Below are 72,089 nucleotides of genomic sequence, written 5' to 3' on the forward strand. Positions count from 1 at the left end.
TCGCTTATGATTCTCTTTTTATTATTATTATTATTATTATTATTTTATATATTTTACATCATTTTTCATTTTTGCACAGTGTATGCATTTTCATCTTGGTTATAGTCCCCATATAATTCCCACCCACCCGCCCTTGTTTTGATCCTACTCCCTCCTCCCCCTCTGGTTTATAGTTGCTTGTTGATTTTGATTTTTGAAGGACCAATCTGTCAACTGCAAACACCATGCAAGTTTTCTACATTCTCTTCCTTAGGTCTTCTTTTCCTCTAATAAATCCCCACATGTTACCATGTGGTTAATGTTGTTTAACTAACTTACTTAGTTTCTGTTACCTGCAACCAAAATAGCCCAACCTCAAGGTCCTGCTGGCCCAATGATGTTACTTTGGTTACAAGAGGTCATCGCAGCAGCTGAGCTTGTGGTTTATTGCCTTGGTGACTGGCAGAGTCACTCAGCATCAATTATTCTAGGTCTATTCTTTTGGTCGAAGGTCATAAAGCATTTCATTTGCCAGATCAATTTATTTGGCTACAGAGGGTGACTTATTAAGATAGAGCTTTCGAAAAAAAATGTGTTTCACAGGAATCACTCTAAAGTTTATTCCTAGAAATGTTATTGCAGTCATAGAGTAGTTGGCACTGACAGTTTTCTGGAAAAAAAATTTCTTCTTTGCTAAATAAAGTTTGGTTCCAAAGAAGGTTTTTGGTTTGTTGATTTTTTTGCATTGTTCTAATTTATTTTATTTGTCTATCTGGAAAAACTATAAATAAATTATGAGGATTAAAAAATATTTTCTTGCTCTAAAAAACTTTGTTTCACATTTTGAAACAGTGTAGTAAGTTTTTTACAAAAGGAAATACATGAAAAATGTGACAACTGGGCTTTGCAGAACATCCATGTACAAGTTTCATTTAAAAGAACCTGGTAATCTGCTTATAATTTGCCTCTAAAAATAGAGCACTTTGCAATAATATTTAAACAAATGGACTTTATTTAAACATCTCTCTTATTCATGCTACTTATAGAGCAAAGGAATTATTATCGTGTAAAAGGTAAATTTTTGTGCCAATCTTACATATTCACTTTCAGACCAAACTATATGAAAAATCATACCTTGTCAGCCCATTTCTTTTATAGTCTAATGGTCTCATCTTTTAAAGATTGCAAATATTGATTTTCAATGAAGAAGTACAGCAGAAAAAAATCTTAAAATATTGAGGAATAAGGAGCATTTCTTTTTCTATTGGGAAAATTATTAGAAAAAGTTATCCAGTTTGTTCTCTTTAGCTGTTTTTAATAAAATCTTTTCAAAATGAAAGAAACTTGCACTCCCCTGTTTATTGCAGCACTATTAAAAGCCAAACTATGGAAACAACCTAAGTGCCCAAAACCAGATTAGTGGATCAAGAAGGTGTGGTATATATACATAATGGAGTATTACTCGATTATCAAAAAGGATAAACTCATGCCATTTGTGGCAACATGGATGTTGCTGAAAGGAATAATGTTAAATAAATTAAGTCATAAGAAGAGATCAATACCAGACAGTATCTCTAAGATGTGGATTGTCTGTCATATTAAAAATATACATGCCATTAAAAAAAGATATCCTTAAACATAAATACTAGGGCCTCCTGGGTGGCGCAACACGTTGAACACAGTACTGTGGGGCTCTCCGCAGCCTCTGCAGTGTGGGTTCAATTCTCAGCCAGCCAGAGAGATACCCACATGGCACGGCGGACCTCTCCTGTCTCACCTGCTGCTCCCCTCAGCAGTGTTTTTGATCCATCTACCTGTTCTGCTCCCCACTCTGTCTCTGATGAATCCTCTCACCCTCCCACGTCTCTGGCCTGTACCCCAGCTATTGTATAAATTTAAAAAAAGATAAATACTAGATGGTCTCACTTATAAGTGGAATATCGAGAACCCAAACCAAGATAAAAACAGACTTAAAACTAACACATGAAAGCTGACTATAGAACTGAAGCACCCAAGAGTGAGAACCAAGAGAGAAGAGAGCACAATGGACTAAGGTGGTGCACTATGGGTGATTTGGTGGTGAGTGCACCATTGTGGTCATACCTTTGGGGGATCTTATATTTCTAAAATACCAACAATAATATATGCCAATGTTACTACAATTCTTAAAATAAATGTTAAAAAAATAAATTTAATTTTAAAAAGTATTTTCACCATGATAATTAAGAAGTCTTTAGAAAACTGCAGGAGGGGGATATTCCTTTATAATATGAAAGTATTGCCATTAATTCTATTCTTATTAAATTTCTGCTTTGGGTAGAGGGAGTGAGGAAAAAACAGCTCCCTCGGTTCTTCAGAAGAGATGCTCATATAAGTCTACTGTCTGTTGTGTTTAAACACCATCTCCCTGAAGCAGGGAACCAAGCATCCCTTCATTGTCAAAGCCCACAAGTGGATTCAAAGAAATGTCTGGTTTTTCTCTATTTGTCGGTTACACCTAATCTGGATGGTTAGATCCAAGACGTAAATTTGTAATTTCTTCAAAATTTCATTCTAAAGAGATACGCCACTGACTTGGTTGTTTTACTAAATAGGAAGTACTTTCCCAAGTCGCTTTTGAACCCAAGCTAACCATGCATGGGCTGGCCACTGGTTCTCCATCTCCACTACCCCCTCACTACACACACACACACACACACACACACACACACACACACACTGGCCACTGGTTCTCCATCTCCACTACCCCCTCACTACACACACACACACACACACACCCTACCGCGCTGCAAAGGTCAGGCACCAAAGGGCAGATCCTGCTATTTCCCTAGTGTAGGGGCAAGATAGGCACAATGCAGGTTTTCTGAGGCAACAGACAGGTAAAGGAGAGTCCTGGAGCCCTCGGTGGCTTTCTCAGGCTTTCATGAGCTGTATATGCTTTGCAGCAACCAGGTACATGGTGGGCAGAGGTGCCAGGAGGCCCACAAGCCTCCAAACCCCCAGCAAGTCTTCACTCTGGGCTTCCTTGTCCCCTTCTCCCTCCTGCCTCTTCTGCTGCTTCTCCTCTTGGTGATTATCTTAATACTCCTCCCATGGCCCACAGAAGTAAACAAGATAGTTGGCAACAATGTAACAACTGCAGGTGCCCCATCAGGCAGGGCAATCCTAATGGTGGGAGGGCAGAAAAGCCCGAAAAACCGTTTACCCTACACCCAGTGAGAATGCTCTTGGTCGAAATCTCCACATCTCCCATGAACAGTTTTCTTATCTGGAACTTCTGTTCTCCTGGCTCTTTTCATTATCTCCTCTGGTTGCTTCTTTTTCTCAAGAAGCTCCTGTTTCTGGAAACGCTTCTCTCCTGCTCCCTCTCTGCTTCTGCAAACACAGCCTGCAGCTTCTTTGTGTTTCTGGCTGTGCTGCCCAGGCTCCCTGCATCACCCCAAGCCCTTCCCCGCTCTTCTGCTGGTGCCACAGTTGCTCTTCCTCCTCCTGGCCCTGCTCTCTAGAGAAGTATTTAGACAAGAGAGTAAACTCTTCTCAACCCTGGGTTGGGCACTAGCGCCTCCACCTCCAGGCTCCCTGCTGGCAGCTCGAGTTCTGGTCTTTGGACTTTAAAGTGACGCACTTTGACCGCGAAGGATGATTCTGACCCCCCACTCCTCTGACTGTAAAGCATAAGGCTCACACTTTCACCAAAAACACTCACAGGTTTCCCGGCTTTCCAGGAGCGTCCCCATGAAATCTCTCCTGAGCTGAACTGGGTTTACCATTCACTTCCGTGGGAAAAGGTCTACTTCTTTCCCAGACCCCCAAATAACCCACTGAGTCATGCCAAGCAATGCATAAGCCTGAACTAATGCCCCATGAAGTGAAAAGCAGGAATTAACTGACATGAACGTCCAAACCTGCAGGCAGTTGTTGCAGGGCTGGAGCTGGCGAACCACCCTCAGGGTTCCCGGCACGCCCGCGCCTCTGAAATGGCCACGGAAAGCAGACGCTGAACGTGAGTTCCGCTTCTCTCCTGTTGTGGTAAAAGTGAAAATTCTCTTTGGGAGTTTTTTGGTTTGTGAAAAAAGGTAGGAATATAGGTTTGTTTGTTGGTTTGTTTTGGTGGGCCCCTCGCCGGCGGCCGGGGATCGAACCGGCGCTGCAGAGGCTGCGGGCAGCTTCGCAGCCCAGTGCTCAACCGCTGCGCCACCAGGGGAGGCCCAGGAATATAGGTCTTTCTTAATAGTGAGGGGGCATATATTTGCGTCATCATGGATGGAACTGGAAGGGTCAATGGTAAGTGAAAGAAGTCAGAAGGAGAAAGATAAATACCAGATGGTGTGGCTAATATATGGAAAACAAAGTAACTAAACTAAGAGTCAGATAAACGCAAACTTAAAAATTAACCCTTGAAAGCTGACTACAGGGCCTCCCTGATGGTGCAAGGGGTTCAGGTCTCACCGTTATCAAGATAGCACCAGCCACTGCAGCTCCAGTTCCATCCCCAGCCAGGAAGCTACCCACATGGCGCGGCCGACCTCTCCTGTCTCCCCTGGTGCTACCAGCAGTGTATTTCAACGGATCTGCCTTTTCTGCTCCCTACTCTGTCTCTGGTGAATCTTCTCACCACCCCCCTTCTCTGGCCTACACCCCAGTTCTTGTGTGGATAAATAAATATTTTTATTGTTTTTAAGATTTATTTATACAAGAACTGGGGTACAGGCTGATGTGGTTTTGGAGTTAGTACGGGGTCCTTTGGTTCACTCTGGGAAAGGGTTCACCAGAGCTTCCGTTTCAGTGACACACGGTGAGTTTCCCAGGCGAGTTTCTCCACCAGGAGACAGAGACCTTAGTTACATTTAAACGGCAGGTTTATTAGGGAAAGGGAAACGGACACATTTGCTGAGGAGGCCTGCATAGTTGCAGGCGGGCAGCCTTGAGGAGAGCTGCCTCCACTGAGGGAGGTCAGTGGAGAGAAGTCCCAGCATGGTACAGCTCACAGGGAGGCAGGGAGGCTGCTGCCCTGCAGGGGGAGAGAGCTACTGAAGGGAAGCACCTGCATAATCACAGGTGGGCAGTGGGAGCGCTGTCCGGAGCCTGTGCAGAGACTGCACTGATATAGTCCTTTTCTCTTTGGGAGGGGTCACTTCTCCTTGGAGAGGCCTGTTTATTGCTGATGTTCGGTAAAAGGCAAAACCAAGAAGGGATCAGAATTTCCATGGTGGGCCCAATCTCCATACTCTTACCCTCAGGTCTGTGTTCCACTCCCTGTAGCAGTCTGATCCTTCTTGGGTCTCCTGCCTTGTGTAGGGAAGAATGGTTTTCAGGTTTTTCTGCCCTCCCACCATTAGGATCGCCCTGCCTGATGGGGGTGGGGGGCACCTGTAGTTGTTACATTGTTGCAAATGGTGTCATTTACTTCTGTGGGTCAAGGGAGGAGTGTTGAGATAGTCACCAGGAGAAGCAGATGCAGGAGAGAGAGGCAGAAGAGAGAAGGGGAGAAAGAATGCTGGGGAAGCCCAGAGTGAAGACTTGCAGGGGGCTTGGAGGCCTCCCAGCCTCCTGTGTCCCCCCTCTTCCCGGCACCCCTGCCTGCTGTGTACCTGGTTGCGGCTCTACATGTAAAAGCTTAATAAATGCCTGAGAAACGCACCCAGAGCTCCAGGACTCTCCTTTACCTATCTGCTCAGGTCATAGGAAACCTGCACAGGGTCTTCCTGCCCCTACACTTTGTGATAAGGCCTGGTGCCTAAGGGTCCACTGACCTCTCCTGGGTTAATGGTCATGTTAATCTCCTCGACCCACACCTCCTTGTGTGAGTCAGGTTTTAGGGCACCTCCTTTCCAGTCTTTCTATTCTCGTCCTCTATCACAGGTCAGATGTGCGGGAGGGTGAGAGGATTCACCAGAGACAGAGTGGGGAAAAGAACAGGCAGACTGACTGAAACACACTGCTGAGGGGAGTAGCGGGTGAGACAGGAGAGGTCTGCCGCACCATGTGGGAATCTCCCCGGCCAGCTGGGATAGAACTGGCACTTCAGAGGCTGCGGACAGCTTCACAGTGTGGTGCTCAACCCTCTGCACCACCAGGGAAACCCCAAAATAAATCTTTTTTTAAAAAAGAAAGCTGACTACAGAAGAACCAAGCAAGGGAGGGAAAAGAACCCAGAGGAAAGGTAGCAGGATAGACTGTGCTGATGGACGTGAGTTGGTGATACCTGAGAGAGGCATCCAAATATTACTGCTATTGAAAAATAATTCAGTAAATAAAATTCAATAATAGTGACATGGCATAATATGAACTTTTAAAAAGAGGAAATACCTGTGCTTATTAGAGAACTGCTAATGAATAAACTATATTGCAGTGCTGCCAAATGCTCCCTCAAAATATCTGATTCATATTTTTAATTATCTAATGAATATGCCCCCTATCTAACCCTCCAGGTTGCCCAGCTTCCATGCCTGCATGAGTTAGACTGCCATAGAGCAGCATAACCAATGAGCTTATTATCTTCATGACCTACAGAAATACTGTCCCCCAACTTAAAGCTTAATACAAGCTGTCAACCTTTGCAGATGGTTGGTGGATGATGCATTTAAAGGAGGGGAAAGCTACTCTTACAAAATCAGAGTTTACGATACTGCCCACAGTGTTTCCCCACATTTCCTGTAAAAAGACTGAGTTTAGCTGTTGAGCAACATGAATTCTGTTGATGAACCTATATAATTCTGTGGACAGAAAAGAAAAACCACATAAGCCAAAGTGGTTTCTTTGTGGCTTTGGGGGTATTTCCTTTTGCCTGTTTCCAGGAAATGTCAACCCAAATCCATGCCATACTATTTGGTTAGTTATTTATCTCAGGTACCTGGTGACAGTGACATTCTCTACATCTTGAACAGTGGTACTCAGGCTTTAATATGCCCTAAGAAGTCTGTATAAAAGCCGATTCTTAGGCCCCAGGATCTGGTTCAATGGACCAGAAAGACGCCTGAGACTTTTGACAAGTACCCAAAGTGCCCAGGTTCCGTTTTGAGAAACGCTGACTGACAGTTGGTCAGTGTTATTTGTCATTTCTATTTTTTTTTTACTTTTAATAAAGCAGCATATTGGGCCTCCCCTGGTGGCGCAGGCTGTTGAGCGCCACGCTGTGAAGCTGTCAGCAGCCTCTGCAGCGCCGGTTCGTTCCCGGCTGGCCGGAGAGGGTCCCACATGGCACAGCGGACCTCTCCTGTCGCGCCCACTGCACCCCTCAGCAGAGTATTTCATCAGTCTGCCTGTTCTGTTCCCCACTTTGTCTCTGGTGAATCCTCTCACCCTTCCACGCATCTGGCCTGTACCCCGGTTCTTGTGTAAAATAAATAAATAAATCTTTAAAAAAAAATAAAGCAGCATATTAGAAGTAGAAAATGTCACTTTATTACTTTTAATTGCTATCTATTTTTGCTGTATATATTTTAGACCATGTCACTACATACAAACTGTCACATCTCTCTGGTATAACAAACTTTATCATCCTTTTACCTTAACTCTTCTGTATCTTTATATTTTAAATGGATCTCTTGAACTATTTATACAATAGACAATTTTAATCAATTTATGTTAGATGTAATGAGTGATTCTTTTAGATTAAGTCTACTATCTTACTCAGTGCTTTTTACCTGTCTGTTCTATGTTTTTTTTTTTTTCCTTTTCTTTCCTGCCTCTCAGATTTGGTTGAAAAAGAACATTTTTTATTATTTTAGCTCCTCTCCCGTTATTTTAGAAATTATATACCCTTTTAGTGGGGTCTCTTGATAGCAACCTGTATTCTTTTACTTTTCAAAATCTAATACTAATTGCTACTTTTACCTTCTAATGTATAAAAGATCTTGGAGCATTTTAACTCCATGTATCTGCCTTTAACTTACATGCCATTTTATCATGTATTTTCATATTTTATTTTATTTATGTACTTATTTAAAACCCCATAGGACAGAATTATCACTGCTTATACAGTTAATAATCATCTAGATTTACCCACAGTCTTTCTTTTGAAGGAGGAATGTCTTCCTTTTTCTACAAACTTGCATCTAGACTCATTTTTATACTGTCTAAGAAAAACCCTTCAGAATCTTACTGTGTGAGCCTCCTAATGACTAATTCTCTAAATTTAGTGCTTGTCTAAAATGTCTTTATCTTCCTTCCTGAAAAAATATTTTCAAGGGTCTCCCCTGGTGGTGCAGTGGTTGAGTGCTGGGCTGTGAAGCTGCCTGCAGCCTCTGCAGCCTCAGTTCAATCCCCGGCCACCGGCGAAGGTCCCACATCGCACGACAGACCTCTCCTGCCACGCCTGCTGCTCCCCTCAGCAGTGTATTTCATCAGTCTGCCTGTTCTGTTCCCTGCTCTGGCTCTGGTGAATTCTCTTACCATCCCACACTTCTGACTGTACCCAGTGCTTGTATAAATAAATAAATAAATTTTTTAAAAAATATATTTTCAAAAGATCTTTTCTCAGGGGCCTCCCTGGTGGCACAAGGGGTTAAGATGCAACATATGAGGCTGTCCGCAGCCACTGCAGCACGAGTTTGATCCCCGGCCAAGGAGCTACCCACATGGTGCAGCAGACCTCTCCTGTCTCGCCCGCTGCCTCCCTCAGGAGTGCCTTCGGACCATCTGCCTGTTCTGTTCTCCACTCTGTCTCTGGTGAATCCTCTCACCCCCTACACCTCTGGCCTGTACGTCAGTTCTATATGCATAAATAAATAAATCTTTTAAAAAAAAAGAAAGAAAAAAAGATCTTTTTTCAGCACCAAGCACATAGATATAAAGAATGCATTGGTGCTTACCAAAGACAAGGTGTGGGGAGGGAAAAGAACTAGGTAAAGGGGGTCAAAGGGTTTAAAAAAGCACTTTAAAATGTGATTCTGTTACCATCTGGTATCCATCATTTCTCTCAGCTGTCAGTTTAATTGTTGTTGGTTTTTTTTTTTTTTTTCTTTTAAAGATTTATTTATTTATTTATACAAGCACTGGGTACAGTAAGAAATGCGGGAGGGTGAGAGAATCCACCAGAGCCAGAGCAGAGAAAAGAACAGGCAGACTGACGAAATACACTGCTGAGGGGAGCAGTGAGTGGCAGGAGAGGTCTGCGTACCACGTGGGACCCTCGCCAGCGGCCGGGGATCGAGCTGGTGCTGCAGAGGCTGCGGGCAGCTTCGCAACCCAACGCTCAACCGCTGCTTCACGGGGGAGGCCCGTTGTTTCTTTTTGTAACAATTTTTTTTCAAACCTTCTGTTTCAGTAATGTTACCATTATGTATCTAAGTATTATTTTATTTTATCTTGTTTGGAGGCATTTTTCATGGCTCGATGAATTTCACCAGTTTTGGAAAATTCATATATCTAATATATTCTGATTTTCCATCCATTTTGTTTCTCCATATTTCATTCTGAGTATTTTCTTCAACCCATAGGCAGTTCACTAATTCTCTCATCAGCTGTGTCAACCTGCAGTTAAACCCAGCTACTGAGCTCTTCCAATTTCGTCATTAAATTTTCTGTTCCACATTGTCTACTTGGTCTTTTCTTTTATAGTTTCAAAATCTGCCAAATTTCTTCATCTTGTCCTTTAGCACCTTTACCAAAGTATGTTTATTTTAAATTTTATATCTGATAATTCTAACATCTGGTGCCCTTGTGAGTCTATTTCCATTGTGTTGTTTCTGTTGGCTTTCATTCATGTGTCCTGTCTGCATACTTTTTTATTATGCCCTGTATGTCATATTTGCAAAATTCCTTGTAGAGGCAACTTGAAGCCTTGGGTAGTGATACTGTTTCCTTAGAGGGGATTATATTTTCCCTACCAGATGCCTGGTAGCACTCTAGGTCACCTGCAAAGATAAACTTCCTATTCACCTTTTTCTGCTCCTAGAGTATAATCCTTTCCAGTCCCAACTCCAAGTAGGGGTAGAAGGTAGTAGAACTCTTCCTCCACCTTGGTAGGATTTGGATAATAATCCCTATTGCTTTAACTTCATAGGGCATCAAAACTATCGCATGACCATTTGACCTCTTGTTATCTTATCTCTTGGAAAAGGGGAACAGCGGCCCCAACTCCAGATCACCTCTCTGAACCTTACCCTGTCCCTAGATCCTTGGATATCTTTTCTATTTTGCTCATTTTCTGGAATCTTTAACAGTTTTTGTTTGTTTGTTTTCTTGTTTGGGGCAGCTATGCAAAAGGACTCAGCAGGAGGGCCAGTCCAAGTTACTTTGTCCACCATTATTAAAAAGCAAAAAGCGCTAAAACGTAATTCCCATCTTTCTTTTTAACCTTAAATAAGAGAAACTAGGAAAAACAAACCACTTTCAAATTCCTTCTATTCCCAAGTGATTCTTCAATTTACAATTATTTAATCTAAAATAACCAAATGCCCATTTTACCAGATTAATATATTTTTAAAGTATGAATTTTAAAATAGCTATATCAGAATATTAATGTAACTCCCACTTTCTTCAAAATCTTAACAAAACTGTGCTTCATAAGGACAGAGTTTATCATAGTTGATATAACTATCAAAATATGAGATGTACATCATAGGAAAACTCTTTGAGTTGTTCACTGATATTATGGTTTAATAAAATGAGTGAAAGATATTTCAAGGCTTGCTGTAACTTTTCAAATTTTCTTTGAAAACTTCTCAAAATGATTATATAAGGCTATTAGATCAAGAAATATGATTAAAAATTGCCATTCCTACCCCAAGATGTTTCTTCAATTTTACTATACTCAAATTTTAACCATTTCAAGAAATTCAATTTAAATCAAAAACATATTTTCTGACCAAAAACCACTGAGGTTGAAGAGGTGGTCATAGAAACACTTCAATTTAGCATTTGATATTGAGAAATTGCCTTTCAACCTTTCAAATTCATTCACCATTTAACAAACATTTGTTTAAACACAAACTATACGTCAAATACATAAGTACTTTGCTACTTTCCTTTTTAAAAATATGTTAGACTCTTGCTCATGTGCTTTGCTGATTTATGTGTCATATTAAACATTAGTGTCTGTAATATAATCAGTGAAAAGAATATTCCCAGTTCTCTATGTAATGTGTCTTTCTACGACAGCCTTGAAATTTAATCCGATGTCTGCATTATCTTCCTCATAAAAAGGGACAAATGCAATTGATAGTAAATGACATCAACATTCTTTTCTACTCACCCAGCAAAAATTATCACCTGTGGTTCAAATTTTTCCAAAGCAAGTCTTTAGCTAATTGGAACTGGAATCTCTACAGCAGGATTGGGATGAGAAACAGGTAAGGACTGTAGAAGTAGCAGATAAAGTCTCTGGCTTGTCAGAAACATAGATGTAACCCCCTTTTATAAGTGAGAAAACTAATGTTGAATGAGAATAAAAGAAATATTTGTGATCACAGATATTCAGAACCAATTCAATTCTAGAATCTATGTTTTCAAGATCAATTGTCTTTGTACCACACACTAAAATCAATAGCTTTGATTTTAACAATGGGTATCTCCTAAATAATTTAGGAGATAATTATATAAATATAAATATACAAATTTGTATATAAATAATTATACAAAAAATTTTACATCATTATTCAAAAGTAGTAAGATTTTTTTCTATCACTTCAGAAAAATAGAGTAACAATTTCTTAAAGCCTGTAATTATTGAGTGGACTCATGATCAAGTTGGGGAAAATATTTCTTTTAGTTTGTGTCAATAGCTAAGAACTCACAATATGTGAGACGGTTCAGATAATCTTAGGTTATTTTTATAATCCTTTTACTGCCTCAGTGGATCAGCTGGTGAGAATCACCCCTTCCCATACAGTGGTACAACCAAGTTAGAATTGTCCCAGGAGGGACCATGGTTAGCTCACAAGACATCTTGGCTGACTTCGAGCACATTTTCTTTTATGTTTCTCTTTTGTCTTCAGATTACAGATTCAATTTGGAAAAGTAAGATAACGAAAGCAACAGCAAAGTAATGGATTGAAGACTGTCCTCTTGTCTAAGCATTATGCAACGTTGCTGTTTTCTACTGCATTCTCCAATCAGTGCCTCTCAACTCTGGATGTACAACGACATATCCTAAGGAGTTCCAAACAATACCAACGCATGGGCCCCAGCACTGACAATCTGATTTGTTGATCTGGGATAAGGCCTGGGTGTGGGGAATTTTTCTTTTTAAGCTCCGTGAATGATGCTCACATAAAGACAGAACTGAGACTTACTGCTCTGGACACTGCTCCAGAATCAAAAGGAACAATCTCCATTCACAATAAATCTATTATTCACTGTGGTATGGCCTGCTCTCTCTAAATAAATTACAGACGGTCTGACGCCATTTGATTTCACTCATATGTAGTATGTAGAGAAAATAGACAGATGAGCTAAATGAAACAAAAACAAACTTTCAGACTATAAATTTTAAAAATAAATAAAAATTAAGAAAATAAAAAATGGAAAAAACAATTGGATATGTTCTTATTTGTATTCATAAGTAGGTCTGGATTTTTTTTAAATTTTTACCATTTTAGTTAACAAATTGCTTGATTTTTCTCTATTAAAGAGAGGCTTGACACTTCCTCACATAAGATAATGCTGTTTCCTTTGTTAGAATTATTTCACCATCACACTCATTCAAGGATTGGCTCCAAGGTCTCAAACAATCCAGCAAAACCTTAATTATCAAAAAGGAGTACATGAGACTTCAGGGTCAGGTTTCAAACAAAAAATCATGTAAGTTCAGCGTCTGAAAACTCTAACTTCCCAAAATAATCTTTTCAGCTATTAACACAGAAGACTTATTTGGGACAAAGAAAATAGAGAACAAACCAAAAGGGAAATTTTCCATCAATTTGTCCAGTTCTGATGCAAAATATAATCATATTTTAGTACTACCACAGCAACATTTTAAATAGCATTTCCGTCCAAAAACCTGACTCCTTTCCATTTGAATTTGTATAGCTGATGGGGGAAAATAGGCCTGGTTGTGCCCACTTTATAAATGGAGCATATGCATAATTTCAGTGATGTATTCAAAGTCAACAGTCACTGACAGAATCGAGAAAAGAGAGCATTTTATAATGTTCTTTCTCAGGTTCTACAATTCAATCTAAAAAAAATCTTATTGAGATATTTAACAGATTAATGTTTCAAGAATTAAGGTTATATCAAATTTAAGGTTATATCAAATTCCATGATTTAAGGTTATATCAAATTCCATGAAATTTAAAATATCTATGAAAAGAATAAATATGGAACAAAGTAAATCCTGAAGGGTAGGACTCTATAGTCAAAAACAGCTTTCTAGTTTTAGTTTTACCACCATTTAGTTTCAAAATGAACTTTCATCTCATTATATTTATAATTTCCCTTACTATATTGATAACCAATGCAAAGAAATGAAAACTATGTGACTAAATGATAAACTAAGGCAAAATTGAAGGTGATTAATTAAATGTATGTGCTTTTCTTTCCTAGAAATTTTCCAGGATTTACAACCCTCCGCCTTCAAATACTCTGGACTACTTGAAATAGCAAATGAAATTCTGTCAACATAGTGACTCCACATAGCTTCTCAAGAAACTGAATACATCTCACACAAACCTACTTGCCTCCCCATAATACAAATGTTCCCCCAAACACACACACACACAAAACACATACACACACACACACACTCTCTCTCTCTCACTCACACACAAGGAAGGTAAATGTGGAGGCTGGGGTGGGGGAATGGGAGAGGGCATATAACTCATTCACAGAGGAAAGCTTCCCTGGTTCCAAAACTTTAATTCCAAGATTCAAACAACATAAGGTCCACTGATCCACATCACACAATCAAGAAGGTTCAGTTCTGAGTACAATGGGAAAGAAACACAGATTCCTCCCACCCCTCCAGGCATAAGTGCCAGAGTCACACCCTAGCTTCCTCACTACTCAGTTCTCCAGACAAGAGCAATCCTAATTCTGTGCTTAAAAATTTTTGTAACTCATTTAGGAGTTTTCAGATAGGCTACATATATTTCTGTCTAAAAATTAAAAGATTTTACCATTATGTTGGAAAATATTTGGCAGGAAGGGGAAACTGTTTTTACCTAAGCAGATTTTAAGTATCTGCACATAAAAATAAAGTAACAAGTGTTTGTACCTTGTCTCTGTCCCACAACCATTTCACATTTTTAGTTGAAACTATATATCATATGGAAGGTACTCAGCTTGGAACTAAGCCATTGTAACTTTATAGGAATGGGATGAAATCTTCAAAGAGACTCAAATTCCTTAAAATCTGCTTGCTAAGTGATTTTTGAGAGGAAAAAGGAAAACAAACTCTTGTCTATGAGCAAGATCTCTGAACTCAATTAATTTTTCCCCAAGAATGCTTTTTAAAACAGACTATCCAGAAAAGTGACTCCTTTCCATTGTTCCTTGACATTGAAATCTCTGTTCACAAGATCCTTACTAAACAAGTCTTTCCTATTATCTGGAGGGGAGGGGGTGGGGGGAGGGGAAGAGAGATGAAGGGGAGGGCTTCTTCACATGTATAAATGAATGAAAAAGTGATTGCACAGGAATCTTGAAAGATATTTCTGCGACTAAAAGATATTTAAAAAGGAGAACTTTACAATATGGCACTGGTGGTAATTTTTACACTTATGGTAATAAACATTTAGTGATATGTTGGGAGGGTTTCATCTGTTTTAGTTACATGTCAAGTTTTAATCACTATATTTTTTCCCTCCCCAACACCCATGAAATCCAAACAGCTTTGTGCACACAAAAGCAAAGTATAAAATCTTCTATGTTCTTTTGCTGCCACCCAGTGGTACTGATCAGTAAATGCAATTATGCAAATTAACAGGAGAGACAGATGTGTGTCTTTAAGAAAACCAAGAACATGAAAATTCAAATTAACAGTGATAAATTTTGAAGGGAGTAGTTACATTATAAAGATTCCCTTTATGCTTCATAAAGAGTCATGGAAAAACTTCTCTTGACTGTAAACCCAAGGAAGAAACATGCACTTGGACCCAAGAAACATACACTTGGTTCTTTATAATCTCAGGCTGACTAACCATCAGCACATGGCAGGCATAAATAAACACTTGTTTACCTTGACAACTCGGTCTTTAAATTCTTTCATTAAAATGCTTATTATAATCACGTGGTAGGGATTGAGGGGAAGCATGAAATAAAAACTATTTGCAGTTGCATGTAAATGGAAAATACTTTAAATGGTAGTTAAATTGCCTTCTGGTGAAAGAACTTGCTCCATTACAACATGAAAACTTTCTATAAAGAGAATTTTTATAAAGAGATTGTTTTTACAGGGCGGGGAGAAGGAAGAATCCAAAATTTAATCAATATAAGGGACTGGGTTTTGAAGACTGTACCTAGGTGTAACGACTTTGTTCTTGAATACTGTTAAGATTGTCTGAGCTGGAGGCAAATTGTCAAACCAGTCCAAAATGGCAATTCAGGATGATTTTCCATCGCTCACGCTAGCAATAGAGCACACATTTAGAAATGTGATATGGCTCCAAATCATGCTTACAAGCTGGTGTGGAAATTTAACACGGACACCATATAAACCAAAACTGAGAACAGATTTATAGTGTTTGAAAATTCAGTGTAAGTTTGGCCAATCAGCTAGCAGTACCCATGACTGACCAGGTGCTTTCCTGGGAAGCCTCCGATGCAGGTCCTTGGCCCATAATAAAACTGAGAGCAGACAGCAGTAAAAGTGCAGCCTCACTAATTTTATAAACTTGGACAAGGTCTAACCTCTCTGAGCCGCAGTAACCTAGTAAAGAGAAAATAATAGTCACTTCAATCTGCTTGTCTAGCTCACAACTGAGATAACTCAAGGCCTGGCTCATTCATGGCAAGAACAGGGTGTTAACTGCCATAAACACACAGACCTCACACATGGCCTGTGCATGACATTAACACAGAACAATATTCAGAAGAGGGGATGATTGGAAAATCTTCTTATTCAGTATTAAATCATTTTTAGAATTGAATAATATATGATTGAATTACAAATACTAGCACCCAAAAAGCAAACATTTAGCCTAAGTTTCAGCTGCGAAAACAAAAATCCAGTGGTAATTTTAGGTATCATTTATTCCGCTGAGTTGACTTGATCTTGACAAAAGGCAAAAATATTGAAAACAATTGGCAAAAATATTTAAAGCAATTGGTGCATCAACTTAACACATGTACCCCTGTGTCCTCAGGTGTGCTTAGTGGTGGAGGCTATACATGTGGAAGAGCAGGAAGTTATAGGAACTTTCTTTTGTGAACCTAAAACTTCTCTGGAAAATAAAACTAAATAAACTTAAAGCTATATATTAGAGGTGAGGAAATACAGACAAGTACACCTCATACAATTATAGCTGAAGACCATGGTTTCAAATGTTTCAGTAAGCTTCAAGGCAGTACATAAGATTAAAAGCAAAGTTCAAATAAACTCAATTGTGCTTCCCAAATCACTTAACAAATATTTATTATTTATTATTATTGTGGAAGAGCTCAATGTTTTGCCTTGTTAGAAATTTGAAGATACTAAAAATGTCTTCCAATTAATCCAAAAATTTGAGAAACTTAAAGATGCACTTTATTTTTTTTTAATAGAGGCATGTTTTATTTATTTATTTGTTTGTTTTGTTTTATACATGCACTGGGTACAGTCAGAAGCGCAGGAGGGTGAGAGAATTCACCAGAGCCAGAGCGGGGAGCAGAACAGGCAGAAGGACCGAAGTACACTGCTGAGGGGAGCAGCGGGGCGGCAGGAGAGGTCTGAGCGCCATGTGGGGACCCTCCTCTGGTGGCCGGGGAGCAGCCGGGGATCGAACCGGTGCAGGGATTGAACCGGTGCGGGAATCGAACCGGTGCGGGGATCGAACTGGTGCTGCAGAGGCCGCGTTAAAGATGCACTTTAAATTAAGGCCCAAGAACTATTCTGAATGCAATGATCTAGTTGCCAGCTTCTCAGGATGCAGATCCCAGCTCCATTCCAATTTTATCATTAAGAAATTTAAGATTTTCAGGCCTCCCCGGTGGTGCAGGGGGTTGAGCACTACGCTGTGAAGCTGTCCGCAGCCTCTGCAGCACGGGTTTGATTCCCAGCCGGCCAGGGAGAAACACACAAGGCGTGGCAGACCTCTCCTGCCTCGCCTGGTGCTCCCCTCAGCAGTGTCTTTGGTCCATCCGTCTGCCTGTTCTGCTCCCTGCTCTGTCTCTGCTGAATTCTCTTACCCTCCCGCACCTCTGACTATACCCCAGTTCTTGTATAAATAAATCAATCTTTAAAAAAAAAGTATAGCTTTAAGTTTGGAAGTGTGATACCTCCTTTCTCCTTTGTTTTCATCAGTAGGGCTTTGGCTATTTGCAGTTTTTTGTGGTTCCTTATGAATTTCATTAGTATTTGTTCTATTTCTTTGAAGAATGTCACTGAGACTTTTATTGGAATAGCGTTGAATCTGTATATTGCTTTTGGTAGGATGGACATTTTAATAATGTTAATTCTTTTTTTTTTTAATAGAGGCATGTTTTATTTATTTATTTGTTTGTTTGTTTTGTTTATACATACACTGGGTACAGTCAGAAGCGTGGGAGGGTGAGAGAATTCACCAGAGCCAGAGCAGGGAGCAGAGCAGGCAGAAGGACCGAAATACACTGCTGAGAGGAGCAGCGGGCGGCAGGAGAGGTCTGCGCGCCATGTGGGACCCTCCTCCGGTGGCCGGGGAGCAGCAGGGGATCGAACCGGCGCCGGCATAGGCCGCGGGCAGCTTTGCAACCCAGCGCTCAACCGCTGCGCCACCGGGGAGGCCCCTGTTAATTCTTCTGATCCATATGCAGGGGATGTCTTTCCATTTCTTTGTGTTTTCTTCTATTTCTTTTTTTTTTTAAGATTTATTTATTTTTATTCAAGAGCTGGGGTACAGGCCAGAGGCGCGGAAAGGTGAGAGGATTCACCAGAGGCAGAGTAGGGAACAGAATAGGCAGACAACAGAAATACACTGCTGAGGGGAGCAGCAGGCGCAACAGGAGAGGTCTGCCCTGCCATGTGGGATTCTTGCTGGCCCACCGGGATCGAACCCGCACTGCAGAGGCTGCAGACAGCTTCACAGCGCAGCGCTCCACCTGCTGCGCCACCAGGGAGGCCATTCTTCTATTTCTTTTAACAGTATTTTATAATTTTCTTTGTATAGGTCTTTCACCTCTTTTGATAGGTTTATTCCCAAGTATTTTATTTTTTTGTTGTTGCAATTATAAAAGGGATGGTTTTCTTGATTTCTTCTTCTTCAGATTGATTGTGTATAAGAAGGCTACTGATTTTTGCATGTTGATTTTGTATCCTGCTACTTTACTGAACTGGTTGATTATTTTGAGTAGTTTTTCTGTGGAGTTTTTAGGGTTCTCTATGTATATTATCATATCGTCTGCAAATAGTGATAGTTTTACTTCTTCTTTTCCTATCTGGATTCCTAGCCAAGCTCACAAAGGAAAAACAGGGGAAAACACATATAAATAGGATTATAAATGAAAGAGGGGAAATCACAACAGACTCAGTGGAAATCAAAAGAAGAATCAGAAATTACTGTGAACCTTATATGCAAACAAGTTCAACAACATAGAAGAGATATAATCATCCGAAGCTGGACAAAGAAGAAATAGAACACCTAAACAGACCAATTACAAGCAGCAAAACTGAGGCAGAAATCAAAGCACTCCCCAAAAACAAAAGCCCAGGTCCAGATAGTTTCACAAATGAATTCTACCAAACATTCATCAGTGAATTAGTGCCTATCCTACACAAACTCCTTCAAAAAATTGAAAAAGAAGGAATACTACCAAATACGTTCTACAAAGCCAACATTACACTAATACCAAAACCAAACAAAGACAGCACAAAAAAAGAAAATTACAGGCCAATCTCCCTAATGAACACTGATGCAAAAATCCTCACCAAAATCCTTGCCAACAGAATCCAACAATGCATCAAAGGGACAGTACACCACGATCAAGTGGGATTCATCCCAGGGACACAAGGATGGTTCAACATATGAAAATCAATCAGTGTAATCCAACACATCAACAAAAAGTAAAATAAAAACCATATGATCATATCAATAGATGCTGAGAAAGCATTTGACAAAGTCCAACATCCATTATGATGAAGGCCCTTGAAATTCTTGGGATAGAAGGAACATACCTTAACATGATAAAAGCCATATACAACAAACCCACCGCCAACATTATTCTCAATGGCGAAAAGCTGAAGGCCTTTCCTTTAAGATCAGGAACAAGACAAGGATGTCCTCTCTCACCACTGCTCTTCAGTATTATACTGGCGGTCCTAGCCAGGGCAAATAAGACAAGTTAAAAAAAAAAAAAAGAAAGAAATTTAAGATATTCTACATTTCATTTCATCAATTAACTTTTTGAACCTCTGCAAAAAGGTACTAGAATCTACAAATAACTTTTAAAACTACATCTCAACACCAAATGCTGGCAAGGATGTAGAACAGAAACTCTCATTTCTTATTGATGAGAATGTACAATGGTGCAGCCACTTTGGAAAGCAGTTTGGCAATTGCCTACGAAACTAAGCATACTCTTACCTACAATCCAGCAATTGCACTGCTTGGTATTTACCCAAAGGAGTGGAAACTATATGCATAAACAAAAACCTGCACAGGGATATCCATAGCAGCTTTATTCAGAATTTTTAAAACTTTAAAGTCTCCAAGATGTCCCTCAATAGATGAATGGGTAAATAAACTGTGGCACATCGGACAACAGAATAGTATTCAGCACTAAAAAAAATATGAGCTGTCAAGCCATGAAAAAAACACGGAGGAAACGTAGATGCATATTACTTAGGAAGCCGATCTGAAAGGGCTATATACTGCATGATTCCAAATATATAACATTCTGGAAAAGGCAAAACTGGAGACAGCAAAAAGATCAGCAGTTGCCAGGGGCGGGGGAGGGAACAGTAAATAGGCAGGTAGAACACAGGATTTTTAGGGCAATGAAGTTATTCTGTATAATACTATGATACTGGATATTTGTCACTAAACATTTGTACAAACACAAGGAATGTGCAACACTCAGTGTGAACACTAATATAAACTAGGGACTCTGGGTGATAACATGTGTCAACAAAGGTACATCAGCTTAACACATGTACTTCTGTGTCCTCAGTTCTCCTTAGTGGTGGAGGCAATACATTTAAGAGCAGGAAGTCACAGGAACTTTCTTTTGTGAACCTAAAACTGTTCTAAAAAAAACCAAAAAACTAAATATATTATTAAAAGTTATATGTTGGAGGTGAAGGAATACAGACAAGTACAACTCATACAATTATAGCTGAATATGTTGGTTTCAAATGTTTCAGTAAACTAGCACATAAGAATTCAGTACAGGGCCTCCCTGGTGGCGCAGCGGTTGAGCGCTAGGCTGCAAAGCTGCCCGCAGCCTCTGCAGCGCCGGTTCAATCCCTGGCTGCCGGCAAGGGTCCCACATGTCGCACAGACCTCTCCTGCCGCCCGCTGCTCCCCTCAGCAGTGTCCTCCGTCTGTCTGGCTGTACTCCTCCCTGCTCTGGCTCTGGTGAATTTTCTCACCCTCACGCGCTTCTAACTGCACCCAGTACTTGTATAAATAAATAAATAAATCTTAAAAAAATAAATTTAAAAAAATCACATCAGAGATTTAAAAAAAAAAAAATTCAGAACAGCAAGCTAGACTCTGAGATGTGTATTAAGCTATACATAGCACCTCCCTTTTTAAAAGGATTAAAACACATTTTACACTATTTCCAAAAGCTGCTTTAAACATCTCAGTGTTATGTATTTAAATTACTTTAAGTTACTTTAAATGCCTAGCTAAGTGAGAGAATGAAATTTAATTAAGGCATTTCCAATGTCATATATTAAGGCAACATAATGCAGCCAGGTAACTTCAACTAATACCTTGTGCTAAAATAAAGTTTTAAGTAGCATCAATAATTAAGGAAACACTGTTAGATGAGTCCTGATAACTGCTTTTCTACACATTTAAAAAGTGATAGATAAAATAAAAATTCCAATTCTTTAAAATCTAATTTTAATTGTTCTTAGGTCAACTGTTAAAAAGATTTCACATTTAATTTCTATTGTAATTCAGTTAGACGGGGTTGCAGTGATCTAGAAAAACAGGTAAGCATGCTTCCTAAGAACTAACCTCCGTTTATGAAAACTAGATGCTTAATAAAATCCCTTTTCCAGTTCAGCATTAATCAGACTCAAGGAAAGATCACATTTACATTTAACCCTATTTTTGTGGTGTCTGATCTTAGCTTAAATAATGTTTAGAAGTTTCAAAAAAGCATAGGAAGGGCCTCCCCGGTGGCGCAGCGGTTGAGCGCTGGGTTGCAAAGCTGCCCGCAGCCTCTGCAGCACTGGTTCGATTCCCGGCTGCTCCCCGGCCACCAGAGGAGGGTCCCGCATGGCGCGCAGACCTCTCCTGCCGCCCGCTGCTCCCCTCATCAGTGTACTTCGTCCTTCTGCCTGTTCTGCTCTCCGGCTCTGGCTCTGGTGAATTCTCTCACCCTCCCGCGCTTCTGACTGTACCCAGTGCTTGTATAAATAAATACATAAATCTTAAAATAAAAAAAAAAAAAGCATAGGAAGCAGGTTAGAGTCACTTTCAGATAAGGATTCTTATTTTCTGGCTATATCAGGGATGTAATTTGTCTAAAATTAAAATTAAACTGAGCGCAAACTTAAGAACATTATTAAATGCCCACACATTTTAAATAGCTTTTTCAGAGAAAAATTTGATATGACACTTAAGCATTCTACTGTTTCCCCATCAGTGAGGTATTTTGTTTATTGCCTAACAATTCAGAATTCAATTCAATTCAAAAATGAAATTACTAGCATTCATTGGGTTATCTGATTGCCATGCTGCTTCTTTGAACAAAGTTTGTTGCTGATCAGTGCAACTTTTTATCTTATTTCCTTTTACCAAAGAAACCACATACATGACCAAACAAAAAACCAAAACACTGTGCTCCCAGTTCACCTTGGCTCTTGCAAGGAGTTACTACTTTTAAATCATGGTTTTAATTCAGGTATTGCTCCCCATCCTAAGAATGAGAATTTAATTACTACTACTCATCCCACCTTTTTACTCCCAGTTTTGATGGAAAATTAAAAATAATAATAGCTATAACTTTATAGCTTAAAGAAACCTAAGACTATTTAACACAGCATTGGGTTTCTCTCCATGAAAATCCTTTCCCTCCCACCCCCATTTCTGACTTACTTTTTTTAAAAAAAATGATTGATTGATTTATGCATATAAGAGCTGGGGTGCAGGCCAGAGATGCCAGGGGTGAGAGGATCCCCAGAGATTGAGTTGGTAACAGAACAGGTAGATGCACTGAAATACACTGCTGAGGGGAGCAATGGGTGAGACAGGAGAGGTCACGTGGGTCACCTCCTTGACAAGGGCTGGAACTCGTGCTGCGGTGGCTGCAGATAGCTTTTCGGTGCTGTGTCCTAACCTCTTGCACCACCAGGGAGGCCCCATTTCTGACTTACTTCTGTCTGCTATACATTTACTTTTACATTGTCGAGGTTGATTTAATTTATATACTTTCTTCCATGTTTCATCTACTATATAGTTAATTCTAAAGGCTGGGTACCAATAAGCCAGATTTGCAATGTTTTAAAAATGTAAGGGGGCCAGACCTCCTTGGTGACATAGGGGTTAAGTCTCAGAGCTAGCACCACTACAAGCCTATTTCATACCCAGCCAGGGAGCTAACCCTCATATGGCACAGACCTCTCCCTCTTCTCCCCTCAGCAGTGTATTTCAGTCAATTCGCCTGTTCTGCTCCCCATTCTGTCTTTGGTAAATCCTCTTAACCTTCCCCCACCCCCACCTCTGGCCTACACCCTAGTTCTTCTATACATAATTAAATCTCTTTTTTAAAAAAACTAAACAGGGGGGCCTCCCCGGTGGCACAGCGGTTGAGCGCTGGGCTGCGAAGCTGCCCTTAGCCTTTGCACCCCCGGTTCGATCCCCGGCCGCCGGGCGAGGGTCCCACATGGCGCGCAGACCTCTCCTGCCGCCCGCTGCTCCTCTCAGCAGTGTACTTCGGTCCTTCTGCCTGCTCTGCTCCCCACTCTGACTCTGGTGAATTCTCTCACCCTCCTCCTCTGACGGTACCCAGCGCTTGTATAAATAAATAAATAAATCTTTTAAAAAAAAAACAAAAACTAAACAGGGCCCAATTCTTAAGTGTGAAAACCACTGCTGCGTCCTCTAATACCTAACTTTGAAAAAAAGAAAACTGAAAAGCACACTATACAATTCAGAATTTGAACAATAGATTTGTCATAAAAAACCCAAACTATCCAGATTAATAAAAAAAAAATTAATTGGTATGTACTCATCCAAATTACATACAACTTGCTTTAGATGGTTCAAGTATTAACTTTCATTATTTGAACCTGGCTGCTGCATTGTATTAGGAAAAGACCATATGACCCATGCTAGAAATAGGCTTGGTGAAAATCCCCTCTCCGTGGAAACCTGACAGGGTTTTCTTTCCTTCAGGGAAATGAGTTTCTTCAAACCAAGATAATAAAGTTTAAAAGATAGCACACTCAATCATAACTGACAATGTCTGCTGGGAAGGTCTGAACATTTTGGCTTCAGAAAGACTGTAATAGGCCCTTGACATTTCAAGGTCTAAGTCCCAAGATCTTTGACCAAATTCAACAATCTTCCTGGACAACTTTACACAGGCTCTTGGCTTTCTTCAGAATTACATTTCATCTTGTGTCATAGTTTCTTACACATACTTTCAAGCCCATGTTATTAAAAAGAGAAATAACTCTTTTTAACTCCTCTCACCTAGTGGCCATTGTCTAAGTTCCCTAGGGCTGTCATAACAAAGCACTACAAACTGGGGAGCTTACACCACAGAAGTTCATGGTCTCACAGTTCTAGAGGCTAGAAGTTCAACATCATAGTGTTGGAAAGGTTGGCTCCTTCTGAGCGCCATGAAGGAATCTAATCACTCCTTCTCTCCTAGCTTCTGGTGGCTTACTGGCCTATCTTCAGTATTCCTTGACTTCTAGAAACATCACCTTGATCTCTGCTCTCTTTTTCAAATGATGTTCTTCCTGTGTGCATGTCTATGCTCAAATTTCTCCTTTTTACAAGGACATCTGCCATAATGGAATGTGCCCGCCAAGATGACCTCATCTTCATTATATATCTGCACCAACCCTATATCTAAATATAAGGGGCACATCTTTTATTGAGTTAGGACTTGAACATATGCATTTGGGGGAAGCACAAACCAACACACAGCAGCCATTTTTCACATATTTATAAAATTTTACATCTTCCAATCACTATGTACTGCAGAATCTCTTGTGCCTATAACAGAACACGGCAAACAGGCACTTAATAAATATTTGTTGAATAAATAAATGAGACTGCTGAGGAAAAATGGATGCTGAGGGGTTGGCTAGGTTAAATCATTATTTGAGTAATACCATTCTGCATGGAATTTAGCAAGAATTAAGATTGTGCCTACCAAGGGACTATGGGGATGGTACATGGGTAAACTGGTGGTGGGGATTTCACAGGGACTATAACTGAAATGAGAAAGCATACATTGTACAAAAATGAAGAACGATGTAAAAAAATACATAAAATAAAAGTTAAAAAAAAAAAGATTGTGCCTGGAAAAAACAGCAAAATACTACATATTCAACAGGCCCTTAAAGTTCATACTCACAAATGCTAAAACTCATAAATGTCAAAACCTAATAACAATTATACATACTTTTAATAATGATTTTTCTTGAGGAAAAAAATAAGAGAAGAAAGTATCAGAAATGGGGAAGCAAATGATTTCAGTTTAAATAAGTCAAAAACTGCAGTATTAGAAAAAGCAAAGGTCACTGAGTAAAATATCAGGCCAATATGTTTAATGGTCTATGGGCAATCCATTGCTACAACACTAAATCAGGTGATTCCTTGTTATGTCTTATTTTAATAACTAAACCTCTTTGGACAGGTCCAAGACAAATTGTATATGATAGCAAAAAACAAGCTTCTATTCTTTCTACAATAACATTTTCCAACATACCCTCCCAACAGATAAAGCCCACATAACTAGGAATTGAAGGTATTTTCTATTCTCCTAATCATCTCATTCAAATCATATCACCATGAATTTCCTGAATTTGTGGCTTTAAAATACTGTATTACTATAAACTTTAAATTCCAGACCCAGATAGGCCTATATTCATTTCAGCAGAAGCATCTTGAAATGTAGAATTATCATCTTCAATTTCCTTCAGTCATTTATTGTAGCTGCCAAACTGAAATGGTGCACCTTCAAGGCAACACTAAACTGACAGCAAATAATAAAAGAGTCTCTTAAATGTTTCATTTATAAAAGCTTATTTTTTCCCACCATCAAATTTTGTATACTGTCTGAAATATCACTTTACAAAATTGACATCTTGCATGCAGTTATTCTGCCATGATACATTTGCTAAACTTCAAGGTTAGTTGAGGGGGGAAAGGGGAGCATCTTTATTTAACCTTCTGTGAACAGATAAGCAACACAGAGCTAGGCTGATTTTGGTCTAGGGCCTTTTGGGTAGAGCTAGGTGGTACAGAATTAAAATTAAACCTCAATTGCCAACAGACATCACTATAGCTATCCCCTTTTCTGGATAGCTTTACTAATCTTCTGGGCTATATTAAAAATTACGCCATAAAATAAACACTTTTAAAAGGCACATTAAGCCACGGAGTGGCTCCAAAGAGTAGTCTGACAGCTCACTCTGACAGGAAAATAAAACTGCAAACCAAAAACATTCAAAGTATTTTCTTGAAATCCTGCTCACACACAATAGCAAATTAATCTAGAAGAGCAAATCTATAGAATTCTATAATAGGGGCCTCCCCTGGTGGCGCCGCAGTTGAGCACTGGGCTGCGAGGTTGCCCGCAGCCTCTGCAGCACCGGTTCGATCCCCGGCCGCCGGCAAGGGTCCCACATGGCGTGCAGACCTCTCCTGCCGCCCGCTGCTCCCCTCAGCAGTGTATTTCATCAGTCTGCCTATTCTGTTCCCGCTCTGGCTCTGGTGAATTCTCTCACCCTCCCACGCTTCTGACTATACCCAGTGCTTGTATCAATAAATAAATAAATAAAATCTTTTAAAAAAAAAAAGAATTCTATAATAAAGTTCTATATACTTTTCCTCTTAACATAATTGTTAACGACAACTATAACAAACTAATACATGAAGTAACAAAAATATGGTTTGTGTTTCCACAATTGAAGTATTTAGACCATGTAAAGAAAAAGAAATGTTTTTAATAGTAAACTACATCCAAATCACATTCATTAAATAAGTTGCTATGGAGGTCATCTGGTAAAAGAGCCACTGAATTTATCTGAGCAAGTTTACTAAACAATGTAATCGAGGGAGATAACCAGATAACAACACTTCTTTTTCTTCCCTTTACATACCCAGTTTAGCTATTACATGAAGGTTCAGACACAGCTCAAATCCTTCTCAGTTAACATCACTTGGTAAAAGCAGAATTTCTGATAACTCTATCATAAGCTATGTGATTCAATTCCCAAAGCAACTTTTGTTTTCAATGACCTACTTAAAAAAGTATCTACAATCAATACATTATCTGTTTTTCAAGTATTTCCTACATTTCTTGTCAATTTTAAAAGCCTTATTTAGAAATAATACCAACCCTTTTCTAAAAGCTAAATAGAACAATCTTTTAATCTGCTGGGTATCTTAAAAACCAATCAACTTGACATAACCTCCTAATTCCCAGAATGTAAACCATAATTCAAGCTTCAATTTTCTTCTTAACATATTCTACTTTATTAAAATGAATTCTCATCCTGCAACTATGAACAAGAAGAAAATTGTACTTAAAATATTATTAAAAGACAAAATCTCATTATTTAGTATTAGATTAACAGTCTATAATTCTAATGTTAAAAATATCTATAACTATAACCTCTCCAATTTGTTAATTCCCAAAGAGATTAATAAAAGATGTAATTAACATCTAAACTTAGAGCAGACTATCATTTGGAACAGACTATGTTAACAATAACTGTACCAGAGTCAAACAGATCAACCCATCACCCTTTATGGTTCTAAGGTTAATGAACACAATTTGTCATAAATTTTCCGGTAACTCTGGGAAAAAAAATATGAATAAAAAAGAGGTACTTTTTGCATAACATTTTTATTTTCTTTTCTTAGAATAAAGGCTGGAGTTATCTTATTTGCAACCTAGCACAGTATTTGTCAATGTAGATCTCATAAAATATTTTTGAAGTAAATAAACAACAAATAAGCAACTCAATGTACTACTATTACTCAGCTCCTTATCCACATGCTAGATTTTAAATTATATATAATAAAACGAATGCACTTAAACTTTTTTATTTCTACCAGTAAAGACTGAAAGAACTATTCACCTAAGAATTTCCAATTTAATAGAATGCTGAATTGAACTTTCACAAACCAATAATTTAGCTAATGATTTTCTGGAACTGCATGACATTTTTCACTTAACTTTTCTTTATGAAATTAGAACATATACAAAAACACAAGTTATAAAAGTATCTTTGTAATAAATAACACAAGGCTACATACACATAAACTTGATTTAATAACATTTACTTCTCTCTGGAAGATGTTACTATTTTAAAAAACTAGAAATTAGGATGAAGGTGAAAAAAGGAGTAAAAATAACTATAAATGTTCTTCCACTTCAAAAATTGTCTGACATCTGAGCCAAGACTCTCTGCATCTATCAGTGACTTCCTCTTCATGCATCATAGAAAGAGTTCAACATATTTTACAAAATCCATTACATTTTAAGACCATTTCCAATATATGCTACTATAAATCAAAGAACCCATTTATTCAAGGTTACTTATGGAGAATTAATCATGCAGAAAATTTTAACAACTTCTTTTTCAAAAATTACTGTACTTGGCATTCTTATACATAATGGTGTGGATTCAAAGACAGACAGCACTGAAGGCATATAATTAAAATTGTGAACTTAAGACATTTAGAATAGTCTTTAAGTATGCAACAAACATTCCAGAAAAATAAATCAGAATATAAACATAACACATCTCCTTTGAATTACAGCGTAAATGGTATTACATAAGAAAGTTGTTCCAAAATACTTGTACATACTTGAGACTGCCTCAAAAATTCATGAATTTTTCTAATGATTTCTAAAAGCTATCTTCCTCTTTTCCAGGACAAATTTACTCAAAGGAGAAAAGTAAATAGGTAAGCTACATATTTATAGCTTTTATTGATAGGATACAGCCATTTCACCAAAATTCAGCTGTCAATATACAATCTCATTTCCCATCTTAACGAGAAAATATATTACTTTAAATGGTATACAGAGGCAAAGTGTCAAGAATTAAATAACCTTAAAAGTTTTAATTTCACAGTTCAAATATCAAAAAAGCAGTAAATCCCCAAAACATGAAAACATGATGAAATAACTAAATAGAAAAAAAAAGACATTTAAGTCATTTCATTCTTTCTTATTATATAGTGAAAACATGTATTTACAACTTCAGTCTTTAGCAAACTTCATAAAGTTTAAAATATTCATTTAAAATAGACAAATGTTTACAAAGAACATTTAACTTAAATTCCACAGTTGGCTATAAAATGGTACTTATGAAGATTGACCTAGATGAGGAAATAGTCTCATCAAGAGCAATGGTAAAATACAAATATAAAATATACCACGATGTTTAAAAACCTCAGTGTTTTATAGGAAAATCAATAAAGATAACTTAGCTCTTTCTGGGGGGGAAAGTATCATTTCAAATTTAAAATGTAAATTTTACATATGAATTCAATTAGAAATATATTTAAACCTTATCCTGCCACATAATCATCATCTATTTTGTGGAAAACAGCAACAACCAAAAAATGATGTCCTTTTTTTGAATATGTGTACATCAAAACCAAAAGGTTAATTTTTGCTTTTCCCTTTATTGGCAACTTTTGGTGCATTTTTAGGTTTTGGCTCCCAAAGGGCATTTTTCACAAATCTTGAAGCTGCACCTTTATCCAGCTTGCCAGCTTTTTTCTTGTCTGTTATCTCCTTGACTCTGTTCATGTACACTCTGATTCTTTCCTTAAAAATAAAAAATAAAAAAAAAGCAATAGATTTACTAAGCCGTTCACTAACACTAAGTTTTATTATACTACACTTCAGTGAAATTCAGTAGCTATGTATTTATTGCCAACTGAGTGATGCTAGTAAGTGCAAGTGAATAAGATACACAACACACACCCTACGATCTCCTGTAGTTCAATCTTGGGGATACAAAGTCATTTCAGAAGTGTTTTCAGAGTTTTAAAACAGGAAGAACTAGACAAAGACATCACTTCAGAGATAAACATTAAATTGTTTATATGTGCTTTTTTAATTTAGCATTAACTGAAGTACACATATTAACTCTTATACATCTTAAATTTATATTCTAAAACAAAGTTCTCAGATACTTGCAACACACAAACTAAACTCTCCTGAAATCCTTCTACACAGGAAACAGATGAAGCAGTACTTAACTTTTTTTTACTATTACCACCTAAGCGTCACAATTAAAATAAATAGAATAAAAATACAAAATCCTTTATTCAATTTCATAGTTTTGATTGACAAGCACACTCATTTTCTAGTGAAATACACAGTCGTAATCAGACTGCAAGGTGAGAATCATAATAGGTTGCCATACCACTTTGAATCTTCTGAGACCATTAATCAGAACAAAGGTCTATTCTATACTTCAGTTGGAGAAATAAAGATGATGAGAACCGTAAAATAACATAAATGATCACTGATTAAAATCAAGTTTCATTAATCAAAATAGTTATATAAACATGCACAGAAAAATGCAGAATCTCACACTATCTTAATGATAAAAGACGAACAACTCTGCTCAAAATCCTCCCTCTATTTCTCTCAAAGTAAAAACCGAAGTACTCCCAATACTCACTCACCCCAACCCTACCTGGAATAATCTTTCCTCAAAGATCCACACAGCAACTATCTCTCCTCTTTCCAGCCTGCTCAAATGTTAATCTTGTTATAGGCACAGCCTTTACCATTTAAAATGGCAATCCTATTCAAGAGCTCCAAACTCCCTTACCCTGATATATTTTTTTTCTTTTTCCCCATAACATATAACTTCCTAACATATTTATTCTTGTTTGCTATATTATATTTACTGTTTGTCTCCCTCCACTAGGTAACTCCACTAGGTAGTCTGACATCTGCCACAAAGGCAGGGATATTTATCAGCTTTAGTCACTAAGAAATCATCCTGGAATGACTTGGAAATAATTCCTGGTACTTAGTAGGCACTCCAATATTTGTTAATGAATAAATTGATTTCAATTTATTGATAGAATTTCAAAGCCTTATGCATGGCAAACAGGTTTCCTATCAAACATTAATGCTATGCTCAATTAGTGTCTGTCACAGAGACAAAAAAAGGGAATAGATTTATGTGTGCTTTTATTTGCCAACCCTTGTTCAGAATATGAATGTACTCCTCCATAAACTGTGTTCTGAGGGAGAAAGAAGAAATAATTTTATCCTTTTCCAATGACAGAATCAAATATTAAAATACTCCAAATAACTTTGTTTTAAAGAAAAAAGGATGGATTTTATAAATGTAAAGTCTGTATTAGAAAGTTGAAAAGAGATGACACAATGCACATGTCTTAATATTTAAAGTCAGTATCTCCAGTTAAATCAAGATCTGTGTATCATATAGCTGTATATTTTTGCTTTAAGTATCTTTCACAATTTCTGTATTTAAAATAAATTCATTTCCCCCCCAGGAACTTCAAAAGAAAAAGAGGTCTTAGTCAATATGTTAAAAAAAAATGAAGACAACAGATATGGCTTACTCATTTTTTTTCATAATAAATGACCAAATACTTTAGTAAGTTGTAAATAATATACATATCAAGTATCATAAGGCTTGAGAATAACAGTGTCAAGTAGCATTACACATATATATTTACCTTATATTTTATAAACACAAAGAATAAATTTATTAATATTCTTATTCATAAAGGCAAGTCAAAAAGGTAACCATAAGTAAGATTTCTAATTTTTCTCTTTCAAATTGAATGATTTAATTTTTGAAGTCAGCAAAAACTCCAAGATACCAGACCTTATATACTGTACTTATACATCCAAATGGAATACAAAGACAAACCTAAAAGATTTATTACAGGTTGTAAATATGTCACTAATGCAGAATTACTGGACAGTACACATACAACTGGTGCCAAAAAAGCTTTTAGCTTTGTTGCTGAACTGGATTCTTTACTGCTGAGAAAATGAATTAATGGAGGAATTGAAAAGGTGGGGGAGAAACTTTCCCGTCTTTGCTAGTAAATCAACTAGAATATACTTTTAAGAATTGTGTAAGAGTTTAAAATAAGAAGAAGAAAAAAGGTGGTGGGGAGTGGAGATTGTAGAGATGAACAGGATTTCAAGAATTTATAGGAAAAATTATATGAAAGTTATAAATAATTACTAGAATCATTGCATTTTTCCCATTCAGAGGTTTATATAATAAATGGAACACCAACTCTCTGACAAAGGTAAGAGAAAGAAAAACTAAAGACATAAGGAAATCTTGCTCACTTTCATAATTTCAACTGTAAATAATTTTGTTCTCTACAACTAGTATGATAAAAGTCCTTTAGTAGGTAATTTAAACTTTAGAAAAATACAATGAACAAACATGCAAACTAAAAAAAAAAAATTCACTGATATCTTACCAATTCTTGCTTCACTGGATGTTCTTTAGGATTAACTCCCTGAGTAGCCAAATAAACTATAAGAGAAAGATTGCGTGGAGTAAAATGGTATACGTATTAATTAGGAATATTAATTTTAAAAACTCTAGTTACCAAAAAAAAGTAACACAAATGATTAAATATTTTATTTAACTTCAACTTTTATTATTCAACTTCTCTATATATATTAAAATTTGTGGTTATAGGCATCTGATATTCTTCTTTAAAAGAATTAAATAACTTAAAATTACCACAAAACATAATTGCATATAAATGGCTACTATTTAAAAAATAAATCACTTTTGACACTAAAAATAATTTGCTTTGTAATTAATTCCAAAGTCATATACATACCCCAAAACATTGAATTTAATGTGTAAGCAGAAACTAAATCCACTTTTGCTTGTTCAAGTGGGTCCAACTATTAAGGAAAAAAAGAAATACACACAAACTTTGAGCACCATCAAATAATATTTTAAACTTTGACCAAACACAATGTATCAAGGAAATGTCCCCCCCTCAACCCACTTCCAATAATCCAATAACCAATGATCTGGATATAATTTGCAAAAAGAAGTTTTGTTTACCAGTGATTTCTACCCACAAATTTTCACTTCAGGGTACCATCTTCAGTTAGGCAAGGAATGTGTATAATCTAAGAAAAATTCTTTTGAATTATTTTAATTTCAAGAGTTACAATCTGGGCTTTGCATATGTCAAAAGTAATTTATCAATGTAAACAGTGTACATGAAGCATTTATGTATCAGAAGCAGGCTAGAATGCTTAGGCAATACCAAAGACAGAAGAAACATAATGAGATTTGTTTTAGACTGTCAAAGTCAATTTAGTGTTTTTGTCCTATAGGGTTTCCAGAAACCAGAAACCTTGATAACATCACTGTAATACTTAAAAGGTCAAAGAAAGAGTCTGTCAAAAGGAACGCTGTGAGTGCTCCTTTTTTTTCCAAAACCAAGTAAAAATGAAAATATTGCTAGGAAGTGTTTCCTAATGTTGGAGTTTTGTTTTGCTCCCTGAAACTACCCAAACACTTGTAAAATTGAAAAAGAGAAAGGCACATAGCATTAATCTATTCCTACTCCTATATTTTTCATAAAATAGCAATCTGATATATGAATTATTTTTTAAAATTCCATTTTTAAAATACCTTCTGTAATAACTCATTTCTAGAAACAGACATCATGGTCTTCAGCATGTCATCCACACCACCAATGGAATTCTCAAATGTTGATAAATACTCATGAATTTCTACTGGATAATCTTCGTTAATTTCTTCACCTGCCATTGTAGCCAGCTGGAAAAGAAATAAAATCTTAGAATTCATCTTATGGAAAGATTGCTATTTAGTTTACAAAAAAAAAAAAATCAACAGTCATGTCATGTACTTCAAAAGTGCTATGAGAGTTAAAACCTGAACATAATTAAACAAATCTTTTAAGACTACAGTTCTAGAACTATCTAACTACTCAAGGCCACTAATGTTACACATATCAAACCCTCAAAGCTTTTCAAGCACTAAAGATGTGACCATCAAACATGAAATAACAACAATCTAAATGCTACATTTAAAAAATTTTGTTTATATTAAAGACCAACCAACACAAAATAAGTCTAATGCTGGAAAAAAAAAAAATGACAAGCAAAGAAACTTTTAAAATACCTTCTGCAACAACTCATTTCTAGAAACAGACATCATGGTCTTCAGCATGTCATCCACACCAACAACAGAATTCTTTTTTTTGAAAAATTACACATTCTAAATTTATGTGTTGATCTAGCAGCACAGTATATTAAATTAAAAAAATTAGGAATTCTAGGTCTGAAATATGATTACTTCTCACTAAAACCTTTTCAGGTCTATATATATTCCTTAAGCTTCTTTAAAATATTAATAAGAAATTCAAAGAGTTCATAAATCACATAAAGTCTGTAAGCAGAAAAGAGGAAACTTGGGAGAAATAAACTATATGGTTTTCATTTAGTATATAGCATATCCTGACAGCTCATTCTTTTAAAATTCACATTTATATCATATTAATAGCTATATAAGAAAAAGCAAAATCCATGTCAATGCACTTAATATGGTAACTAAGACCAAATTCAGAAGCAATTCCAAGCCATATGTACCATTTTTAGGTTTAATTTTTTTTTATTAGCTGAAAATAATTCTTTCAGTACATAGCTAAAGAGAATAGCAAGAAAGTATAACAGCAAATAGAAATCAAGTAAAGAGATGTGGGCTTTCCATCAGACTTGATCTCTGATTTTGCCACCTTAGATAAATCACTGAATCTCTCTGGACCTGAAAAAACCTCATCCATAAAAGAAGGCAGTAGGCCTAATGATTTGTAAAGTCCCTTATAGTCCTAAAGCTTATGACTATGTCATTTAAATTTTAGTAGTACTACTTGACTATTTAATCACAATATATCAACATTCTATTCAACAAATCTACTGCAATGAGACATCTGATTTCATTAAAAAAAAAAAAAATGAAGCCCATCTGATTATCACTACTTACACTATAAAAGTACTGCCCAACTACTGAGTAGCCAGTAATTATAAAAAGGACTATAAAAGAAAAGCAAACAGGAAAGAACTGCTACTCGCTATTCAAAAGGCTAACAGAAAATATCTATTTGCCTCTCATCCCTCCCAAAATCTCTCCAAATAACAGAAAAATAGAAAAAGGTTCATAGGAATGTGGGAAACCAAGAAAGCAACAGACCCCCAGCAGACCTCAAAAGCAGAAATTGTTGTAAGCTAAAGAGTAAATGGGTCAGAATGACAGGAAACAGTCAAGGAGTCTGCAATCCTTTAAAAACATAAGAATCATCTAGGAATAACCCCCAAAATGAAAGTCAGTAAAAGCTAAGCCATTAAGGCTGGAAACAACTAAACCACCATCTGTGAAAGGTGGTAGCAGCACCTGCTACTGGATAGAGGTGTAAGTACAAGGGATATATTGCAAATATACACAAGACTTAGTTTTTCTTCTCTTGAGGCAGAATTTTAAACCTATAAATGTGAAAATTTGGATGAAAGAATGAGATGCTGTAGAAAAAAAACAAAAGAAAAAAAATTAACCTAAAAAGAAGTACATCAACCAAACAGACTATTACTCACAGAAAAATAAGAGTCAAAGATCCATCCTTCAAAATGTCTCCAAGCCTAGAAGATTTTATAGGTCATTTCTTTCAAAATTTCAAGTAATAGTTAACTCCTATGGTAGTTAACCATTTAAGAACAAAGTAATGGAAAACCTAAATACCGCTTTCATAACATACAAAAAAATAAACTCCAAATGAATTTTAAAAATGTATTATGTGTTAAAATATTTACATAACCCAAATGAAATCCAAAAGCTATGAAAGGAAATAGCTGATAGAGCTAACAATACAAAAAATTAAAAATCATCTATACGGTAGAAGTATACCATAAACAAAGTTAAGAGGCAAAAAAAAAGAAAATATTTGCCAAAATAAAACATAGAATGATATAGAGCTCCTACAAAGCAGTACAACAAATTAAAGTAATGAAGCTCTCAACCATGAAATTGGCAATAACTTCCAATATTAGTAAAGTTTGATATCAGCAAGCATACTTTACAGGTGAAACCGGTAAACTGGTAGGTTTAAATGCACACACACTTTGACTCAAGAACTCCCTTTAAGAATCTAGTCTACACAAATCCTTATAAAAGTCACCACTTAACAATACAGACACATTCTTTTTTTATTATATTATTCTTATTGAGGTAACAATGGTTTATAACACTGCATATAATTTGGGGGTATAGATTCACACCTCTTCAGATGTATAACGTACATCTGTTCTAACATACAAATCTGTCGTTTGTTCACCACCAAAGGACCCATAATCCTCCACCATAGTACATTTGGCCCCCTCCCCTCTTTGCTTCCCTCACCCAACCCCCATTTTGGTAGCTTCAGTTCTACAGTCAGATTTCTAGGGTTTGTTTGGTTTAGTTTTTCTGTTCCTTTGTTTTGTTTTTCTATATTCCACATAAGTAAATTATCCAGTATTTTCCTTTCTCCTCCTGACTTATTTTGCTGAGCATAACTATCTCCAGTTCCATCCATGTTGTCACAAATGGGAAAATTTCATCTTTTTTAATAGCTAAATGTTCCTTTGTATAATCTACATCTTCTTAATCCACTCATCTGTACTGCACTTGTTTCCATACTTGGCTACTCTAAGTAGTGCTGCAATGAACATAGGAGAGCATATAGCCTTCTATTTGTGTTTTTGCCTCTTTTGGATGGATACTAGGAGTGGGATTGCTGGGTGGTAAGGGAGATATACTTTTTTTAATTTTGAGAAACCTCCATACTCTTTCCCACAGGGCTACCCCAGTCTATTGATATATTCGCACCAATCGTATATGATGGTATCCTTTTTCTCCACATTCTTGCTAGCATTTTTTTTCTTGTTCTTTTTGATATGGGCCATTCTCACAGGTGTCAGGTAGTGATTACCTCATTGTGGTTTTGGTTTGCATTTCTCTGATGACAAGTCATCATTTGATGTACATTTTTTCACGTGTATGTCTACTTTGGAAAAGTGTCTAGTTAGCTCTTCTGCCCAATTTTAATTGGGCTGTTTCTCTTTGTTGAGTTGTAGCAATGGAGATCTATTCTAAGGAAAGCACACTCAAGTGATTCTGTCATTGTATGAATGCAACAGATTATAACTACACAGCCCTAGATAGTATAGCTTATACACAACTAGGCAATACCACAGAACCTACTGGGACCACCTTCTTGCATGCTGTCCCTCACTGAGCAATACATGATTATATATGCATATAAATTTATGTTTGCACTCTTCATACTCTTCTCTGAATTTCCCCCACTTTCTCTTGGATCAATTTTTCCCAGTTGATTCATCACCTTGAATTTAAAACATTTTATTTCTCCATCTAAGACCAGAACAAAAAGAAACATTTTGACCTCATATCTCCCTTTAGCTCAAGTCCTATTTCCTATCTCCATTTTAGAAAAAACACCCCAAAATATTTGCTTACATTAACACTCCCATTTCATCCCTTTCATTCTTTCTTGAATCTACTACAATCAGGCCCCCTACTTCTCATTCAAAATTGCTCTCGCCCAGGTTACCAACACAATCACACTGTTAAATTCAATGATTAATTTTCAGTTCTCACCATTTGTCATTGTTGACTCCCTTTGTTTTCAGGGCATCACATTTTCTTGGTTTCCCTCCTACCTCACTGGATGATTTCTAGGTCCCTTTTGGTGTACCATTGTCATCTGCCCCATCTCTTACGTTTGAAGTGCCCCAGGGCTGTCCTTGATTCTTTTTTCTTCTCTAATTTCTTCCTAGGTAAGCTGGGACTTTACATTGCATTAATAAACTGATGACTCCCAGGTTTGTAACTCCAACCCTAACCTCCCCAATGACCTCCAAATTTTTATTTCCAACTGCTTACTTCCACCTCTGGCAGAATGTTAATAGAGTCTCAAAATAGAGCCCAAAGCCAAATTCCTAATCTTAACTAAGGAAGTCTTCCCTGTCTCATTTTATGGCAACTCCAGCTTTCTAATCATTCAGATCTAAAATTACTGAGTGGTTCTTGACTTCTCTCGCACCCTATCTTTAAAACATATTTAGGCTCTAACCATATCCTTCCACCTCTTCTGCCACCACCCCGGTCCAAGTCAATCTAAGTCATCATCATGTTCCGCCTGGACTCTTTAATAGCCTCCTCAATAGTCTTGTTTCCAGCCCACTACTTTATTATTAAGAAAACAGAACGACCATTCCAAATCTAAGTCAGATTATGTCACATCTCTGCTCAGAAACTTCCAAAGCTTGCTATCTGACTCAAGCATAAAAGACAAAGTCCTTTCAATCTCCTAAAAAGCCCAACAACTGGTATCTTCTGTGACCATATCTCCTCCCATTTTACTCCTTGCTCATTTCACCCCAGCCACAAAGGACAGTACTCTGCCCCCGCCACCTCAGGCTAGCCTCATCACTTCAGGGCTTTTATAACCCTCCCCTCCTGAGAAAGTTCTCTTCTTCTCCTCCCACACCAATAATTTCTGAGCACTTTACTTCACCTTCACCAGATTTCTTCTCAAATGTCACCAATTAGTAAATCTTTCCTGACCACCCAATTTTAAAATGCACTCATGGCCCCTCACTTTCACTACCCCCATCTTCTTCTCTATCTTACAGTCCTCAATATCATATGACAATATTTTATTTATTTATTATCTGTCCACCTCCAAAAGAAGGTAATTACATGAGAGCAGAAACTTTTGGTTTTGGTTCACTAGCACTGCCTGGGTATCAATGAACATTTGCTGAATGAATATCCTATAACAAAATACTGGAAATAATGTAAATATTCATCAAAGGTAAACAGGTAAATGAAATAGCATATCCATCCAAGAGCAAATTAAAAATAAGTAATTCTTTATATAGTAGCACACAATGAAAAGTGGTGGTGGGGAAAAAAGCCACAGAACATAGTATTATAACACATAATTTGTCTAACACGTGCCATTTATTTCAAAATGCCTGTAAAGACAAATAGGTAGAAAAAGATCTGGGAAGAGACATACTAAAAGTAGAAATTCTCTCTGAAAAGACGTAAGGATTAGAGAACAGGATCAAAGAAGATTCATTGTTTTAACTCTTCATTGTTTAAATTGTTTTTTTTTAAAATAAATTTTAGTAAAAAACAATCATTAGGTCCTCCATGATGGTGCAGGGATTAAAATCTCAGTGCTATCATTGTCAGCACTGCTGCATGAGTTCCATCCCCAGCCAAGGAGCTAACCCACGTGGTGTAGCAGACCTGTCCTGTCTCGCATGCTGCTCCCTTTAGCAGTGTATTTCAGTACATCTGACTTCTGCTCCCCACTCTGTCTCTGGAGAATCCTCTCACCCACTGCACTTCTGGCCTACACCCCAGTTTTTGTATGCATAAATAAAAATAAATATTTTTTAAAAATCATTAAATTTAAATAAAGGTATACTTAAAGTGTAAAAAAAAAAAAAACACAAAAAGGCCTTTATTTAAATTAGAATTTTTTCATTCAATTTTTCTATTAGAAAATACTTTCCCTCTCCAGCATCATGATGGGTAATTTCCTGCAATTATTCCTGTCCCTAAACCCCAATAAACAAGTAGTTATTTATTGTTAAAATGGGTTAGGGTGAACACTGAAAGCAGGCAGTAAGTAAGAATAATTACCCTCATTAAATCTAAACTGAACCACTGGCCTTTTTCCTAACTAAAAAATAAAGGCAAAGCAGACTAAAAAAGTAAACATCATTCTATTATCAAAAATTCCCCCATTCGCATTACTTTTTCGGAATTTTTTATAGAGACAGTTTCCGAATATTTGTTCCTTCCACAGGAAATCTGCAGGAGGGAGCTACAAAACTTCTCTCTGACCCCTTTGCTACTTGAATCCCAGGATGAGCAACGAATGCCTGGTATTAGCAGCAATAGTAAATACTGAACCCCATAGTTTATAAGCCAGGCTCTATTCAGAGAATTCCACACACATTAACTCATCTACTCCTCACAAACAAGAAACTGAAGCATAGTGAGGTTCAAAAATTTGCCTAAGGTTGTACATGGTAAAATTTCTAGAGAGAAAGAAGAATTCACCCACCTCTGCTCCTCACTGGAGTTGTGGAGCAGGCTACACAATGCAGGATGCTCCTGGAAGAGCAAGTTCCTGGTCTTTTATTGATAGAATAATACACCATCAATTATGCAGGATGGGAGAACAAAGAAACAAGGATAGGTGAAACTGAACAAATGTGCATTTCTATCTGGGGTTTCCAGGGGGAAGGTGAGTCTCGAAGACATCTGCTTGATGACTCAGTATTAAAATGGAGACCATAGAGCCTCTCCGGTGGCACAGCGGTTGAGCTCTGGATTGCGAAGCTGCCCAGAGCCTCTGCAGCGCCGGTTCAATCCCCGGCCACCAGGCGAGGGTCCCATGTGGCGCGCAGCCCTCTCCTGCCCGCTGCTCCCCTCAGCAGTGTACTTCGTCAGTCGGCCTGCTCTGCTCTCCCCTCTGGCTCTGGTGAATTCTCTCACCCTCCCGCGCTTCTGACTACCCAGTGCTTGTATAAATAAATAAATCTTTAAAAAAATAATAAAATAAAATAAAATAAAATAAAATGGAGACCATACTCCAGGCTCCCTACCCGTGGTTCCAATCTTTTTGACAAGGTGTCCTGCTGATCAGTCTCTGGGTGTAAGGTCATACATTAGTCAACAGCCCCCTGGGCATTCCCAGTCATACCATTCCCAGTCCTCATGATGCACATCCATTGTTCCAGGACAATCAAGAATCCTGCTCTTGTTTAATTTGAAAGGAGCCTTGTAGGGTCTGGTATACTACATTATTTTAGGTCCGATAACAAACTGACTGGGCTGTCCTGACCTTGTATTGGAGGGCAGACTCCACAGTAATAAGATAATGGCCGAGCAGGCTGTTAAAGTCTAGCAGACCAACACAAAGGTATTTCTTACCCCTCCACCTAACTCCTAAAGAACCAGCTACAGAGGTGAAGAAAGTGGAAGAGGGCATGAGAAAGTCTGCCTCTCTTCACCTTTCAGTAAGGTCTGGTTCAGACAATGGAAAGGGAATTCTAAACCCCTTCGTTTGGATACCAGGTCTATTATGATATGGATCTTGCTTGCCTGACTAATATCTTCCATTACTCTCCTCTATAGCTATGCTAGCAATTTTCCAAATGTACCCAGGCTCAAGTCACTCTTGTCTTTCACCTATGTGGTTCTCTGTTCATGAAACACCTACCCACTTCACTTTGTTCAAAGCCTACTTATTTTTTTTTTTATTTTTTTTTTTTATAGAGGCATGCTTTATTTATTTGTTTGCTGGTTTGTTTGTTTTGTTTATACATGCACTGGGTACAGTCAGAAGCGCGGGAGGGTGAGAGAATTCACCAGAGCCAGAGCGGGGAGCAGAGCAGGCAGAAGGACCGAAGTACACTGCTGAGGGGAGCAGCGGGCGGCAGGAGAAGTCTGCACGCCATGCGGGACCCTCCTCCGGTGGCCGGGGAGCAGCCGGGGATCGAACCGGCGCCGCAGAGGCCGCGGGCAGCTTCGCAACCCAGCGCTCAACCGCTGCGCCACCGGGGAGGCCCCAAAGCCTACTTATTTTTGAAGGTGAAAACAGGTTTTGCTTCAGTCAATGAAGACTCCTGTGTGCGCAGCTCTCCTATTCTCTCTGCCTGGTTAAACATAACTACAAGCTGCCATGCTGTTTCACACATCATCTGGTAAGTATCTGTTCACTTATTTACTTCCTTTGACTACAAACTCCTTGAGGGGGCTGTGTCATACTGACATTGTACTGTCAGTGGCTGACACACAGAATGACAATATGCCTCAATTTGCCCAGAATAGTCCCAGTTTATACCCGTTGTTTCAGCTTGTCATCTGCTAAGTTCCCCCATTTCTTCTCAGCAGTCCCAGTATAAGCAATGAATTATATAATCACCTTAAAGTAGATCCTCTAACCCTTATAACCATTTTGTCAAAGAACAGAAATGTCACGAGTTGCTCCTGGTACCAGCAGTTTCAACCAGAGCATCAGACCCAGAAGATGTACATGAAGAGATTTATTACAACAAACTGTTTTGAGTAATTGTAGGCGCTAACTAAGTAATTCTGAAATCTGCAGGATAGGCTGTCCAGAAGGGTATGCTAGAAGTCTTGGCTATAAGATGAAGCTGCCCTCCAGAGGGAGGATTTCTTTTTTGTCCTAAAATCTCAGCCCTACTTCTAAAGGTTTTCAACTGACTGAATCAGGTCCACCCAGATTATCTAGGATAATCCCCCTAATTTAAAGTAAAATGATTTTCAATTTTAATCACATCCACAAATACCTTTACAGCAATACCTAAATTGATGTTTGACTGCTGATCCGAGGGTTGCAATACATCCAAGCTGACTCATCAAAAAGACCATCACATTTCCTTAAGCCTCCGAAACTATAGCAACGAGAAATATATTCCTGGTATCACAAGTTGTTGTTCTGGCAGCATTTTCTCAGAATAGCTTCATTATTCTTGTTATTCTTGTCCGTTTCCCAAGTAATCAAGCTAGAAATTCCAGGTAATGAATGTGGAAGAACGACAACTTCTTTTAAAAATCAGCCTTTTCCAACTCCTAAGCATAGATTTAGGCAAACATCACCGTCAGATCAAAGAGTAATGGGGGAGCAGGAGACCATTGCTATCTGAACCCCCAGATCAATGTTCACATCACAAATAGTGTGAACCTCCTGATGTGAAGGGATGTGACACACACAGCATCATCGATGCAGCATTTCCAACTTCCAACAAACATTGAATAGGAATTCAATAGCCTTTAGAGCTAACTTCCACTTTACAGGAAATAAGGCAGCTAGAGAAACAAGTTAACACCCCCAAAAATCAAACTGAAAAATCTGGAATAAAAAATACTCCACAGGACAACTGAGCTGGTTTCTGTAACAAATAAATGGCATGAAGGAAAAATATGGAAAAGGGAAAGGAGACAGAGGAAGAAGAGATTAAACAGATTTAGAAATTCCACCAACCAAACAGAATGTGTAAACTTGTTTGGATATTTATTCAATAAACCAAACATAAAAAGACATTTTTGAAGGAAAGAAATCTGAACATTAATTATGTATTAATGACACTAAGAAATTACTGATAATTTATTCAGTTTTAAAAATGGCATATTTAGGGCCTTCCTAAATATGGTGCAAGGGGTTAAGACACAGCACTATGAAGCAATCTGCAGCCACTGCAGCATGAGTTCAATCCCCAGCCAGGGAGATGACCCACTTGGCACAGCAGTCCTCGCCCGTCTTGTCCGCTGCTCCCCTCAGCAGTGTATTTCAGTACATCTGTCTGTTCTGCTCCCCACTCTGTCTTTGGAGAATCCTCTCACCCCATCCCCACCTCTGGCCTACCCCCAGCTCTTGTATGTGTAAATAATCTTTTTTAAAAATAAAAATAAAAATGGCATATTTAAATAAGAAATGGCCCTATCATTTAAGGATAAATAGTAAAGTACACAGAGGGTAAATGCATGATATCTTGAATTTGCATGTTAGAAAAGGCTAGCCTGCAGGGAAAACTATACCTTGAGAGCAAAGATAAGCATCTATGTACATGATCTCTATAAGTGAAATTAGAAGCTAACTCACAAACTAACTTTTAGAATACAACTTGTTCATAAATTGGAGGATACCTGAGTAGAAAAAATAGCCTAGAATACTGAAACCACTCTATTACATCTCCTTTCAATTTTAAATATAACTGGGGGTGAGGTTATGGGGTGCCCACCAAATCTGGGATAGTTGCTGAACAAAGCTTATAAAAATAAGACAGAGCTGTGGCCTCAAATGAGATTTGCATTACTAACATTTCCAACAAAGGCTGACATTCCAGTGTTTAATTATTTCAGAATGTCACAACTTTATTTCTTAAAAACAATCCAGATGCTTTATATCTTTACCTGACCCTTATAAAAATATATGCATATGAAAATAAACCAACAAGCCACATCTAAAGTCAAATAAAAAATGAGGGGGAAAGATTTACAATATAAAGACAGATAAAAAGAGGCTCTACAAACCAAATTTTAAAAAATAATTAAAAATGGGCCTCCTTTGGTGGCACAGTGGTTGAGTGCTGGGCTGTGAGGCTGCCCGCAGCCTCTGAGGAACCAGTTCGATCCCTGGCCACCGGTGAGGGTCCCACATGGCGCGCAGACCTCTCCTGCAGCGCCTGCTGCTCCCCTCAGCAGTGTACTTCGGACCTTCTGGCTGTTCTGCTCCCGGCTCTGGCTCTGGTAAATTCTCTCACTCTCCCGCGCTTCTGACTGTACCCAGTGCTTGTATAAATAAATAAATAAATCTTTAAAAAAAAATTAAAAATACTTACCAACCAAAAGAAAAATAAACAAAGAAACCTAAAGTACTCAAAGTAATCCACACAACCAATAAGCATAAAGAAAGCCACTCAATCTTAGTAATAATTAAAGAAACATCAATCAACGAAACAAGATGCCATTTTCATCTGCCAAATAAGCAAAAATTACAAAGATTGATAGTACTTAATACAGGCAAAGATGAGCAAAAACAGCCCCTCATTCCCTAATAGAAGTGTAAACTGAGCACTTTTGAAGCAATCTGCACTATACTTTCAAATTTGTATATGTACAAATTTCCTGACCCAGCAACTTTTGTTCTCAAAATGCTTATTTTCACACAAGATAATGTTGAAGAACACCCACTGAAACACTCTTTAAAACACTGAAACTCCAGGGTCTCCTTGGTGGCTCAGGGGTTAAAGTCTCAGCGTTATCAGGCTATCACTAGCCACGGTGGCACTGCAGCTTGAGTTCTACCTCAAGCCAGGGAGTTAATCCATGTGGCGCAGCAGACCTCTCCTGTCTTGCCTGCTGCTCCCCTCAGCTTTGTATTTCAGTAGATCCACCTCTTCTGCTCCCCACTCTGTCTCTGGTGAATGCTCTCCCACCATCCCCGACCCTGCACCTCTGGACTACACCCCAGTTCTTGTATACATAAATAAAGAAAAATAAATCTTTTTAAAAATCAAAAATGAAGCTCTGAAGCAGGGAACAACAAAGGCTAGTTAAATCAACTGTAGGATGCTCATTCAAAAAACTACTCTTCAACAGTAAAAGTATGAAATAAAGTTTAGATATAAATGAACAAAGCTGAAAAACATAAAATACAGCGCATTTGTATATATTGTTAAATACAAATATGTGAGTGTGGAGGTATAATTGTACATGCATGTAGTTTTCTTAATAGATACAATAGAAGTTAACTATGGTTACTTCTGGGAAAGGAAAAGTAGGCAGGTAAGGAAGCACAATTTATGTTAAGTTCTCATAATTATTATTTTTTTAACAAGAATATATAACATTATAATAATATGTAAGTAAAATTTTAATTATCTGAAATTTTGAAATTCCCAATGACAAAGGTAATTTGTATATGGGTACCCACAAAAAGGACGCATCTCCAGTGGCCTGGGAAAGAAACCTAACATACACCAATCACAATCCTCCAACCTGGCTTCAGCTAGCCTACCTTACCCTAGAAAATAAAACCTGCTACTCTTAATATGGAAATCCCTGACCTCCTAGGTAATCATAACTTGTTTCAGCAATGCCACTTCCATCCTCTATAATAAGCTCTTGTCCAAACATCCCTCAGGAAATTGAAGGACATCAAATTCATTACTAAATGTTTTATTTTTGTCATTTGACAACAAAGATGCCAGATAAAATGTCATTTCCCCCTACAAAGCAGCTATAATCAACCCTATATTGTTTAGCTCTATGATATTCAACGCATCCTATGAATAGATTCCTTTCCCTATATCCAAATTTTATAGCCACCGTGAGAACATTTTCACCCTATTCTCATAGTACTAAATAAAGTCTCTCTGATTTCAATTTTCTCCCTGGAAACTCTTCCTAGACTCATGAGGACTCCTCTCCACCCCACCACTCTTTTGTTTTGGTTTGTGTTTTTGACCTTTTTTTAACCCACATAACCAATTAACTCAGTTCCCACATAAAAAATGCTTTCTCAAGAAAGCATTCCCTTTTCCTCCTCAGACTGTCATATACATTAGTCATACAGTCTCTTAACACCATAAATTTATCCACATCATCATTGTAATTTTATGTTTGTGTTACTATTTGATTAATTCTAGACTGTAAGTATGGGGCAGGAAAATTTTTGCTCACTATTGTATTTTAAGTAACAGGGCAATATGTCATAGATGCTAAATAAATATGCTTAGTAAATGTCATTCACTGACTGTGGAGTGTGAGATGTAAAAAGAGTCAAGGTTAAATAAAGGAATTGTCAGGCAACTAAGAGAGGGCCCAGTGGAGTTGTGCAGCATTAATTTGTCTTCTGTACATTTCTTTAGCAGCGTTCAGCAGGCCTGGAGAAAAAATGGTTACCAGGAACTGGTTAGTGGATACAGGAAGGAAAAAGAACTTGTAAGAGCATCTTTAAAACAGCTGATTGGGAGCTATGTCCTTCAAAGGAGACAAGCAGGGCCTCCATGGTGGCGCAAGGGGTTAAGTCTCAGCACTATGAAGCTATCGGCAGCCACTGCAACAGAGTTCCATCCCTGGCCAGGTTGCTGACCCACATGGTGCAGCAGACCTCTCCTGTCTTACCTGCTGCTCCCCTCTGCAGTGTATTTCAGCAGATCTGCCTGTTCTGCTCCCCACTCCATCTCTGGTGAATCCTCTCTCACAGACCCTACCTCCAACACCTCTGGCCACACCCCAGCTCTTACATGCATAAATAAATCTTTGGAAAAAAGGGAGGGAGGGAGGAAGGAGAGGGGGAGGGAGGGGGAAGGGAGAGGGGGAGAGGGAGAGGGAAGGGAAGGAGGGAGGAAGGAAGGAAGAGAGGGAGGGAGGGAGGGAAGGAGGGGAGGGAGGGAGGGAGGGAAGCAAGGGAAGGGGAGGGAGGAAGGAAGGGAAGGGGAGGGAGGAAGGAAGGGAGGGGAGGGAAGGGAAGTAGAGAAGGAAGGGAGGGAAGAAGGGAAGGTGGGAAGGGGAGGGGAGGGAGGGGAGGGGAGGGGAGGGGAGGGGAGGGGAGGGGAAGGTGGAGGAGGGAAGGAAGGAAGGAAAGAAAGAGAGAGAAGTGAGGTCTTTTCTTCTGCTTGGGATGTCCCCTCCCTATATTCTCCTCCTAACTTTGGGCCTAGTAATTAATCCCTTCAAACTATCAAAGGCCCCTCCTCTATAAAGGCTTCCACACCTCCCCTGAAAAGGTAATCTCTTTTTCCTCTTTGCTCCTAAGGGCTTCTGGACTTAGTATCTATAATACTCCTTCTGTATATGGGTAAATTCAAAAGTATCAATCCTCATTTTACTTGTCCCATCAGCTGCATTTGACACAATTGAATATACTACTGCGCTCTTAATTCCACAACACTAGACTCTCAAAACTGTCCTTGTCCCTGGCAGGCTGCTCATTGTGTCTCCTTTGCTAGTTTTTCCTCATCTCCCAAGTCAGTAAGTGCAAAATGATCTAAGAATTCAGGCCTTCTCTTCTTTGTTTACATCACTCCTTTAATGGCTGTCTCTAGTCTCCCATCTGTTCAAGGCAAACTCCCAGATGTTCTTTTCCAGCAACCACCACCCCCCTGAACTCCAAACTTCGTAGACTCAACTGCCTGCTCAACATGTCCACTGGATGGCTAACAGACAACTCAGACTTAACACATCATAACTGAACTCCTAATCTTCCCCAAGTTCTCCATCTCCAATTAATGGCAACTCCACCCTTTCAGTTCTTCAAACTGAAAACCTTGACAATTACTTTACTCTCACAATCCACATTCAATCCATAAACAAATTCTTTGGTTTTACCTTTTATTACATATATCCAAAATTGAATTGCTCACTACATTCACTTCTTTTCACCCTGTTAACAAGTATCATTTCACATGAACTACTACAACACCTTCCTAATTAGTCTCCTTGTTTTCACCTACTCTACTCTCCAAAAATCTTTTACACAGGAGCTAGACATAAGTGTTGAACACTGATGTCAGATCATGTCATTCTCAGAACTTTCCAATGGTTATTTACCCACTAGGCTATTCCTTCCAGACAGGACTCATGTTGCATGACATTTGTACCTCCATGTAACAATGTCCAGCCACATTTTTGTTAACTGACTAAAACCAATGAAAATAAACTGGAACCAATTTTTAGAGAATCTTAATGTCAGAGTTTGGACTTAGTCATATTGGGAGTCAACACATGGATCCAAAATACATATAAATATAATGTACATTCAGGGGCTATTTCTATCCCTATGCACAGTACACTTGTGAACCAAGAGAATAAGTCCAATACAAATTTTTTTTTGCAGCTACAGTGTCTATCTGCAGGTGTTGCTTCAATATTCTGTTACCATATGGATGTTTTTGCACTGCATTAAAAAGTGAAATGTACACACAACATTTAGTACTGCTGTGTAATAAATATTACTGTCTTTGGCATACAGTCCATGTTAGTGTCACCTATAATTCTCCTACAGTCTTCAGAAGACTTCCTTCTTTTAAAAATAATTACCTCTAAGACAAGTTTTCCCAAAGTCTAGTAATGGGAAAAGAGATAAATTTCAAAGCAGTTGCTGGAGATTCAGATGAATAATTATATCAAATTACGATGACGTCCCGATTCAGTCTACTATCAGAAAGTCCAAATAGGTTAATAAGTAGGTAGCAAACATGTTATTCGAGCAGAGACATCTTTATCAAGCCAAAACTGAATTACAATCAACAAGCCGGAAGATTTAAAATCTTAAAATACATTTAAAAAGGTCACGCTGAACTTGGCAAGGCTACAAAGAAAACCCCTTTCTTCAGATTATCCATTACAGATTTCCACTGAAGGTCGAAATTAGCCTACCATCTCCCGTGAACTAAAACTGCAACTGCAGGCAGCTCGTGATCAAGGACCTAAACCATAAACATGGATGCTCCAGGAAAGTAACTCCCCACACCTTCACCAAACGTCTGAAGGCAATCGAAAATTGTGAAGTCATGTGTTTTTAATTTCTCCGCTTTCCGATATTTGCGAGGCGGAGCTAAGGGAGGAAGAAAAAGCAAACGGCCAGACCAAGAGAGAGACGTTAAGTGCCACGGAGAGCCAAAGCACGCCAGCAGCTACTGGACAAGCGGAAGTGGAGGGTCCTGCAATTGTGCTACCCCCAACGCCCGGGTGAGAGTGCCCCCATTCACGAAAAAAGGCCACCAATCAGCGGACATGAATGGAGATCCCGGGATAGGAGAAGCAGACCCATACAGGAGCATCAGGAAAACTCAAGCCCCAACTTGAATAATACCTCGCTGGCCTTCTACTTCGGTCTCCCGGAAAGCAGTGGGGCGACGGTGACGTCAGTGACGCGCCGGCTCTGCCTGCGCCTTGCGGCGCCCTAAGATGACCTCACTCACTTCGCCCCGCCCCTTGCTCGTTTTTCCTCCCTCGTTAAGGCAATTCTTCTGAAGTGTCTCTGGGCAAGATTGTGGACGGAGTTTGGGGCTAGATGATGTGCACTTTTTTTCCCCCCAGATTTATATTACGGCAGCACCCATCCCAAATACATTCCAGAAGCTTCAGGCGGTGATGGGCGTCCGACGAGGTTCTTGGCCGTCCTACGGAGAGCTAGCTCCAGCGCAGTTCCCTTTAAAGAGGACCACGTTGGGCAGTAATGTAGCAGAGTGGTTATAGTAACAACCCGCCACTCAATGTCCTGTCATTGACAAGGGCGTGACTTAAGCTTAAAAGTGGAAGCAGAGGCTAAAGGTGTTACCCGATGGAGGTAACTTCTTCTACAAATGAATGATAAATCCTTTCTAAAGGGAGATCAAAGGGGTGTACTTCCTCAGTTGCCATTCACTGAAGCATTCACACTACAGTAGCACCGCAATTCCATAATTTGTTCAACAGTTGTTTACTGAGTCTCCGTTTTTGTGCCAGGCATTAATCTCCATGTTATAGGTAGAGCTCCCTTATGAAACTTATGTTCAAATTTACCAGAGCATTCCTTCCATTCTTTTCTTCCCCGTTACTCCACTTAACTCTCTCATTCTTCCCTTCTCTGCATTTTCTCCTATCATCACTAATTTGAGTAGTTAAAGCTTCGTGGGATATGCTTGAGTATTGCTGAGTCCCTTGAGGAACATATAATAGAAAGTGGGATCTGGAAAAAACAAAACAAAACAAAACCTCACAGATACATAGATCAAAGAACATGCCAGAGGTGGGAAGGAAAGAGGGGGAAATGAATGATAGTGGTCAAAAGATACAAACATTCAGTTATAAGTTCTGGGGGCATAATGTAAAGCATGGCAAATAGTAAACAATACTGAATTTTATATTTGAAGTTGCAAAGAGAGTAGATCTTAAAAGTTCTCATCACAAGGACAGAAATTTTTGACTGAGACAACTGATGTTAACTAAACTTTCTGTGGTAATCATTTTGTTATATATATATAAAATCATTATCTTGTCTATCTTAATACAATGCTATGTGTCAACTTTATCTCAATAATGGGGGCGGGGGCCTCCCCGGTGGCGCAGCGGTTGAGCGCTGGGTTGCGAAGCTGCCCGTGACCTCTGCGGCGCCGGTTCGATCCCCGGCTGCTCCCCGGCCACCGGAGGAGGGTCCCACATGGCGCGCAGACCTCTCCTGCCGCCCGCTGCTCCCCTCAGCAGTGTACTTCGGTCCTTCTGCCTGCTCTGCACCCCGCTCTGGCTCTGGTGAATTCTCTCACCCTCCCGCACTTCTGACTGTACCCAGTGCATGTATAAACAAACAAACAAACAAGTAAAATAAATAAATAAAGCATGCCTCTATTTAAAAAAAAAAAAAAAAAATAATGGGGGCGGGAGGGTTGGAAGAGGTTACTCAAGATCTCAGGTCACAAGAAAAATTGCCTCCTGGTAGCATTTCAAAACCACTGCTTCACACTACATCACCGTTGCTATTACTCTATTCTAGTTCATGTCAGCAGGCTGAATTCAGCTCAAAGTACTAATGACTTCATTGGCTGCAATAAATGCAATATGTAACAATATAGCTGGCTTGGAAATAGAGAAAAAAATGCACTGATTTTTCTCAGTGCTGATCAGTTCTCTCCCATCTGATTATAGTACAAATGATGGTACTGTTTACCATCATTTTTACCATTATTACCATCACTACCATTATTATTAATAAGTGAGTGAACACTGGCTTAGCATACCCCCCACCACCACTGCAATTCACTTCACCATCCAGCCTTACCAGAGAGAAACTGATAGAAATCAAGCTTTGCTCAGATAAGCAGAACTGAGGGATGCAAATCCCCAGATGAGATCTGGGGTGGGAAGGGGGGATGTCCCTCCTTTGAACCAGCATCTACACTCCCAAAATAAGTGTCCTCACCACAGGATTATTTCACAATTCTGAAAGCTGGGTGGAGGTTGCCCCTTTATAAAAGACTTCTATAAGTATAAAGAAATGATGTCTTCCTTTCTGTACCAAGAAAACTTAAAATCTTTAACTCTTCATGGGAAGACAAAATCTAACTCTGATCAATGGAGGTGGCAGCAACTTACCTCTGCATAAGTCTTACCCTTGTTTTCTGTACCTTCCCTGTGACCTCTCATGGCTAACCTTTCCCTTTGCTCTCCCCAATATTCTTTCTTTGTCTTTAGTTGTAGTTATTTAATGAGATGACCACAAATTAGTCTTAGTTCAATGGAGTTCATTAGAATTTCATGTTATCCTGAGGCAGAATGTCCAGATAGTAAGAACTTTCTATCTTGAAACCCAGAGTTGGATTTCACAGGGGAAGAGTAATCAGTGCCATCCCCATCTCTACTGTTTATCTAAAATACCTGGATAAATAGGCTACTTCCTCTTTTTCTTTCCATTTCTTTCCTCCTTTCTTTTTTATCCAGGTATTCATCTGTTGGTTAGCTCTGGTTGTCAAAGAGTACTTGATCCATTTGAAAAATACTGGTGGGATTGAAAAATTTAAGATAGTTTGTCAGTTCATAAGTCATTCTAAAAACAAAGACAATTTCTATTTGTTTCCTTATTGGCTTAGTCCCTTTGGGCTACTATTTAAAAAAAAAAATACCACCACTGGGTGAGTTATAAATAGTGAAAATATATTTTTCACATTTCTAGAGGCTGGAAGTCCAAGATCAGGGTACCAATATGGTTGGGTCACATTGCAAACTACAGAACTTCTGTATTCTTTCCTGGGTAAAGCCAAAGGGAATTCTCTTGGGCCTCCTTTATAAGGTCTCATCTTGGGGGCTCCACTTTCATGACCTAACACCTCCCAAAGTACTCCACTTTCTACTGCTTTCTCCTGGGGCATTAGGATTTCAACATTAGACTTTCCAGGGGACACATTCAGACCATGGCACTCACCTTTACTTTACCATGCTTTATTATCCTAAATGATTTATATCAAGAAATGGAATTAGCAGCTGTCTGTCATTTTGCTCAATTAAATGAAACACAGCATCCTTTGCATTATCAGTGACTATACTTTGCAATCAATCTGTGTTTCTTCCCCTGGGCATCAGCAAACAAGATACCAGTGAAGGTGATAGACTCTAGAATTAAGAAGGAAGGGATTTTTGAAGGGAGACTAATCTTCTGAGTAGTAATGACCCAGGTGACTTCCTAATTGTAGGAATACAGATAATTAAGGTTTGGAAGTAAAGAAAATTGTGCCTCTGCTTTTCCTACACTGTAAATAGATTAAGAATTGCCAATGGAAAAAAGGAAAAAGGCCTAAAAGAGATGTAAGCCAGGGGAACAAACTATATTCAGAGATTGTCTCCCTTCGATGGGGTATTATGTCATAAGACAGACTCTTAGCAGCACATAATGAGAATCACTAAATCTGTTGCTCCATAAGGAAATGACTATGGAAGGCAAAACAGTGCATAGCAAACAGAAGTTCAGCACAAGCCCATACCCAGTTATAATGTGATTCCCAAAACATGTTTATGTTAATTTTTTAGATTATCAGAAATAGTAAAATTACCAAAAATGTTATTCTCAGAACTCCAGGGTCTTTGTTGTTTGTTTAAAGATTTATTTTTATTTATTTATGCATACAAGAACTGGGGTGTGGGCTAGAGGTACAGGGGGTGAGAGAATTCACCAGAAAAAGAGTGGGGAGTATAACAGGTAGATCTACTGAAATACACTGCTAAGGGGAGCAGCAAGCAAGACAGGAGAGGTCTGCTGCGCCATGTGTGTTAGCTCCCTGGATCGAACTCTGGCTTCAGTGGTTGGCCATAACTTGATAGTGCTGAGACTTTAACCACTGTGCCACCAGGGAGGCCCCTGAAAATTTGTCTTTGGACCCTAAATTTAGCAGCATTGCTCTAAGAGTCTAGCAGAGGAGAAGAGAGCATGGGGTATTGGTGCAAAGCACAACTATAAAATCAGAATTGCAGGCTTGTAACACACTGAATTTACCAGTTTGGTGACCTTCTGCAAGTTACTTTCCCTTTCTATGCTTCAGTTACCTCTTCTGTTGTCACCAGGATTAAATGAGAGAATACTAACTAGGTAAAATTGTGTCTGGCATTTGGTACTACCTGCTCTTCCTTTGAGTTCCATACACAGCTAGGCTGTGCTAAGGAGAGAAAAGCTGATAAAGGAATGGGCAGGCTAAGATTCCTATCCCCTTGACAGCATTCATTCAGTGTTGCTTTGTTCTCTTTTTTTTTTTTAAATTTAAAGGTACTCCTGAAAAAATACATTTTTACATGTCTTCATGTGGTTTTTTGTTTTTTTTTTTCCATCCAGCCCTCTTTGTATCCATACTCTCCCTTAAGTTTTCATCAGGAAGCCCTGGTGTGTGCTGATAAAAGAGTCTATTTCTGGTTCCATTCAATCATAATCATATTGTCAACTTTACAAGATGTTAATTAAGGAATAAGAGACAATTGGGTGTGTTTTATGAGGTCATTAAGATTTGCCTACTATGCCCAGAGTGTGAGCAGAGGTTGAAATGCATATGCCTCCACTGCGCCTTGCTAGGTATTAATGGCCCAATTAAACACACCTCAAAGGACAAACAGTTTCTTCTTGTTCGAGATTTTTTTTTTTTTTTGCACATTTTGCCCCAAGCACATCCTCTGTGGCTGAAGGACTTCCAAGGCTCTATTTCCAAACATATTCCATGGTTCTTCTCTCTTACCCCCTCAAGAAGATGCATATCTGGAAGAGATTTCCCTGTTTTAGCAATAATGATAGGACCTGGCCTCATTAAATAATTTATGATTAGAAAGTACTTTTGGTTCTCCAAGTAAATGGGAAAATGGGTACACTGCTATATATGCTTCTGATTCAGTATCTGGGCTAATTTAGAACGGAGGGTTGGATTGTCCGAAGATTCCATAAAACAGATGAATTCAGAGGAAATTCTCTAGAAAGCTAAATTCCCACACCCTAGTTAAAAAAGGGTTCATGGAATAACCACTGGGAAGATCACAAATCAATACAAGTGTCTTGAATATAATGGGAACTTGGGGGGCAGATGCAGGGAGCTCAAGCCCCATTGGCCCTTAACACATAGATTAATTTATAGGAACATAATGTTGCCAATCAGCTGGGTTCTGTGTTCAAGCAAAGCCTCCCGCTCCTTCAATAAATCACAATGAATATTTGAAGAGGTCCTAGGCTAGGAACATATAGGCAAAAGGAATTGTGAAGCTGAAAAAGTTACCCAGATAAATTCAGAAACAAAATAAACTAAACTAGGAGAATAGTTATCCTGATAACAAGTTTGGTAATGCGTGAGTAGAGGCATTGGTAGTAATTTGTGCTAATTCATACTTGCTCTGTGTTATGACTTTTGCTAACTAGAAAATAAATTGCAGTCCCTATTTCTTGGTAGATCTTCTGTAAAACTCTTGTCCCTACAGTAAAATATTTGCATCTGTATACAAAAGACAATGTGTTTGACAATCCAAATTACCAAATTTGGCTTAATCTCATCAACATAATTTATTCTCCACTTTCAGAGAATAAATATTTCATGTGAAAGAAGGTTAGGATATTGTGTGGTTGTATTTCACTTTTCAGGGCAGGGTAGCAGAAATTTCTCATTTTCATTAGCAACATCTTAGAATGTGCTTTTTCATTCCAAATGGGGGAGGAACCTCTGTTTTGTCTTATGTTAATGTATGTTCTTTCCATACCAAATATACATGGTACCTCATTACCTTAGGATTTCATACATTCCTTCAAGCACCTGAGAGCTTCAGGAGCAAAAATCTTGAGATCAAGTTACATTGAATCTGTCCTGTGGAAGACAACATGTAACTGGCCCTGGAGGACCTTCCCAGGCTGACTTCTCTGTTGCCTTCTTTCACTCTTACTTTCATCAGTGTCTTTGGCCTTAGATGCCGTCATCTAACAGCAGTTCAGAGGAGGTGGCTTAAAAGTATAATGTGCAGATAGACACAGTAGGAGATTCAATCTCAGTTCAGATCTGGCACTTTTGTAAACTCTTCAACTAGATTTCAAGTTTCTCAAGGACAGAGACACACTTTTCTATCTCTCTAATTTCTTTTTCAATGCCTAGTACATTATTATAATTCTCTCTAGTTGATTAGTAAATTGATTGATCCATTTATGTTTTTAGTTATTCTACAAAGAAAAAGCTAGAAAATATGTAAGCTAGTTAGCATAAAGAAAGATATCTGGCACCATTTTCCTCACCATAAGCAAAAATATAGTGAAAATATTATACTAACAAAGATGTTAGCAGGAGATGTGCACCTATTTTACAAAAGAAAATGTTCTGTTTGATTGGTACTAACTAACATCTAACTGCAATATGTACAGAAATTCAGAAAAAAATACAGTTACATAAGCTAATGGCTTCTGGGTGGATTTTGTAATCTATTTTCCAGATATTCTGTGAAAATCTTATATTAAAATTAAGAAATTAATACTCACTGGTATTCAGAAATATGAAGGAAAAACAAGGCAGGTACAATTTGATCCTTTAAATATATTTTTAAGGGCCTCCCCGGTGGCACAGCAGTTGAGCACTGGATTGCGAAGCTGCCCGCAGCCTCTGTAGCACTGGTTCGATCCCCGGCCGCTGGGTGAGGGTCCCACATAGTGCCCAGACCTCTCCTGCTGCCCGCTGCTCCCCTTAGCAGTGTACTTCGTCGGTCTGCCTGTTCTGTTCCCCGCTGTGGCTCTGGTGAATTTCTCTCACCCTCCAGCGCTTCTGACTGTACCCAGTGCTTGTATAAATAAATAAATAAATCTTTAAAAATATATATATATATTTTTAAACTTTCACTAGAAAAGTTTAGAGTGAATATTCCATTTAAAATGAATGGAAAGGGCTTCCCCAGTGGCGCAGCGGGTTTAGCACAGCACTGTGAAGCTGTCCGCAGCCTCTACAGCACTGGTTCGATTCCCGGCTGGCCAGGGCGATGCCCACATGGCGAGGCAAACCTTTCCTGTCTCGCCCGCTGCTCCCCTCAGCAGTGTACTTCGGTCCATCTGCCTGTTCTGTTCCCGCTCTGTCTCTGGTCAATCCTCTCACCCCACCCCCCGCACCTCTGGCCTGTACCCCAGTTCTTGTATAAAAATAAATAAATCTTTAAAAAATAAAATAAAATGAATGGGAAGAGTCAGGCTTTAGAAACTTACCACTCTAAAAAGGGAAGTAAGGGCCTCCCCTGGTGGCGCAGCGGTTGAGCGCTGGGTTGCGAAGCTGCCCGCACCCTCTGCAGCGCCGGTTCGATCCCCGGCTGCTCCCCGGCCACTGGAGGAGGGTCCCGCATGGCGCGCAGACCTCTCCTGCCTCCCGCTGCTCCCCTCAGCAGTGTCCTTCGGTCCTTCTGCCTGCTCTGCTCCCGCTCTGGCTCTGGTGAATTCTCTCACCCTCTCACCCTCCCACGCTTCTGACTGTACCCAGTGCTTGTATAAATAAATAAATAAATCTTTAAAAAAAAATAAATAAATAAATAAAAAAAAAAATAAAAAGGGAAGTAAAATGTTATTGATAAAAATATTTCTCATTGATTTACAGGTAGAGTTTATGGCCATAATAGCTTCAGAGACCTCAACAAGAGGTTTTCTAAAGGCAACTGCAGTTGCAGTTGTACTATTTTAGATAAAGCAACTTTCTAAATAAATGATATTTACTTTAAGTCTTAATGTAAATCAATCAATGAATAAACTGTATAGCTGAAAATTGAGTACATGTTTATCTTTTCTCTGCTTAAACACTTGCCTTAAACACAAATCAATTCAATTATGCTATATTGTGAACTTGGCCTACATCAAGATAACATGTTAGGCAGGAAAGAGACAGAGTCCAAAGACTGGTAACTTAAGGAAGAGTAGGACTTGTTGAAACAACCAGTTATAAAGTCAAATCCCATGCTTCTACACTAATCAGCTAATGATTCTACAGGTTGAATTGTGTCTGATAAAAGATATTAAAGATTTAACCTCCAACCCAAGACCTATGAATGTGATAACAGAGTCTTATAGATTATCAAGTTATGTGAGGGCATTCGGATGGGTCCTTATCCAAAATGACCAGTGTCCTTATAAAATAGGGAATATTGAACAAAAAGACAGATACATACACGGGGAGAAAAACTTATGAAAATTAATGCAGAAGTCATGTTGGTGCATCTAAAGCCAAAGCACACCAAAGATTGCCAGCAAACCACCAGAGGGTAGGAGAGAGGCATGAAACAGATTCTCCCTCACAGCTCTCAGAGGGAACTAACACCTTGATCTTGGATTTCTGGCCTCTAGACTGAGACAGGTTTCTATTGTGTCACCCCCACTGTCTGTGGTACTTTGTTAGGACAACTCCAGGAAACTAGCACATTGTTTTATAAACTACACAGGAGAACGAAATAGGCACTTACTAAACTGTTGCGTGCCTATGCATATACAAAGTCTATCAAAAGCTGAGAATGTATTGTGAGGATCTGAGGAAGATCCATGTACTTGAGATCATCAGATATTTTTAAAAATCAACTTTATTGAGGTGTAATTCACATAAAATAAAATGCATGCATTTTAACTGTTTGATTCAATTTTTCTCAAATTTTGACAAATGCAAGACCATCTGAATCAAGTTATAAAATATTTCTTGGGGCCTCCCCTGGTGGCGCAGGTGGTTGAGCACCGCACTGTGAAGATGTCCGCAGCCTCTGCAGCGCCGGTTCCATCCTGGACGGCCAGCGAGGGTCTCACATGGCGTGGCAGACCTCTCCTGTCTTGTCCGCTGCTCCCCTCAGCAGTGTGTTTCTTCAGTCTGCCTGTTCTGTTCCCCACTCTGTCTCTGGTGAATCCTCTCACTATCCCATGCATCTGGCCTGTACCCTGGTTCTTGTATAAATATATAAATAAATCTTAAAAAGAAATAAAATAAAATATTTCTTGGAAAGTTCATTCAGCCCTCTTCCCAGTCCCCAGCTGGTGTCCCAGGCATCCATTACTTTTCTAGATTGATACTGCTACTTGTAGAACTTCATATAAGTGGAATCATACTATGTATATTTTTTTCTGATGTGTATCTTTTTTATCTGCCTTCTTTCATTCATTATTATAGTGCTTTTTTTTTTTTGTAAGATCCATGTGTTCGGCTTATCACTGGTTATTCCCTTTTGTTGCTGAGCACTATTCCATTGCATGGATATACTACAAATTATGTATCTACTCATTGATATTGTTTAAGTTACTCAGCTATGAACATTCAGCTACAAGTCTTTGTATGGACTTATGTTTTTTGTCTCTTCAGTAAATACCTAGGAGCAAGATTTCCATATCATGTGATAAGTTTATGTTTTTCTTTATAAGGACCCGTCAAATTGTTTTCCAAACTGGCCATACCATTTTTCACACCTACTTTTCTTAAGTCAATGGTCAGCAATTTTTCTGTGATGGATCAAAGAGTAAACATTTTAGTCCTCTGAGTCACATTTGGTCACTGTTACATATTACCTTTGTTTTATTTTACAGCCCTCTAAAAATATGAAAACTATTCCTGGATTGGGCCTCCCTGGTGGCGCAAGGGGTTAAGCACCACACTATGAAGCAATTCGCAGCCCCTGCAGCATGAGTTCGATCCCCAGCTGGCCAGGGAGAAATCTACATGGTGCGGCAGACCTCTCCTGTCTCGCCCGCTGCTCCCCTCAGCAGTGTACTTCGGTCAATCTGCCTGTTCGTTTCCCCACTCTGTCTCTGGTGAATTCTCTCACCCTCCACACCCTTGGCCTGTACCCCAGCTCTTGTATGCATAAATAAATAAATCTTAAAAAAAAATTCCTGGATCAAGGGCCATACAAAAGCAGTAAGTAGGGATTTAAAAAAAAAATTAAACTGATGTAGGTTTACAACTACATATAGGTTTCAGGTGTACAGCATTATAACTTAACATTGTGTTGGCTACATTATGTTCTCCACCAAAAATTTAGTTTCTGTCTATTACCAGACAACTGACCCCCTTACCAGTTTTACCAGCCCCTCACGCCCATTCCCTTCTGGTTCCCACCATTCTGTTGTCAGCATCTAGAGGTTTATTTGGTTTACTTTAAGTTTTTTCATTTGCTTTGTTTCTCTGTCTTCCACATATGACTGATGTTTAGATTTCCTTTTCATTTTCTTTCATGTAAGGATTTTAATCATGATTGAAACCATGACCCACGTGCTAGAACTACTCTGCAGGTTGCAGACGTCCAGGGCAGGGCAGAGGCAGCCACCAGAGGCAGCATCAGGCAAAGTGTGATCAGTCTACGGAAATGGTGACATTCTGAGAATACAATTGGCCTGGGTAAAACCTATCGATGTGCTAAAGCAACCTAGTTAGGGAATCAACCACCACTGTGGACATACAAATACAGAGGTTCTCAAACTTGATTGTGCCTTACGATCACTCGGAGGGCTGTTACAATACAAATGACTGCCCACTCTCCTCCTCCAGATGATTCAGCAGATGGGGGTTCAGGGAGGAGAATGTTTATTGACCCCAAGTTTCCAAGTGTCACTGATGCCACTGATGTGGGATCACACTTTGAAGCTCACGGAACTACTGTATTGAAGTGGACCCTGGCAAACTGCTGATCATATTTGAACAGTTGTGAGTTCATTTTGTTTCAAGATGTACATAAGTTTTCTCCTTGGTGCTGATAACTATTAAAAATAACAGGGGAGATGTTTTCAAGAAGAATATTTTTGCCTGTCTGAAAAAATTGTTTGAAACCAAAAGTAAATCTTGAAGATCAATTACTATTTGGGGATGCACATTGAAATGACATATGCATTTCATGTTGAGTAAATTATTATAAAAATAAGCCTGTATTTGCACCTAGCCTTGTTTGGATTAAATATTCCAGATTCTAACAGAACTCATCTTAAAATAGATTTTTTGAAAGCTTAATACATTTAAAATGATTTATTCCCCACACCTTATTCTGACATATGTTCCCTTTTCTAATCTTTGTCTTTATTCAATGACTTCACTTTACTAAGTATTTCCAAGTATTTTTCTTTCTTTTTTGATAGGGTGCAAAGTGCTTCATATCAAGTGTAACAAGTAGGAGAGAATGCTTAAAGGAATCTTTTATAGATGGCTGGGTTTGGCAGGTTTGGACTAAACCTGGTATGTTCTCTGCGTGGTTCTGAATAACATTTCCGAGCTAATGCTCTTACGTCAGGTGGAAATAGCTCCCCCTACCCGACTCCATCTTAGGAAATGATCACCCTCTGACTTTATGCATGTATAATGCAAAGTTTTATGTTAAGTTTTAAGTTACATTTCATTCAAACAATAGTGCAGCAGACTGAGCTGTGGAAACAAATATCAATTCCTCGTGTTTAAAGGAGCCCAGAAATTCCGTAATTTGCCAGCATGAGCTTTGGTGACTGTATTTAACTACTGTCAAAGAAAACTCACTGCAACTTTGGTCTGGGACCAACTTTGATCTGAGAGAGAAGTTATTGTAAATCCAACACTTTACCTTACTTGATGTAACTTGATTTATTTGATGGCTATACAATGTCTCGGTGTATTTTATGATATTCACATCAATGTGATTTGTGAGAATCCAAACAACTAACCCTTATAGAAGCATATATGAACACAATCTCCGCAGTTTTTTGGAGACTAAGGGGCTTCTGGTTTGGGGGGCTTTCACTTTTAAAACTGGATGATCATAGACCAACTGTGACAGGTTGGTCATCTAGATAAATCTAGCACATGTGGCTGTTAAGGCATCATTTCTGTGGGTAAAGACCCTTTTCTTTTTTTTAAAAGATTTATTTATTTATTTATACAAGCACTGGGTACAGTCAGAAGCGTGGGAGGGTGAGAGAATTCACCAGAGCCAGAGTGGGGAGCAGAACAGGCAGATCAACCGAAGTACACTGCTGAGGGGAGCAGCGGGCATGGCAGGAGAGGTCTGCCGCGCCATATGGGATCCTCACCGGAGGCCGGGGATTGAACCAGCGCTGCAGAGGCTGCTGGCAGCTTCGCAGCCCAGCGCTCAACCACTGCACCACCAGGGGAGGCCCGGTAAAGACCCTTTTCGACAGCCCCACCAAAGGAGATGTCAGTTGTATGAAACCAGAGCACTTGAATAACAGGGTCATTTCTATGCCTGGGCAGCCTACCTGAGGCCTCCAGTGTCACAAGTGTCCTCTCAGAGAAGGTGACTCCTGCCATCCTGTTTCCTATTTCCTCACAAATCTTTTAGCCATATGTTGGTCTCCCAGTGGTGTTCTTCACCAGAATCAGTGGGGTCAGAACTGTAGCTGCCTCAATTCTCTCTTGTAAGGCAGTGCTGAGAATACAAACCCCCAGAATGCTATGCAGAGTAATGAGGTAGGTAGTGAAAGCACCTAGAATCATTATAACAGGAAACTCTAAATGATCAAATCTTAGCCTAAGATTTGTTTTTATTTTTGCCAGCCACTCTAAATGGAATGAGTTGCAGTGAGCATACAACAACTGAAGTTTGTGTTCAGAAGGTGCTGGTTTTCTATGTTAATGGCTTGTTTTCCATCCTAAAGACACATCTAAATATAACACCTGAACAGAAGATGCAACTTCAGGCACAGAGTCCTGACATGGCCCAGAATCTTTTAAAGCATTTGCCACAAAGAGTTAGGCATATAGAAGTAACTTTCCCTGATTTATTGACATGAATAAGAAATTGGTATAGTGGGGTGGGAGGTTTTTAAAGCACTCTTATTATGTAAATTGTAAACATACACAAATGAGAATAGAATATTACAACAGAGGAAGTTGTTTTTAAATAGCTAAGTTATATTGCATAGCAAAGAGTAGAGCAATAAAAGGAAAATATTTCAAAGGACTTTGTTTATGCCATTACTAACAAAGTCACAGCTTATTTAAGTAGCTGGCAGGTTCTATTCAAAGTGCTGTGTGATATACTCATATCAGCCGTGACAACATGAACCATAGTAAGAAATACATTTCAAATTGTGATTCATACTTTATGTCTGACCAGGAGCAAAGTTGCAAGAAAGCTTCTTTCTTATTTGTAATGAACTCTGATTTGTTCACTTACTCCTTTGCTCATTACACACTTATATGATTATATAAAATAGGTGAAATAACATCTGTTTAGAGGACAAGACAAAAACTATTTGCAATAAACATTTCTTTTGTCTCATTTGATCTATTTTCTGAAGATCTAGCTAAATTTCTCCAGGGGGAAGAATTTCTTTTCTGCCAGAACAATAGCTAACCCATAAACCTAATATACACGGAGACAGCTGATTATAAAGGAAACTCCAAGCATTTTTATCACCACTTAGTGACTAGGAAAACCTAGAGACATATAATTTGTAACCTATGACCTGTCCTTGGTCAAAATGCATACAATAGACACCCCCCCCTTCCTTTATTGGCAGTTTTGCTTTCTGAGGTTTCAGTTTCCCCCAGCAACTGCTGTCCAAAAATATTACATATAACAAGATATTTTGAGAGACAAGCCACATTCACACACCTTTTTTCACAGTGTATTGTTCTAATTGTTCTATTTTATTATTAGTTAGTGCTGTTAATCTCTTACTGTGTCTAATTTGTAAATTAGACTTCAAAAATTTATATGTCTATAAAAGAACATGGTACATAGCCTCAATTTCTGAGGTATTATCCTCAGTTTCTGGCCTCTATGGGGCGGGGGTAGTGGTAGGATGAATCTCTTAAGTCTAAGTGGGGGATCCCTAGAGCCTTAGCAGGACTTTGGTCCCAAGGCAACAGCCTTTCTTCTCCGTGCTCTATGCTGCCCTCTCCTGGTGGGTTTCCTGAAGCATTGTGAAAGCATTGTGCATACACAGGCAGTTTAGAATCCTAAATCCTCCACAATTTTACTTAGGCTCTGGGCAAAACATACATGAACTTCCATTCACCATTGAACTAAGAAGAAAAAAGAAAAGGAAAATAATAAGAAAAAATAGAAGAAAAAAATTTAGATATATCTAGCTTTGGTGAATCAAATGAAATTAGACCTATTCTTCATCAACCCTGCTACCACTTAGTTCCTTTTTCTTTTTCTTTCTTTCCTTCTTTCTGTTCTTTTTTTTCAAAGAAATAAACACAAAAGTAGCTCATCAAAATAGAATTGACTTAGTGGTTGGGAAGAAGGAGCCCAAGTTTGATGTTGCTTTGTTTCTAACAGAATGAAAAAAAAAAAATCTAAACCCAAACCCTATAATTCAACCCAACATGTTGCTACACTATGATTAAAGCATTTTTTTTAAGTAACAGATAGGAAGTTGAGATCTTCACTGAGATAAAGATGGTTTGCATAGATCAAAAGAAATTGCACATATGTCAGTTAGATTAAGTGACAGGATGTGGGGAAGTGGTGGGTCCCCTATCCAGTTACTTTACGCACAACTACATTTGCTGAATGCAGGTAAGCTAACAGGCTAGAAGCAAGTGAACAGAAACCAGGAAAATTAATGGAAGGCCATCTGTAATGATTAAGAGTGTTTGGTCTGATATGAACCCAAGGCCACATTTCTCCTAATGTAGGTTTTTAAAACTGTCTTATTTCATCCTGCCCAGGATAGTAAATGATCTTTGAAACTTTCATCTGACATTTTTAAGGGGATCAGCAATATGTTTTAAGTACTGTATATTCACATACATAACTTAAGTAATTAGATACAATTTCTCCAAGTCTGTTAGAAGGAAAAAATATTTAAAATCAGTACCCTCCAAAATTACATCTAAGGTATTTTGGGGGAAGGCAAAGATATGTAATATAGAAAAATATCAGTATATGTAGAGCCCAGAAAAGAATATAAGGTTGGTTTTCAGATGAAGTGAGATTCGGGAAAAGAGAGGAGCAGAAGAAATATAGTTTACTTGTTAAGTAAAATCTAAAAGTCATACAATGGTATGTTGGGTTTTTTTTTTTGGAAGGGTAAGTTGTAAAAGGATAGTGTTGCTGAAGACCACAGTTAATGCCACATATTTCTTCTGGATGCTATCCATACCTTACATTGAAGTTGATCTTGGTTAATGGAGGCCAGGCCACAAATCAGAGAAGTAAAAAAAAAAAAAAAAAACCTGTGTTAGGTAAATTCTGTTCAGCTTAACATGGGGGTTGCTTCCTTACTTAATATAGCACTGAAAGCTAAAATTCTGACCTGAAAAAGGCCTTCTTATTTACTTCACCAGGCTTTAAATACCCTTTGTTTAGTAGTAATCAAATCCAATCAAACTTTAGCTAAAACAATACCATCCTTTGATAATCCAACAGGTCAGAACTAGATAAGGGGACTGAATCTCTTGCCTCAGCACCAAATTTAAAAGTAAAGAGAAGGGTGAGTCAAAACCCACCTCGGAGATCAAAGTAAATAATATTTTAATTTTCCTTACCCAAATCCTATGTCTGTCTTTATTTAAATTTTGTATTTATTATTCATCATACATTTTTTATTTTATTTTGATTTTTAACAATATTATTTATCCTGATTACTGAGGTTTTGCACCCCGAGGCAGGTGCTTCACTTACCTCACAGTAGTCCTGCACCTGTGAGCCCATTCTAATGTTATATAGCTTTCAGACTCAAGAATTTCTTCCTTACATCTAACCCAGAGTTTCTCACTCTCTGCACTATTGACATTTTGGGGGCCAGATACTTCTTTGCTGTGGAAGCTGTCCTGTGCTTTGTAGGATGTTTAGCAGCATCTCTAGCTTCTACACATTAGAAGCTAGTAGCACCTTCCTTCCATTATTGTCAAATTACCTTCTTTGAGTCACTGATCTAACCAACATCCCTCAAGCTGCAAGCCCCCATTTCTTCCCATTGTGTCCTCAATAGAGATAAAAAGCAGCTTTTCATCATCTTCTAAATAACAGCCCCAAGAGATCCTTTGCTTTGTAGAGTGCATGTTTACTTTATAATCAGATTAGAGTGATGATAATCATGTTAGTGTGTCTAGACTTACCAAGGTCAAATCCTTGACTTCTGTAAGGTTTATTCCTGTCTAATATCTGACATCTCAGTAGACCACTTGGCCATCTAAAGTAGTAGCTTCTTCCAGAAGTTCAGAGATGCCTTGTAATTACAACCCCTTTGTCAAGCTGTGAATTCAACACCCTCATTGCATTAGGCCACAGAGAAATCTTAATTACCCCCCACCCTCAACCACATTTCATGTTCTTAAAAGTGAATTTCATATTGGAATTTATCAATGATCTTTAAGTGAGCTATCATATCCTCTTCCATCTCAGAAACCTATGAGTTAGCTTATATTAAATAATACAGCAATTCAACTTCCTCTGTGATCTTTGCTTAAAAATATTTAGTATTTTTGTTTCTTATTATTCAAATTTATTATGAAAATTTTAAAGTTCAGAGATAAAAAAAATTATAATTAAAAGGTAAAAAATCCACTTGTGGATTCTAGTTTTGTAACAACTTACTGAAAAGCCCCATAATCAAACGGCAATATGAATGCAAATGGCATTTAGCAAATGGCAATATGAATGAATCAAAATAGGTGGTTAGATAAATGAAATGGAAATTGTTCCCAGTGATATGCAATCTGCCTCCTTCACCCTCCACTCTCTTGACCATTCATAAAGTGTGACGTGTATGTATAGTTTTTTTTTTCTTCCAGGCAGGTATGGTGTATGTAGGAGTCAACTTATCGTCAAGATGAGTTTATTTATTATACCAGGTTGTTGGCTGCAAGTAACAGAAAAAAAAAACCACTTGTGGCTGAGTTGTTGTGTATAGCTCAATAAGCAGGCTAGAAAAGGAGACCAAATAAGGGAACTTGGGCAACAGGTAGACCTCAGTCAAAAATATACCACTTAGCCCATCTAGTGAGGGAAACCATCACCACTGCCCCAACCACTGAACAAAGGATGCACTGAACAAAGGTTGCCCAGCAGCCACACACAGTGGATTTTGGATGGCTCTGACGTTGCTATCACCACTCCAATGTCTCTGGGTTCTCCATAGTCTCTGCATCTTTTTGCCACCAAGTCTCAGCTCAACATTATGAGCAGGTACATCTGTTCAATCATGTTCAGGTTAAGTGTCTGCCTCCTAGTTGCAAGGGAGGCTGGAAAAATGTCTGGACTTCCCAGTTTCTAAAGTGGGAGGCAGGCAACCAAGAAAATGACAACTGTCCATGGCAAGTGTGATAAATAATAACAGATGAAGCCTTGGGCTTTGGATCAGACTTCCTGAATTGAAGTTGTGCTCTTTGACTAGTCATGTGACCTTGGGCAAATTACTTAAATCCTTAATCTTTTCAATCCCCTAACTTCTAGAATGGAGGCAAAACCATTACCTGCCCTAAAGGTCCTTGTGGAGATTAAATAAAAACATCCATGTAAAATTGCTTGGTACAGTATATGGCATGCAGTAAGTACTTCTACACACACACACACACACATCTAAATGTGTGCATTGTATGCAGCAAGCAACATTGGTAACAGATAGCACTTCTCTACTTCATTCTCTCCCCCATTTTATAAATACCTACCAGATACTGGAAGTATTTGCATGTCACTTTTCACTTAGTTTGATTCAGGACAAGACAACTCAATTAACTTTGGTCTCCGCTGTTAAAGCTTACATGACCTAGTAGAGCAACACCAATGAAGAAATTCAGGTTCTGCATCTTCTATAGTAGCATAAAAATGGAAGTCAGAGAATATAGGATCAATTTTATCTAGGGAGTTAGAAAAATCATTATAGAAGGAACTTGACAGAGAAAATGAATCAGGGATAATAAGGATATTCTAGAGAGTAGAGACAACTTCTACCTGACAATGAGTATGGCTATGTAAGTGCAGATGTACCTGGGAACAGGAAAGAGTCTGGAAGGACAAGAACAGGGATTGATTGGCAGGTAGAAAAAAATGAACTGGGTAAGAATGGACTGGGCCAGATTGTTAAGCTATTTGGGGTCCCCCTCAAGTAGTGTCTTTTCCTCTGCTAACACACATGCCATGCCAATAAGACTGCTAATAACTGACCAATAGCCCTAGCAATGTGTTACAACAATCAATGTCTAAGGTTATTGTTTCTCCATGGTAAAAAAAATTTTTTTAAATAATGACATTTTATGTTTAATGAAGTTTCTTTTTTTATTTAAATATTTTATTTTATATAATTCTTACATCTTTTTTCATCTTTGCACAATGTATGCATTTTCTCTTTGGTTATATTCCCCAGACAATTGCACTTCCCCCCTTATTTTGACTCTAGTCCTTTCTTTCCCCGTCCCTCCCTCACCTCCCCTCAGTGTGTCTTTGATTTATAGTTACTTGTTGATTTTGATTTTTACTTTGTATTGATTAGTCTTTTCCCTGGTCTCTTATTTAGGTTTTCTAGAGTGAGATCATCCAGTATTTTTCTTTTTCTTTCTGACTTATTTCGCCGAGCATGATCCCATCTAGCTCCATCCATGTTGCTGAAAACTGCATGTGTTTATCTTTTTGATTGCTGAGTAATATTCCATTGTGTATATGTGTCCGGGGCCGCGGCGAGCTGTGGCGCAGTAAGAATGCACATCATTAAGCAAGCAGACAATGGGACAAAGCAGCTAATGGGATGAACGCATGTGTACAGCACGATATGTGCACGAGCCAGGCATGCAGGGAAAGTACCAACCAAAAAGAAGCACGCAGCCTGAACATGAGACACAGGCAAAGCGCAGGCACAGCACAGGGTATATAAGGCATGTGCTAGAGGAAATAAAGGTTCCCCGTTTTGCAGCTTTTCATCCAGTGTGTCAGCCTCTCATTTCATCCCCAGCCCCTCTTCCATGCCTCTCGAATCCCGCGGGTCGGGATATATATGTACCACATCTTCTTGATCCAGTCATCCATGGTAAAAATTTTAACACACCATATTGAGATAAAAATCCCAGGAATGACCCTGATTTAAGCAAAAAAACAGTGAAACAGGTGAATCTTCTCCCAGTTCTTTTCTTTGAGTCTCTCTTTCCCCTTTAACCTCTACCCCAGATCCCCAGGGACTTCTGGAAACCCTGTACCTGTATATTATACCTAGTACAGTGCTACTCAATTTGTGCTCATTCGTGCTCCCAGGGCCACACACTGCCCTCCTTCCTCCTCTACTCCTCAAGGTCCCATCTCTGTTCCATTGACAAGATTTCAAATAGGCCAACAAGCCTGGATCCCTGGCCTGGTCACAGCCTTTCTTAGTAACATATGGCCCTGACAGTTGCTGTGGCCTCCCCTGAAGCAGAGCTCTTCAATCTCTGTTTCTGTGAGTTCCCTCCATTCCCTCACCCCTCAACTTCTCCGAGACTATTAATCCAGGGATTTGAGCCCAGTGGGCCCAGCACCCTCTGGACATGGAAGGCCTTGTTTCCTTGCTTCTTGAGAGGTTTCTGCATACTGATTGCTCAGCTAAGTGGCTCATTTTAGGTTTTGTTTCAGCTGCCAAGAGCTCAGGGGCTCAAGTCTTATGGGAAGCTAGAGGAATGTTCGGGAACTGAGAAGAGACCCAGGGAGCTGGTGTGGCCAAGACACTGCTCACCTGAGATGGAGAGCAAGGCCCAAAGAGTGGAGGCTGAGAGGGCTACAGGCCGCAGCACGGCCTGTTTAGTAACCAACTCTGGTAAGACACAGGATGGATAAAAATGAGCAATTATACATGAGACAGAGCTTTTGCTTCAGTGCCATTGTGCTTTCCTCACATGCTTTTCTCTTCACAGCAAGCAAATGCATGTGGAGCCAGTGACTATGAAGTTGGTCATATTGAATTTACTCCGTTTTTCTCAAGTCTTCAAGCGTGAAGCGTTGCAAACCTCCATATGTACACTGGGGAAAGAAAGGAAGAAAGAAAAAGAACTCCACTAAGGAAAAGCCTGTGAAAAGAAAACAGCAAGATAAAGCAACACAATTTCAAATCTTAATCTCCTGAAATAGTGCCTTTAAAGCTGCACTTTCCACACTTATGAGTGGGGCCCTTCAAAACTCCGTGCCAAATCACATTATAACCTTGCTTCTTTTCTGTTTGTGATGGTTTTCAAGGGCCAGTAATTCCCCCAGATGTGGCAGAAAAGTTCATAGAGATTTGTGCACTTAACTAATGCTCCTGGCATCACTCTTTGTGAAGTGCTGGCAAAGGAGAGAGAGCTGTTCTCCCTTTCAGGACTAAATCATCCCAACTGCCAGAGACACCATCTAGAAGCAAACCAGAATCCCTTACTTGGTCAGATAATCCACAGAATGATGGCTTAATATTATATTCTTGCCTTCAATCCAGTAAAACATGTAGCCAGGTAGAATGTCCTTGCATATTTTCAAATGAAAACAAACATACAAACTACGAGGGAGGCCTGTTTGGTGCTAGGGAGGCCTAACATTTCCTGTGGAACCCGAGTTCCATCACCAGAGATGGCCTGGAGTCCTGGGTGCTAGCTGGCTGCCGGGGGTGACCATGGCTGAGACTGGGAACGAACAATTCCGCAAATCGTAATAGCTGTGGAGAGAGGGCATCATCTGCCATATGGAAGGGTTGGGGGATGGCCCACTTTCAACCCCCTTCTGCCCACCAGGTGGTGCCCTGACTGGCCTGAGGTGTAAACAGGAAGAGGCAGCATGACAAGCTCTCAGCAGCACCCTCTGACCAGGGGTCACAGAAACAAGAGTCAGCCAGGGCCAGCAGCTAAAGCAGCAAGTAAAGTGGGCCAGATGTAAGAAAGTAAAGAAAAGGGGGGAAAAAACCAAAAACACATCATCTGCTGTGTTATTTATTTATTTACTTTTAATAAAGACTTTTTTTTTAATAAAACATTCTGAAACCAAAGCAACATTAGCTCCTCTTGGCAAACCAACATATTTCCTAGTATTGGACATGACATCTATTGCTCTTTTTCCTCCTGACTGTCAGGAGACTCAAATCCATATTTTGTGCTTCCCTTTTTGATCTTTTTGACGCAACTATTTTCCTCTGCTTCCCTCCCCAACACACACGCACACACACACACACACACACACACACACACACACTTGCCTGGTAATCTATGAAGATGTGACATAGATAACATAATACAGGTGAGATATTTTGGAGTTTATAATTTCTTATTATTAAGTACTAGTATGTGCCAAGGTGCTGCTTTTTATTTTCTTCTGTTTTATGTATTTTTCTACTGAATTTTGTGAATTTCTCTACTGAATGTTCACATTCAATGGAAACAACCCTTAGATTGATTCTGAATTCTGCCTTCATTGGTGAACATCAAAGTCATCCTAAGTTTAAAAACATCTTGCTACATCATTTTCAGAACTTAAAGTATTTTCCTTTGGAAGTGTTTTGGTTTTGTTTATAGTTTTATCTTCCCTTTCCTTTTTTTTAACTTGCCTTGTCTCTACAAGCCAAGATTATGAATAGAGATGATATACTTTAGGAAGGAGCAATAGATCCAAAATTAATCTCCAACAAAGTTAATTCCTGCATAAATTAAGTTAAACACCATAAATCAAGTGTAATAGGCATAAATAAAACATGAACCCAACTCCCTCATTTATAACTTTATATCTGTGATACTTCAATATAGAAAGGGCAAAGTTATTTTGGGTCTTTCTTGTTTTTCAGAGATGTTGGGCTAGCCATCTCAAAGATTGTAATAGACGTTGTAAAATTAAATAGATTTCCTTTCTATGACTGAAAAAAAAAGATAATCAGAAGAGCACTGAAAAAAAATCCCTCTGCAGACTGAAGCAAAACAACTTAATCTTCCGCTTAGGATCAGTAGAATTGCTAAAAAAAAGATCGGAGAACAATGTGAAGGAACAGGATTCAACAGCTCCAAGGGTTGGGGAGGTAGTTCTGCTGCAGGTAGCACATGGCCAGTTGTGGCACTCAGTTTGTTATTTTTTTTTTAAAGATTTATTTATTCATACAAGAAGCGGGGTACAGGCCCGATTCGCGGGATGGTGAGAGGATTCACCAGCGACAGAGTAGGGAACAGAACAGGCAGACTGACGAAATACACTGCTGAGGGGAGCAGCGGGGCAGGACAGGAGAGGTCTGCTGCGCCTTGTGGGACCCTTGCCGGCCGGCCGCCAGCTGGCAGGATCAAACCGGCGCTGCACAGACTGTGGACTGCTTCACAGCGCTGCGCTCAACCACCTGCGCCACCAGGGGAGGCCCCATTCAGGTTATTATATGGCAGCAATTCAGTTCTTGGAGAACTCATGAGGTAGGATGAAAATTGTCAGGATGCCCCAACTGAGAGCTACCTGTAGTATGTGCTATGGTGCACCTTATGCCTTTTACTTGGCCAAACTGTCCCCTCAATGCTGAGTGTCAACCTTGTCTGGGAAATTTTGCCCCACCTGTCCCCATCACTCCCCCTCTACCCCAGGCCAGGGCAGCCCACAGTTAGAGCAGAAAGGCCAGCCCCCACCTTAATTCTATGCTTTGTGTCTTTCAATGAATGATTTCTTCTTCCTGATTACGTCAACACAGATATGTGTAGCAGAAATACAATGCAAACCACATATGTAATTTAAAGTTTTCTGGCAGTCATATTTTTAAAAACTGAAAAGAAATGGGAATTTAATTTCAATGATGTATTTTATTTAACCAGCTATATCCATAATACCATTTCAACTTGTTATCAATGTAAAAATTGTTAGAGAGACATGCTTTTTAATATTGTCTTCAAAATCCAGTTTGTAGCTTACAGTTGCCATATATCTCAATTCAGACTAGACACATTTCAGGTTGTTAGAGTCACTATATTCAATAGTTCAGGTCCAATGAGTGGTTTAACTTAAAATCTACCCTTTGGTCAATATACCTGTGATAAGGTCTATGAACCAGGATAAACGAGTTTGTTGTCTGAGGGCTCATTGAGAACTACTTGATCTCTAAGAATCTTTCAGTCTCTTAAATATTGGGCTCTGTGGGCTCTGTCTCTAAAATCTTCAGCTGATTGAACCGGTCTGAGCTGCCCCTCATCAATCCAGCAAG

General features: G+C 38.8%; 1 protein-coding gene across 1 annotated transcript; it reads right to left on the minus strand.

The window, feature by feature from the left end:
• Window positions 1-26,417: 26,417 nt before the first annotated feature.
• On the minus strand, window positions 26,418-48,962 carry C1D (C1D nuclear receptor corepressor). Its single transcript, XM_037527512.2, has 5 exons — window positions 48,906-48,962; window positions 33,092-33,238; window positions 32,280-32,346; window positions 31,908-31,963; window positions 26,418-29,238 (listed from the first exon to the last, which is right to left on the minus strand). The coding sequence occupies exons 2-5, from the start codon at window positions 33,227-33,229 to the stop codon at window positions 29,074-29,076; spliced, it is 426 nt and encodes a 141-aa protein (XP_037383409.1). The 5' UTR covers window positions 33,230-33,238; window positions 48,906-48,962; the 3' UTR covers window positions 26,418-29,073.
• Between the last annotated feature and the right edge of the window lie 23,127 nt (window positions 48,963-72,089).

The sequence above is a fragment of the Talpa occidentalis genome, unplaced genomic scaffold (assembly GCF_014898055.3).
Source record: "Talpa occidentalis isolate TD23 unplaced genomic scaffold, MPIMG_talOcc4v2.1 talOcc4.5, whole genome shotgun sequence".
In the NCBI taxonomy this organism is placed as follows: Eukaryota; Metazoa; Chordata; class Mammalia; order Eulipotyphla; family Talpidae; genus Talpa; species Talpa occidentalis.

Coding starts and splice junctions, on each gene's coding strand:
- C1D (XM_037527512.2), bottom strand. CDS start 33,229: ATGGCAGGTGAAGAAATTAACGAAGATTATCCAGTAGAAATTCATGAG. Junction 31,964..32,279: donor ATTAAATTCAATGTTTTGGG/GTATGTATATGA, acceptor TTTCTCTTATAG/TTTATTTGGCTACTCAGGGA. Junction 29,239..31,907: donor ATCCAGTGAAGCAAGAATTG/GTAAGATATCAG, acceptor TTTATTTTTAAG/GAAAGAATCAGAGTGTACAT.